Source organism: Panthera uncia (assembly GCF_023721935.1).
Source record: "Panthera uncia isolate 11264 chromosome E2 unlocalized genomic scaffold, Puncia_PCG_1.0 HiC_scaffold_20, whole genome shotgun sequence".
Classification (NCBI taxonomy): Eukaryota; Metazoa; Chordata; class Mammalia; order Carnivora; family Felidae; genus Panthera; species Panthera uncia.
The window spans coordinates 7,503,310-7,574,076 of record NW_026057589.1 but is presented as its reverse complement, the minus strand read 5'-3'; the positions used below and the strand labels follow the sequence as shown (position 1 = coordinate 7,574,076).

Here is a 70,767-nt window from a genome sequence, read left to right as displayed (position 1 = left end):
ACTCTCCACCTGCAATAAGGCACCCTAAAGATGGGCAGGTAGGGCCTCAGCCATAGTCCCATCAGTGCTAAGGAAACCCTGAAATAACCCTGGGCTATATGACCCCAGAAGACATTAAAGAACCCCTGCAAGCTGATGGCTTGGAGCCTGGAGCCTGTTTCCGATTCTGTGTCTCCCTCTCTCTCTGCCCCTCCCCTGTTCATGCTCTGTTTCTCTCTGTCCCAAAAATAAATAAAAAACGTTGAAAAAAAAAAAAAAAAAAAAGAACCCCTGCAAGGCAGTGGCCAGGTCACTGTGTGTGTATGTGTGCCTGTGCACGCATGCACATGCCTGCATGCACAATTCTCCCTCACCAGCCGATCACGGGCGGCATTCAGCCCCTCCAAGGCCTGAGCCACAATGCTCTCTGCCAAGGTCCCCGTGACTGACAACCGCATATCCCTGAGAGCAAGAGAGAGCAAAGATTAGTGTGCTATCTATGCCCAGTCCTGTCTAGTCCAGTTTAGCCCAGTCCCATCCAGCTTACCGGAGCCTAGTGAAGGCATCTTGCAGCAGGTGCTCTGGGAGCAGTTCTGGGAGGCCCCTTGAGCCCACCAGAACCCCCTCTAGCTGCTCCCTCCACCTGGGTCCCTGTAGCATCTGTGGGCAGAGGCTCCTTGTTGTGTCCAATGTAGCCTGAGTGAAATCCTGGGTAAAGATCAGAACATGGAGGGTGTGGCCTGAAGCTCCAACCCTCACAGAACAGTGATTCAAGGAATATCACAGTCAAACCTATGGGATAGGGGTCAAGCCTATTATGGAGGTGGAGATGGGGTTGGGGCTAGGATACCATCTTACTTGAATATCTTTACGGCAGACCTCGCCCACCTGTCCCAGGAGGCCCTCTAGCTTTTGCCGCAGCTGCCACTGATGACTTGGGGAGCTTCCAGCCTCATACAGAATTGGGAGAATCTGGAGGCCAAGGAGGAGAAGGAGTTGCAAGTTGACACCTGATTAAGTGGGGGAGGGTCTTTTTGCAGTGGTGGGGAGGGGAGTACTCACACTGAGAGAGAAGTTGGCATTTTGGATGGCATCCTCAGCCTGGTGCACAGCAGCTTCACCCTGGGGTCCAGCCCCACAGCCCAGTAGCTCTACATGCTCCTGCACTGACTGACACAGTTCGTTCACTTCCTGGGGGGGATGCATCAAGAATCAGTCCGATCTTAGTCCCCTCCCAGCCCCCCAGACTCTGCCTCCTTCCCAGTGTCTCCAACAGGGTGGTAAGGTCCTGAAGCCAATCCCATCAGGCCAGTCACTTAGGAAACCTATCTGTTCAAGGAGGGCAAGCAGTGTCTCCTTTGGTTCATTTGAGAGACTTTATATATACTCCCTAATTGTCCTGAATAGGAAAAAAAGGAGCTGTTAGTCATGTCTGTATTTTAGAAGCTTGATCTGCTTATCATCCACATAGAAGACAGACTTAGTGGTGGGCAGAAATGGGAGTGAGGTGGGGTGCCTGTGTGGCTCAGTCGGTTAAGCAGCCAACTCTTGATTTTGGTTCAGGTCATGATCTCATGGTTCGTGGGATCACAACCCTAGTCAGGCTCTGCACCGTCAGATTCTTTCTCTTGGGATTCTTTCTCTCTCTCTCTCTCTCTCTGCACCTCCCCTGTTCTCTCTCTCAAAAATAAACATTAAAAAAAAAGAAATGGTTGTGAGGAGCCATAGATGAAAGACCAGGCGGAGCAAGAGATAGTTAGGGTGGGGGTAAGGATCAGTGTGTGTGAGAGTTAGCAGAGGGAGGACTAAGGAGGTCTGTGGGGGCTCTAATGTGGCCTGGAGAGACCTGGTCCAAACCTCTGTCCACAACACTTGGTGAGTGTGGGCACCATTGAGATTGGGTTCCAGGATAGAGAGAAGAGTTTGCAAGGTGATGAGATCACTTGAAAATCTGTAGAATGTGAAGCCCCTGAAGGATGTCTGGGTTGAGATGCCTGAGCTCTAAAGCCTGGGATTTGAGAACAGATGGGTGGAGGGATCTCACAAAGGTAAGGTAGCAGAGGGAGATGAAACCAGAAAAAGTGTCGCTGAGTTTGGCCCCAGCAGAGGTGGGTGGAGAGGGCAGAAGAGCCCTGTGAGCAGGAAGTCCATACATGAGGCTATAATCACCTGGGGTGGGGGGTAGGGGGCCGGTAGGATTAAGGGAGGATTTCAAAATAGCTCCCATCTTGAACAGGAGACCCTATTTAAATGCTTTTAAAAGGCATCCAGGGGTGTTATTTGGGGGAGCTACCAAGAAGAGGGACTTGTCTGGGACAGCATAATTCAGGCACCCTAGCCCCAAGAAAGTCAGACCCTCAAACTCAGAGGATCTCGAGGGCCAAAGCTCATCCCATCCCCTACCTCCTGTGCCTACTCAAGGTTATGGGAGGGGACACTAACCTGCTCTGAAGGGTCGGAGACCAGACCCGGTGGCTGCGGACAGCAAGTGCGGTCAGAAGAGGCATGGTCCGCACGGTTATTCCTCAAAAGACAGGCTTGGATCTGGGGACAAGGGATATTGAGAAGTGGTAGGAAGCGGGGCTACCAAGCAGAGCAGGGCAAGGGAGGAGAGGGACCCACACCTGATGCACTGCACGTGTGGTCATTTCCGGGCGGCTGCGATGTGCCTGGGCCACGTCGTTCAGTGGCAGAGGCATGGCCTTTAGGCTGCGGTTCTGCTCCAGGGCCTGCGCTACGTCCAGCAGGCCCAGAGCAGACGTGTGGTTCCGGTCCCAGACGACAGACCTGGGCCAGGCCGGGCTTCAGTCAAGGGCGGAGCTCCACAAGCTCCACCCAACCCGCTGGCCTCGTCCATTCGCCTCGCACACAGGCTGCAGCATTTGTTCCTCCACATTCAGCCCCGCCCCTTAGCCCAGTAAGCCCCCCCCCCACCCTCCCCGCACCACGCACTCCTCCCCCCTCCGACCCCGCCCACCGGAGCCTAGTGTTGACCCGAAGTGCCTTGGCCAGCATCTTGGCGCCGGTATCCCCCATGGCGTTGCCGCTGATATCCAGCGCCGTCAGGTTAGGATTCGTGCCCAGGGCCCGGAGCAGGACGCTGGAGGCCAGCTTCAGCCGCGACTCAGCCACCGACAGAGACTGTAGGGGCTGCAGTTAGGAAAAGCGGTCAGCAAGGAGGGCAAGTTACAGAGTCTGAGGGAGCAGGAGTCACAGGGGTCCATTGCCTGAGGATCCCACATTGTCCCAAGAACTCACACAGTCATCATCCTGCATGAGCTGGACAATCCGGTGCAGGACGTCGTCCAGGGTCTCCCTGTGGGGCAGGGGCCGCGGTTTGGAAGGACCTGGGTGGGGTGGTGGGGTGCTGTCTGGGAGGCCCGGGAGTGGGATGGGGACTCACTTGCACCGGACGTTGAAGTTCCTTCCAAGTGCCACATGTCGCAGGGACCGACTCCTCCCGATGGCCAGCACCAGAGTCACCATGTCTGAGCCGAAGCCTAGGGGTGGCTCGGATCACGCATACGGCGAGGCTGGGGATGAGGTGGGAACTGGTTGGGCAGTGGGAGGGTGGGTTTCCGGGCAGCCTCACCATTATCCGCCAGATCCAGGGAGCTCACTGCGCCGGCGTCGCACACTAAGTCCTGTATCACCTGAGCGCCCGCTGAACGCAGCTGAAGGTGGAAGGTGAAACAAGCTCAGACCGACAGGCCACAGGTGCAGAGGCTCAGGCGCCCAATGGCCGGCGCTCACCGCCTCGCGGCCCCACTCCGCGTGCGCCCACTGCCTGATCACGTCTCGGGCCGGGCGCTCACCTCACAAGCGCTGAGGTCCAGGTGCAGGTCGCCCGTGTGCGTGTTTAGCGCAAGGCCTTCCAAAAGGGCCCTGGGAGAGGATGTCACAGGGGGTGGCGGGAGCTGGGAAAGGGGGGCCCCAGGGCGCGAACGAATAGCAAGAAGGAAGGGGCAGGATACCGGAAGGTCGAGGGGGCGATAGGAGCGGGGTGAAGCTCTGGGGCCCCGGCCTGGGTGGTGGCCGCACACGCCGGGGCGTAACCGTAGGCAGCGACACTGACCTGAGCGCGTCGGGCGGCAGCTTACAGCCCGCCAGGCCCAGGTGCCGAAGCGTCTCCGCACGGCTGAGGAAGAGTTGGAGCGCGTCGGGCGCAGCCCGGGACTTCCTGGGGTGGGCGAGCGGGAGGAGTGGGCTTCCGGGCGCAAGGAGGCGGCTCCCCGCCGTCTCCCCCTACCCCGCCCGGACCCGCCCCCCTTACGTGCGGGAGAAGACGTTCCTCGAGGCGTCCAGGTGGCTGAGGCTAGTGCAGCAGCCGCCGGCCAGCGCTGCGAAGAGCTGCGGGAAGAGTGTGTAGGCTACACCGGCGATAGATTGAGCCCCCCTCCTCCCCACCACGGGTCTACCCTCAGGTCTCGGGCCCGGCCACCGGCCCTACCGATCATCCCCCCACTGACCACCCTCTCACAGTGTCCAGGGCGGTGTCGGTGCCCGCGAGATTCAGGAACATCAGAACATTAGGACGGCTCAGGAAACTATAGAGGCCCTGGTGGGAGGATGGGCGTGGGAGGGAGGGAGTCAGGGATCACCTCACCAAGAGCTTCCTGACATCCCACTGTCTGCAGCGCCCCCAATCATTGGCCCTAAAGACAGCCACTCACCCCACTGTCCTCCGAGGACCCCAGCGCCCCAGGGTTCCCGGAAAGATCCAAGTGGGTCAGGGCAGAGTCAAAGGCCACATTGGAAGCCAGTGCCCGGCCCAGAGACCTCATTCCTGTGGTGGAGAGAGTGGCTCAGCAATCAGGCGGATTCACCTCCTCTCCCCGCTCTGACCACCCCACCTACCTCGAGCTGTCAACCCTGTCTGCGCTAGGCTGAGTTTCCTCAGGGCTCCAGGACGATACTCTAGGTGTCTGCTGAGAGCAGCCATGCCTGGGGAATGGGGGCAGCTGTGTGGCTCTCACCTCCTCTAGCACCAGCCTCCTGGGGGTCCCTAGGTTCATCCGTACCTCGATCATCCAGCAGGTTCCCCGCCAGGCTAAGCTCCCGGAGGGCAGAGCTCGAGTGCCCTGCCAGTGCCTGGGCCAGTCGCCGGACAAAGTCTCTGGGGACGAGACCCCAGGTGTGAGACTCTGACCCTGGATTCCCATCTCCTCCCCAGGCCACTAGCCTCCCAAGCCCAAACCCAAGCCCCCAGACTCCTGTCTCCAAGCCCTACCCTTTCCCCCTTACCCCCTCAGGCCACAGTTCTCTAGCACTAGCTCCTCCAGGTGGGACGATTGACTCATCATGTGCAGAATCTGTTCCGAGACCTCAAGGCTCTGAGAACCAGAGTGGAGGCTCAATGAGCTGCACCCTGGCCACCACACCCTTGGCTCCTCCCTGCCCCTACACTCTCACCAGCTTCATGTCCACACAGGAGAGGCACTGGAACCACAGGTTGTAGGACAGGGCAGCCACACTCAACGCCAGGTCGCTGGGTGAGAGAAGGGGAAGGGGCAGGGCTCAGGGTCCTCCTAGGCCCACCACCCCCCTCCATGGAGAGGCTGAGGCCCAGGAATGTGGGTCATGGGATCTCCTTCCCTTCCCAGTCCTGGAAGGCCACACACCGACTGCCCAGATGGCTGAAGTCGCCTAGGCTGAAGTGGCGGCAGCCCTGACGATGATAGATGGTGTCCACATCCTGGATGGGAAGAAGGTGTCTCCAACTGGCTTTGGGCCATAAAGGGTAGAGGGGACCCAATGAATGTGGGGGGTCAGATGTCTCCAGAGCTCCACAAGGAGGGCCCTACTCTCACCCACTGAATCTCCTCTCGGAAAGGGAAGCCATTGTAGTCACACAGAGCCTCATACGTCTCCAAGAAGCCACCTGGGGGAGGTGCCAGGGGTGTAATGGATGAGGAAGAAGAGAGAGACAAAAGGTCAGAGATGGAGGAAGATCAGACTCGAGTTGGGTGGTGGCTGTGCCTCGAGTGACTGTTCAGTTTGGGGGACGCCCAATCCAGGGGTCTGGGACTGCAGGATGGGGGGAGGCTGAAAGTTCTGTGTGCCCTTTTCTTGGTCCTTACCACAGGGGCTGCTGGGCAAGGTGTCTTCGGAGGGGCTGCTTCTCTCTAGCCGAGCCAGCATGGAGGAGGATGTGGGCTTCCGGAATAGCTTCCTGGGGAGGGGGATAAGGGAAAAGGGGGCAGGGGACTTGTAGCCCCTAGGATGGGAGGCAACCCACTTGCGTCATTCAGAGCACCCCCTGCTGCCCTCCTTTCCTGCTGGTCCCTTGTAGTTGTCTGGCCTCACCCAAGGTTCGAGCGAGGGAAGACCTTCTTGATGGCTGCAGCAATGTGCTGGGCCAGCTGTTCCAGGGCAGCTACACCAGCAAACTCCAGGACCAGCTCAGGCAGAGACTCTAGCTCAAAAGTGACCTGGGGAGGGAGGGCTGCTGGGTTGGGCTCCATGTGTGGGGGCAGGTGGAAAAGGAGGCAAAGACCAGGCTGCAGGCTGTGGTGGGGTACCAGGTGTCTCACCTGAGGGGGTGTCTCCTGCAGTGCCATGGCCTGGACCTCCAGGTAGCTGAATGTGCAGTCCACCTATGGAGTGCCTGAATCAGCTGGAACCAAGGCCTTAGCCCTGCCCTTCTGGGACCCCAGTCCTCCGTGCAGTCCAGAGTTCAGAGCCAGCCCTGCTTGCTGTGGGGAGCCCAGTGCTATTGGCAGGGCAGAGCCCACAGAGCACAGACAACTCAGCGGAGGCAGCCCTCATCAAAAAAGCTGCTGGAGGGCAAGGGGTGAGGGGTGGTGGTTAGCCCCTGGCACTCACCCTCAGGGGAAGGCAGGTGTGGAGCAGGTAGGCTCTCCATCGTAGCAGTGCCTGGGGGAAGAGAGTGTCTCACCCCCTGGGCAGGACAAGGACTCTATTTTCCTGGGCCCCAGTGGCCCTCCCGAGCTCTGCCCCCTGCCATACCAAGACATGACCTCGCTCAGCACCCTCCCGTTCTGGTAGCCAGGTTTTCAGCAGCAGCTCAGCCTCCTTGGGCCACAGGAATCTGGTGATCTCGCCTGTGGAATGGCAGCCTGCTGGGTGACTTTGGTCCTCCTGGGAAGGTCAACTCAGGCCCATGGTCTGCACCAGGCTTCTGGCCTGGGCTCATCTATGGGCCAGTAAGGAAGGAGTGGAGTGGATGTGGGGGCACCAAACACTTCCGAGAAGCAGAGAGAACTGTTTGCAGGTGCTCCGGGACGCTGGATGGGCTTCTGGCTTTGGAGCCAAGTACGCGGGAAGGGCCAGCGCTTACCTCGCAGCTCACAGGATATGCCGTCGGGGGTCTGGGCCATGGGGCCGGGCCGGGCCGCCGGATGGCCCAACGAGCTCCGACAAGAAACAGTAGCGGGCGGGCGCACACACAGGAAGCCTGGGGGCCCTGGCCCGCACTGTAGCCACCTGCTCCTCCTGCAGCGGAAGGTACGCGCTGCTTCCTGCCAGGCCGCCCCCAGCCCGGCTCCTCCCCGCCCCGGCCTCCGCGGGACAGGAGATGTAGGAGGGGGGCAGAGTCCCAGCTGTCCGCCCGCCCAGTCGCGCCGGAGCTACTCTGGCAAGACAGACACAGGGTAGGAGTGGTGTGGCCGGGAGGGTCGTGCGTGTGGCGCGCGCCTCTTGCCATTCCTAGCCCCCTACTTCCACCCCGCACCGCAGTGCCTGTCTCGAGCACCAGGGGGCGCTGCCCGCTCGGGGATCCCTGCGGCCCACCCGCGTTGGTCCCCTCCAAAACCTAGCTGGGGAGGTGGACAAGGGGCGGGCCGGGAGGAGTGCCTTTTCAGCAAGGAGCAACGAATCTCTCCCAGTAGCTCTCCCAACACCCGGGTCCTAGCCTGAAGGGCCTAATCTGTTGCTCCTAACCTGGAGTATGTGACCCCGTGGGATAGCCACCAACTTTTTTTTTTTTTTTTTTTCTTTAGCAATCTGCATGGGGGGGATAGAACTCACAACCCCGAGATCAAGGGTCACCTGCTTTACCAACTGAGCCAGCCAGGTGCCCCCGAGATCCACTAACTTTTGAAAGGCCGAAAAAATGCCAGATGGGCTCAGATACCCTTTTCTAGAGCACAGAGTCCCCAGCTTTCACCAGATTTGGGCTGAAAGGTGGGGAGTACCTTCATGGGGCAGTCTTGGGCCAAGGCCTGAACCCCAAGTGTTTCAGGCAGGGGTGAGCGAAGGCTAGGTACATGGGAGTCCTCTCCTGTGTCTGTGTCTTCTCCCTCCTGCGCGCCCTTACCTCTGCTAGAGTTTAGGGAGGGGGGAACCACTGAAGGAAAGAAAAGTTAGTGTCTCCAGGGCTGGGAGGGGTCAGTAGGTCATGCGGTGAGGTCCTGCTAACCAGAGCATGCTGCCAGATAAAAGACCAGGGACCTAGATTCTGGAGGGTTCACAGGAAAAGAATTACTGTTTTTTTCTTCCATTACAATCCAATTAAACTCCACTTATTAGGAACAGCCCTCTGCCCTGCCCACAGCTCAGCCAGGCAGAGGTGAAAGAAATAATCTTGAAAGTAGATGAGGGATGCTGAGCAGGGTGCCTTGGTCTCATTCCCATTTAGCTATCCCTCCCCACTTCAGGGCTTGGAGATAAGTGGAAACATCCTCCAGTCACCTGATCATCCCGCCACCCCACCCCCACCTCCACCCCCTCACCTAACAAAATCTCATCTCTACCAAAGATTGACACAAAGTGGCAGTAGAAACTGAACAGTAGCAGCTTGGGCAAAGCCTACCCTCAAGCAAAAGGCCAATGGTGTGAAAGCACAGGGCTGACTAGGGTTGATGGGAGGATACAGCGGGAGAAGTTGCTGAGAGTTTCTGCAAACAGAGGCAAGAGATAGTCCTACTCTGCCGTCTCCCAGTTTGAAAGAAGAGTTTGGTTTAAGATCTAGGATTCCTTCTAAGACCACATAGAACCCACAAGTTGCTTTTAGGGGGAGAACTCAGTAGGTCTCTTGCACTTGAAGCGTGACCAAGTGGTACAAGAATGCTGCTTCTAAAGGCCGACTGCCTGAATTTAAGTCCTGACTCCCAACTCTTTCCAGCTGTTCCACACTAAGTTACTTAACCTTTTCGGACTTCCTTTCCTGTTTCATAAGCTGGAGCTATTAACTTGCCTCAAAGTGTTGCTATAAGGATTAAATGCTTTTTAAGTGCTCACAACAGTGCCTGGCACTCAGTGAATACTCACATCTGCCAAGTCTGCCATGGCAACCCCAGGACTCCGTAATAGAAAACCCACCTCAGTGGGACTTCTCTGTTTAGAATGGACTAGGATAAGAAAAAAGAAGAGGGAATGTCTGCCAAAAGGGACTCTCGAGGCCAGCAACACATTGGTGGCATCTACCCCTGTCTGATGAGTGCTGTTGGGGTGGGTACAGGCTGCTGAAACCAGAATCAGCATGGAGATCAGGGCGGCAGTGACAAAACTACCACACTGCTATCAGAAACCAAGTGAACACATGGGACTCAGCTTCTAACATGTTGAGTGACTGAGAAGGGGACAGGCCCTTCAGCTTGTCTGTGTTCTAGATGGTGTGACACTCCGTGGGCGCTCAGGAAATGCTGAAGCTCACAAGGAAGCATAAGCCCCGCCTGCTCCAGCAGCACAGGATGAGGCCAGGCCAGGCTGCACCTCCCAGGTTTGCCACAAGTCTCCCTTCAGATGGTTTTAAAAGACTAGATCCTGGGGCGCCTGTGTGGTTCAGCGGGTTGAGCTTCCAACTTCGGCTCAGGTGATGATCTCGTGGTTTCATGAGTTTGAGCCCCACATTGGGCTCACTGCTCTCAGCCTGTCAGCGCAGAGCCCGCTTCAGAGTCTCTGTTCCCCTCATTCTGCTCCTCCCTTGTTTGCACTCTCCCAAAAACAAATGGTTAAAAAAACAAAAAAACCAGCTAGGTCCTGACCAAAGGCAAGAGGACTCAGGTGCTTGCTGGGCACCTTGCTGGGCAGCAGGGGAGGGTGGTACCAACCCAGGTGTGGAAAGAGAATATTTTACTCCAGTACTTGCTATTGGCTTAATAGTGGGGAACAGCAGACAGGTCAGAGAACTTCCGCATCAAAAGTTCTCTGGTGAGGACTAACCATGAGAATTGGCTTCTGTACTTTGTTTATATATAAATATAATAAAAATATATTTAATTTTTTTTAAATTTATTTTTGACAGACAAGTATGTGAGCATGAGCTGGGGAGGGGCAGAGAGGGAGACACAGAATCCGAAGCAGGTTCCAGATTCCAAGCTGTCAGCACAGAGCCTGACGTGGGGCTCGAACTCATGAACTATGAGATCGTGACCTGGGCCAAAGTTGGACGCTTAACGACTGAGCCACCCAGGCGCCCCTATATTTATTTTTAAATGTTTATTTTTGAGAGAGAGCAAGCAGGGCAGGGCAGAGAGGGAGACAGAGAATCTGAAGCAGAGGCTCTGATGTCAGCTCAGAGCCTGACGAGGGGCTCAAAACTCATAAACTGTGAGGTCACGACCGGAGCCAAAGTTGGAAGTTTAACCAACTGAGCCACCCAGGTGTCCCGATTTATATTTTAAGTATAAGGCTGTATGTATATAATGGACTCACACAGGATACATCATGGGCTATGCAATGAGGAATCACTTTTCAGCGTCTCTTCCATCAGAATGTGACTTTTCTTGCCCCCTCCCCATCCCAAACATACTTTACACTTTCAATTTGAATGTACACAATGAGAAAAAGCTATGCTGAAAATACAGATAAAGGCCTCACTGTTCTGCAGAGATTTTGTCATAAACACCAAGAAAGTTTACAAAACTCTATGGCCACTGGAACAATTCTGGAAGGGGGTACTCTGGCCCCCACGAGGGTTGGCCCATGCATGACAGAGACTCAATATTCTGACAACTTTCGACCCAAGGAACTGACTGAAAGTCTCAGAGTTTGAGGCCTCAGCTACCTGTTTTCCTGGGAGACGGGTCTATGTAGACAGTATGAGCAGCCAAAGGCCACACACATCTCAACTTTTGTTACTTCTCACTGAAAACCGCTAATTTGGGATTCTGGTTTAAAAGCCCTATAATTAGTGGCTGAAGATTTTACCTAAAATGGGTTTGCCAAAGCTATCTGCCCAGAAACGGCCAGCAGCATCAAGATGTTTCACTAATGCATCAACTTCCTATTCCAACTCCCTTTCCACCCTGTCTCCTGCAGTGCTTAACAAGCTACGCCATCTGAGTCTCTCTTCCTGCAGCCTGGTGACTAGACTACATGTGTCTCCCCCTCCCAAATTAGCCTCTCTAGAGCAAACTGGGTCCAGCTTCTGTTGTCCTGCACTTGGGCTCAAGTGAGCCCAGCCCTCAGTGAGCGGAGATCCAGAGTGCAGAACTTCCCATGAGCCCCTTCTCTAACATCTGTGGTTACCCCTGCCGTAGGAACCCACTCCTAAGGTGGACCATGGGGGCTGATAGCAGTCCATCCACACCTCGCTACTCACACACACCTTTGGGGAGTTAAAACCTGTGACAGGATGCACTCGATCCAACCATTTACCAAGATCATCTCCTAAGTGCTAGGGAGGAAGTGGCCATCCTGTGGTACAGGACTTGCCTCTGAAAGGTGACCAGGCCTGCACTGCCTGAGGCCAGGAGTGTGGGCCCTGTGGGGCCCCCATCAGGCAGAGATCACACACGACGGAGTATCTGGAGCACTTGTTAATCCGTTATGATTTATTAGCTGTACAGCAGTAGGTCCTCCTCCCCAGCTTTCAACCCCATTACATATTTTATTACAGGTCTCATGTTGGTGTCCTAAAATAATGAAAAATATCACACAGTACAGCTAAGTACAAAATGCATCAACCTAGAGTTTGATAGCTAACTGATGGCTCTTTTAAAAGCAATACACAGAAGAAAAGTGTTTGAAATCAGCAAGACTGAGGCTCTCTAAAAAACACATTTTAAACATGTGACAGTTCATGTGCAAGAATCACTTTTTAGTTGGTTTTGTTTCACATTATTATTACCTTTTTTTTTTTTTTTTTTTTTTTTTTTTTGCAGATCCAAAGTTTAAATTACTGACCTAGTGAAATTTTCTGGCCCAGCTTTTAAGGGCTGCTGTGACCCACTCATAATCATCCTTCTGCTTGAACAGAGGAGTTATAAAACACAAAATTCAGCTACGAACAGAGCAAAGAAAATGTGGATGGGAAATCATAACTGAAAGTTAATTGTACAAGGTTCAAATGCTGGCTCCATGGGCTGGAAATCCGATCTTCCACGTGGGTGTCCATCACTAGCGGCAGTAGTCTGGGTGCCGTTCTGCTACATGATTGTGATCCAATTCCTCGTCAACATTTACACACTACAGAGTCTGTGGTGACTTAATTTGCAAGTAATTAAAATGCTGGGTTTTCTTACACTGCACTTCTTTTCAACCTCTTAATTAATGGAAAAGATTAAAATGTAAAAAAAGTTATTTACAAGCTTGACCATACCAGAAACTCTGCCAAGAAAGAGGCAAAGCCTTCAGGACAGAAACCGATCGCAGCATGCCGTACTACTGGTGTGCAGCTGGCTCCGAGCAAAGGGAGTCAGGGAGAAGCAGAAGCAAAAACCAGTTTAAAAGTGTAAGTCCTTCCCAAGTCTGCATTTACAATTAAAAACTCTCCTGGGAAGAAGACCTAGAACTCTGGGAAACCTGGTGGCCATTCTGGAGTGGTTTACCATAGCCAAGAGAGAGGGTTCAATGTCTCTGTTTCCGTCTAAGAAAACCAGTCAGGCATCAACACTGTCCTCAGCACTTCACAGTAAACCCTCAGGGACTCAGAACATTCCATGATTTGCTAACATCAAACAGCAAGTTCTAGTTAAATCACATTTTTCTAACATCATCCTTGAAGTTTTAGTTCTCAGTATGTTTGGTAAAATGGTGTAAAATGATGCTTTTCCCAAAGCCAAAAGAAGAAAGAGGGAGAAAAATTAAGATGCAGGCCGTTTAAACACAGCCCAGAGCAGTCCTGGCGATGAGCAACGCCCTGCCATCACCGGTCCATCATGCTGAGGATCATCTCAGGCGTGAGGTCTCCGTTGGGGGCGTCTGTGGCGGCTGGCTGGGCCTCCTCCTCCTCCCCTTCCACGGGCTCGGCGTCTGGCTCTTTTTTTACTTCAACTATAATGTTCTCAATTGCACCTGTATTCTGGTCTTCCACCTGGATGATGGCTGTTGCTGGCAAGAAAGAGCATGAACAAAACAAATGCTCCATTAAAGCCCCTGAGGATTGCAAGGGTCCTTTCAGACTTGACACTAAATGGATGTCAGCAATGTAGGAAAGCCTCAGTAAGAACACAGAGAAAGCCAATTAAAAAAAAAAAGGCTCAATGACCTAAAATGTGGCCATTCAAAAATCCCCAATACTCTAGAAACCATCAGTGAACAAAAGGCAGACATTCATCTTTATATGCCTCCCAAATTACATATTATAAGCCTTAGTTTTCCTTTATATCATAAAGTTGAGCTTTACACCAATGCAAGATAGACAAAAGATGCAGACAGCACATGACGAAGAATACCTCACACTGTGTGTGATGCAGGACTGTGTTAGAGGCGACCCGCCTCTAGCGAGAACATGCCATTCCTGATTCTGAAGGTCTCCCACACCCAGGGCCCTCCACCAGTTTTTTCACTCAAGTATGTGTAGGCAAAGCGGTTCCCAGGACCTATAGTTAACCAACCTCACACTCTCCTGTGACAGACATCTATACATGGGGTTCAGGAAGTACGTTAAAAAAAAAAACAGATTAAATCTTGCATTTGTTAAGGAAAAAAACCCCACCAGCTTTCAGGTATCCAGGCAATGAGTATAATAGAGACCTGAGTCCCCCAGAGCCTGCTGTCACGGGGGCAGTGTCCAATACAGGACTGCTGCCCACTGCCACTTGTGATGTGGGGTACAGGCTAAATACCTCCTCTGTGTCCTCTCTTAAATCAGAAGGCGAGCACTTGAATCCAAAGGCCTGGAATTCTTAGGAGGAACAATCTCAGCACAGAAATTGCTTTATCCCTACATCCTTTAAAATTTAGCTCTTTTATATTCATTGCCACACCAATTTTGCCAGCTGACTCTAACTGTGATGGTCTTGTAACCCCTACCACATTAGCAGTACCTATCTTGTACAGCACGAGTACCCTTCTACTCTGGACTTCTCACTGAAGCAGAAGAGGCCTCTAGCATCTTCCTCAGGTGTTACCCAGTAAAAACTAAACAACTGCTTCCTGAGAGTTTGTTCAGGGTGTGACCTTAACTTATTCTCATGGCTTAGTTCCTATCTTTCCCCAAAACAAGGACCCATCTGGCTCCTCCACATGCTGGGAGAGGATGCCAGCCTACTGAACTGAGACAAGTAACTTACGCTGGGTCTGTTTGGGCTGGTTGGTTCTGCCAGGGGGGCGTCCTCTCCGCTTCTTGGCAGGTGGTGGGGCTGGGGTCACAGGCTGAGGCTCTGGCTCGGGTTCAATTTCCACAGCAGGCTCCTCCTCATCCTCATTGTCATCCAGATCTGGCTCAGCATTTTCTTCTCACGAAATCAGGAATAACAGGTGGTGGGGCAAGAAGAAGTATGGTGGAAGAAAAATATGACACACACATATCACATATTCTGTTATGTCTAGTTACGTATTTATTTTAATAGAAATCCATTTAAAAATGCTTTTGCTAGGATTTTTGCTATCAACACTGACAGAGTAAACTGGTATTGTGGTCCAATTAATAAGCAAATCAGCTTGAAGACTACTATTCATACTTTATATGGACTGGATATTACTTTTTTCTTTTAGCTGTAGACATCAGAATATTGAGTTTCAAATTCTTAACAGGCAACTCCATCATATGCTAGATAGACAAAAAAAAAAGTGTTTAAGCTGAAAACATACGTTCCCTCTATTATATGAGGACAAAGCAGGACACTTAGCCTGAGACAGACCCTTGAAGATGTGCTCCTGCTTATCTCTGAGAGGAAGGTGTGTGTGTGTGTCAGAGAGCAAGACATAACTTCCTATTGCACTGTGACGTCCTATTATTAGGATAAGCAGCGAAGAGTTCTTTTAGGACTATTATTGATGTGTTTTTTTTTTAAAGCCAAGTTTTTGGACTTAATTCCCAGCTATGTCAGATTCAGTGGGTCATTCTTAACTCTCTAATTTTCTCTCTGATTCCATGATCACATAAAAGGAGACAGGACTATTATAGAAAGAATACTGACAAGGAGCCTGATGATATGGCTTTGAATCCCACATATCTTACTAGGTGTATGTAAGGTGTCCCTTACTAGGGACAATTACCACAGTGAATCCCAGTTTCCTTGTATGATTTCTACACTTACTGGTGATTTGAGGATCAAAAGGACTGAACTAACAACACATGTAACCATGCTCTATAACTTCTACTCTCTAGCACAGACATAGCTCTTATTTACACCACAGATCACAGTTTTTAAATTCTCCATTATTCCATTCAGGCTTCATTACTTCATTTAATAAGAGGTGTTACCCTCATTTTATAGAAAAAGTGAGAAGCCAAGTGATTTGTAAGGCACGGCTGAACTGCAGCAGGCAGAATTCACCTCTGGCCTCTGTCTGGGGCTGTCCTGCTGCCCCTCCCCACTCACCACAGCACACAAAGCGCCTTCCCTGCCTTCCTCTCAGAAGCACAGGTTATACAATCTTCCCCTGGGTCCAGACATTTAAATTTAGAAATCAAAGACTAAATGCTTTATCTTCAGGACAAAATGCCTTATTTGTCAAATCCTAAGTGAAAATGTGGGGAATACATTGGTATGTGGCAGTGTGTCAAGAACAAGATGCTTCCCTGTTGAACTTATTCAAGCCCCCTATTGCCTAAGTTGGCATAATGCCTAGAAAACCAAACAAATTCACTCAGAATTGGGGGAGAAAGCCACACAAAGAAGGTTAATAGGGTCAAAGGCTTATTGGCTTGGAGAGATTTTGGCAAAAAGCCTTGAAAATAGCAGTAGACTCTGCTGGTTAATCTCTGCAGGCAGAACTTCTGGGAGAGAACAAATATGACTGTGGCCTTGGTCAGCAAAGGGATGGAAGGCCCTGACTTTCTGGGGGGGCGGGATACAAAGACACTGGGTACAAGGCCCAGACCCAAACTGTGCTCTACAAGCCAGCAGTGCAGAAGCCAAAGGAGGAATGGCAGAAATCTACTGGGAACCATCAGTAAAATCTTTAGCTGAAAGATGCTCTGGTGAAACATAATTAGGGAGTGAGGATGATGGTGCACATCACCAAGAAGACTAAGGGCCAACGTCTGTGGCAGAAGGAGGCTCTGCAACTAGAAGCACTTACAGACATCCTTGAGCTCAAGGTTACCCATGGATCTCTGGTGGCATTTGGAGCCTGTGACTTCCCCTGGCTTCTCCCAACAGTCCATTCATTCATTTCTTAGCCAAACAAAGGGGTCCCACAAAGATTCTCAGTAAAGAGTGGTGTGAGGTTTTTGTTTTTTCATGTTTATTTATTTGTAATTTTTTTTAATGTTTATTTTATTTTTGAGAGAGAGAGAGACTGTGGGGGAAGAGGGGAGGGGCAGAGAGAGAGAGAGGGAGACAGAATCTGAAGCAGGTTCCAGGCTCAGAGCTGTCAACACAGAGCCCGATGTGGGGCTGGAACTCGGGAACGGTGAGATTGTGACCTAAGCCGAAATCCGATGCCTAACCAACTGAGCCATCCAGGCGCCCCGATGTTTATTTATTTATTTTAGAGAGAGAGAGAGTGTGTGAGCAGAGGAGGGGAAGTGAGAGAGGGAGAGAGAGAATCCCCACACTGTCAGCGTAGAGCCCGATGCGGAGCTCAAACTCACAAACTGTTATAGCATGACCTGAGCCGAAATCAAGAGTTGGACACTCAACTGACTGAGCCACCCAGGTGCCCCAAGGGTGGTATGCTTTTTTTTTTTTTTAATTTTTTTTTTTAAGTTTATTTATTTTTGAGACAGAGAGAGACAGAGCATGAACGGGGGAGGGTCAGAGAGAGAGAGACACACAGAATTGGAAGCAGGCTCCAGGCTCTGAGCCATCAGCCCAGAGCCCGACGCGGGGCTCGAACTCACGGAGCGCGAGATGGTGACCTGAGCTGAAGTCGGACGCTTAACCGCCTGAGCCACCCAGGCGCCCTGAGGGTGGTATGCTTTTATAAAGATTAAAGCAAACCGACATTTTAAAGGAGGCATGTTTACTTAAAACCCAGTGATGAAGATAATGCTTAAAATAGATTTCTAGAAAAGACAGCAAAAAATAAATTACTCTTATGCTTACTGGATGAATAATCTCTCAGAAAAGTTCTAAATAGAAAAGTAAAGGCTTTATTAAAATATACAAAATACACAAAAACTAAAAAGGACCTTGTTACAGCTCTAAATATAAAAAATCAGTACTTTCATAAGTTTTAGATAAAATCAATAAAGTCACTGAAGTTCTCAAACATGTTCAACCTTCAAAAATTTCAATCCCTCCCCATTACTACTGAAGCTTCTCCCCCCCAAGTTTGTTTATTTTGAGAGCGCACGCATGCGCGTGCACACTGAGTGGGGAAGGGGCAGAGAGAGAATCCCAAGCAAGCAGGCTCTGCACTGTCGGTGTGGAGCCTGATGTGGGGTTTAAACCCACAAACTGTGAGATCACAACCTGAGCCAAAACCAAAAGTCAGATGATTAACTGAGCCACCCAGCTGCCCCCGCTCCCCATTACTTCTAACAAGCATGCAAAAGACAAAATGAAGAGCCTTAGAAACACATTAAGGCGCCATCTATAATCTTTCCAGTCCGATGGTGCTTCTGGGGTAGTGTATTCCCCAAAACAAAACCCATTTACATACATCTTTTACCATAAAAAACTTAAATCTTTAGTCACAAATGTGCTTTCTCAACTACTTGGCCAGTAGTCCAAGTATCCACATTGAAAAAGCCTACCACCATGAAAAAGTGTGTACAATCAAATGTGACTCCTATGTTACCGACACTCTTGTTCTCCCTCCCTCTTCATGACTCTAGCACCTCAAAACCATACCAGAGCACCTGGATTTCATGACTAGAAAGGCAAAAACACCCCAGAAAGCATCAACGGTAGGAAAATAGGCAAAGTGTTACATTTTAAAATTCAGAGATTAAGGTAGGAAGAGAAAGGCTGACCTTCATGGATCTGATCAACACATCTCAAGGCTAGGCTGACACAGGCAGTCAAACCAGAAGTTGGTCAAGATGCTTAAGCAACCTTCTTCACGTCCATTAGATTCATTGCTCAAATCTAGACCAGCTTCCTAAATGTAAAAGTTATGAACATAGAAAAGAAACTCTGCTGGCCTTAGAATATTACTAATCTGAGTAAACTGAGTCAAGATATTAATTTTGCTTTGGCTTTAACTGAACATGTAACATATAAGACATTATCAAGCAGTGGAATACCAGGAGAAAAAAAAATGGCCCCAGAAACATACTAACTGCTGCTGTAAAAATATACACATTAGGGCGGCGCCTAGGTGGCTCAGTTGGTTAAGCGTCCGCTCTCGGTTTCAACTCAGGTCATGATCTCAAGTTTCATGGGATCAAGCCCCGCATCAGGCTCTGCGCTGACAGTGTGGAGTCTGTTTGGGATTTTCTCTCTCCTCTCTCTGCCCCTCCCCAGCTCTCTTTCCCTCAAAAACAAACAAACAAAAAAAACCCCCAAAAAACAAAAACAAACAAAACAAAAAAAACCCCCACAAAAAACCATACACACATTAGGAAGACTAGAGGTTACAGAAAGTAAGAGTGATTGGCCTATCTCTATATCCCAGCACATCCTACATAAATGTACTGGCAGCTGGGCACCAAAATCTCTATGTGTAACTAAATCAAGAAACAAGGTACTCACCACTGTCAGAGGAGTCTTCTTTTTTAGAACGCATCTTTCTTTTTCTTCCACGTTTACTCTTCTTTGTTTCCCCTCCATTTTCCCCTTCTACGCCATCTGGACCAGCACAATTATCAGCATGTCTTGCCATGGTATTCTAACAAAAGAAATAAAACCTTCATTCATATTACTAAAAAAGTTGATATCAGAATTAGATGTTCTCTTATTTTAGCTTAATAAATAAAAATTTGGGGTAACCATATTAAGTCCAAATGTTCTAGTATGTGTTACTAAGCACATTCTAAACATATTCTCCTCATTCAGGGGAAATGGCCTCCCTCTGGAGGGGGGAGAGAGAGGGGGGAAAGGAAGGGAGCGAGAGGGAGACAAAGAAAAGTCCGTCAGAAGAGGAGGCTGCATCCTCTGAACAGGGGCTCAGCAGCCTGCAGACAAGAGGAACAAGGGAGATCAGACCAGCTCCCTGTCCTGTACAGAATGGCTCTAAGGGAAGATCCAGGACAGATCTATTCACAGATACTGAGTTCCCCTTCAGCAGAAGGGTTCACACATGCACAGAGAACCTGGAGGTGGGGATGAGTGGCCCTTTCCAAATGATAAGGCATCTCTGTGCTTATAACCTCAGTGGAAAATCAAGAACATGGTATTAAGAACCACAACAAGGGAAATAAAGTTCTGACTCTTACCCGGCGTGTAAATGTTTTCCCACACTTAGAACAGACAAAGGCTGCAGGGACAAAGTTGGGGTCATGATAACGTTTGAAGTGCATGTCAAGGAGCTGCTTCTGGCGGAAGGTCTTGTCGCAGTGGCTGCAGGCATAAGGCTTCTCCCCGGTGTGGGTGCGCTTGTGCATGATCATGTGCCTCTCCTGAAAGAAGGTGGGGGGGGGGGGGGGGGGGGGAGGCCTCAGAGCCTGTCACAGGGCTGCTATACTAGCCACAACCTACATGCATGTGGTTGACAGGCCTTTCTCTCTGAAGGATCTAGGCTCAAAACTACCTGTCCAGAGGATAAAGTTGTCTTTACTGGGGTATAAAACTGCTTCCATCAATTCTAGTATAGATATGCTCCCCACTCCTGGGCTGCTTGTCTTGATCTCCCCCAACCAATAGGCCCCAGGAACAGATTCTTCTCTTTTCTCAAGTCCTGGACTTAATTCCCTCAGTTCTGAGAAAGCAGCCAGTATTTGGCCTGAGGGGGAGGTAAGCTATGACAGAATAAAACATCAGCTGGGGACTGAGATGATAAAATTGATGAGTGAAACCTTTGGTGACATTCCTCATACATCAGTCTGAAAATATCATCCTTAAAAACAGCCATCATACAAGGAATATAAAAACCCTCGGATAAAACCTGACACTGACAGGGAATCAACTGCTTTCTAACTATGAAAGTCTCTACCTGTCTGCAAGCGTAATCACACTGATCACACTTAAAGCGCTTCTCGTTCTTGTGTGACTTCTGATGCTGTATGAGGGCATAGCGCTCATGAAACACAGCATCGCAGTATCGACATTTCTTGCCTTGCTCAATATAGGAATGCTGCTTTCGCAAGTGGACACCTGAAAACAAAACACAAAGCCCAGTCTAACTTGTGAAACCACAAACAACATTTTTTCTCCTTCTTAAAATAATTACTCTGGCTGCTGTACTGAAAATGAATTAAAAGGAGGAGAGAGACAGGTGAGAGAAGATGGTGGCCTGGAAGGAGCAGGGAGAACTGATGAGAGACTCAGGAAGTGAAATCAACAGGATTTAGTGACCAAATACAGAGCAAGGAAGAAGGTAGGTGTCAGAGACGATCTCCAGGTTCCTGGATTCGAAAATCAAGTAGGTGGTATAACCATTTGCTGAGACAAGGAACAGTGGAAAAGGGCTGAAGCCCTTTGTTTGTTTTGGGGAAAGGGGGTTGAGGGGACTTTCAGACCTTCAGTTCTAGATATGTCAAATTTGAGATGCCAATGATATCCAAGTAGGGATAGGTATGGCAAGGGCTAGATAAGCCTAGCTCAAAGGAAAGATTCAGAGTATGAACTGGAGTTGTTAGGATTTGAGTTACACCATGGGAGCTGATGAAATCACTAAGGCAAAAAGAATGAAAAAGAAGAGTTAGGGTCTTGCTTTAAGAAATCTATTAGGTAAAAAAAAAAAAAAAAAATCAAATAGGTAAGGGGTGCCTGGGTGGCTCAGTTGGTTGAGCATCTGACTTTGGCTCAGGTCATAATCTCATGGTTTGTGGGTTCAAGCCCCACGTTGGGCTCTCTGCTGTCAGCACAGAGCCTCGTTTGGATCTTCTGTCTCCCTCTCTCTCCCTCTCCTCTGCTGGTTCTCTCTCTCAAAATAAATAAATAAACTTAAAAAAAAATCTAACAGGTAATGCTAGTGGGAGGAAAAGAGGTTAAAACAACGGAAGGCTGAGAAGGAACAGAGAAGACAGATAACAAGCTATAGTGCCACGGAAGCCAAGGAAGAAAGTGTTTTAAGGAGGATGGCACAATCCACTATGAAGAACACTCTTAAGAGATCAAGAGACATGGGAAGTAGAATGCTCCCTGCATTCAGCAATGCGGTGTTCTTACTGATCTTAGGAAGAGTCACTTTACACAATAGGGTATAAGTCATATGGGACGGAAATTAGGAGCTGAGGAAGGGAATACTGTGAGGGACAGAATTCTTTATGAGGGCTGGCAGAGAAAGAGACAAGAGTCAAACCTAAACACCCAAATAACATAAAAAAATAAAATAAATGAACCAAAGATGACTCCTAGAGATCTACTGTACAGCGTAATTCCCATAGTTAAATTTTTTTAAAGACTGTATTTTTAAGTAATCTCTATACCTAACGTGGGGCTCGAACTTAACAACCCTGAGATCAAGTTGCATACTCTACTGACTGAGCCAGCCAGGTGCCCTGAATTCCCACCATGTAATACTGTTATTACATATTAAACATTTTCTAAGAAGGAAAAAAAATTTTCTAAGAAGGTAGGTCTTATTTAAGTGTTCTTATCACAAAAACTAAATTAAAAAAAGGAAGTTTCTGTGTACAAAAATTTCCAAATTTTGTTTAAAATTTTTTTTTAAATGTTTATTTTTGAGACAGAGAGAGCGTGAGTGGGGGAGGGTCAGAGAGAGAGGGAAACACAGAATCTGAAACAGGCTCCAGGCTGTGAGCTGTCAGCACAGAGCCTGATGTGGGGCTTGAACCCACAAACCAGTGAGATCATGACCTGAGCCAAAGTCGATCACTTAACCGACTGAGCGACCCAGTCACCCCCAAATTATGCTTTTTTTAAATTATTTTTTTAATGTTTATTTATTTCTGAGACAGAGAGAGACAGAGCATGAGTGGGGGAGGGGCAGAGAGAGAGGGAGACACAGAATCAGAAGCAGGCTCCAGGCTCTGAGCTATCAGCACAGAGCCCGACTCGGGGCTCGAACTCACAAACTGTGAGATCATGACCTGAGCCGAAGTCGGTCGCTCAACCAACTGAACCACCCAGGTGCCCCACCCCCAAATTATGTTCTAACAGGAAAAACTAGAGACTATAAAAAAAAAGTCAAACCTAGAGGAGGAAAACCTGTTCTTTTCCTTTTTCAATGTTTATTTATTTATTTTGAGTGAGAGAGGATGTGAGCAGGGGAGGGGGCAAAGGAGAGAGGGAGAGAGAATCCCAAGCGGGCTTCAAAACGTGGGGCTCAATCCCATGACCACTGAGATCATGACTTGAGCCAAAATCAAGAGTCAGTAACTTAAACCAACTGAACCACCCAGGCACCCTAAGACTTTTTCTTTTCTTTTAATCTTCAAAAAAAAGTTCTTTTAATTTACTTATTTTGAGAGAGGGAGAGAGCGAGAATCCCAAGCAGGCTCCAGTCAGTGCAGAGCCCAACACAGGGCTTGAACTCATAAACCGTGAGATCATGACCTGAGTCGAAACCAAGAGTTGGATACCCAACCGAATGAGCCACCCAGGCGCCCCCAATACTTTTTCTTTTTTTTTTTTTTTTTTAAGACAGGAGAAATGTAAGCGTGTTTAGAGTTGAGGGGAAAGACAGGAAAGAAAGTGTGAAGATGAGGGTAAGGAGGTGGTACAGGATGGTATAAAAGCTGCAAAGAAGACAAGACAGTAGGATCAAGACTAAGGCAAAAGGACAGGCCACCAACAGGAGGAGTGATGCCAACTCTCTTGCAGCAAATGAGAAATGAGAAGATGAATGCACACTGGCTTACAGATTTGATAACAGGAATTTGGGAGTTTCGATCCTTACTTTTTCAGGGCTTGAACCCATGAACTGTGAGATCCTGACCTGAGCCAAAATCAAGAGTCGGATGCTTAACCGACTGAGCCACCTAGGTGCCCTACAAAGTGATAAATTTTAATTATGGCATATTAGTGTGAAATCAGGCCTGCTTTGAAGAGGGAACACAAACTTCTTTGGGACTGGTTTTGGGAAATAACTATTATTTGACAGCTCCTAGGCAATTATGTAGGGCCTAAGGGGTATCATGCAAGTATAAAACATCCAACATATTTATTTATATCATAAAAGTGAGTAATTTTAAAAAATTGAATAATCCAGGGGGTGCCTGGGTAGCTCAGTCAGTGGAATGTCTGACTTCGGCTCAGATCATGATCTCACAGTTCCTGGGTTTGAGCCCCGCGTCGGGCTCTGTGCTGACAGCTCAGAGCCTGAAGCCTACTTCAGATTCTGTGTCTCCCTCTCTCTCCGCCCCTCCCCAACTCATGCTGTCTCTCTCAAAAATAAACATTAAAATGTTTTTTGAATAATCCAGACAGTGGCCTAGTAGCTCACACACATTGCCATGAGATATTATTAATTTAGATTTTGGTTTCTGTACCATAAGAATAGAAAAACTCACTCATTTATCAGAGGACAGTGCCTCTTACATCTTTCCAACAAAGTCCTCTTAACAGCAGAGTAGGACGAACACATGACACATGGGTCTTATGTGGAGCCCAAAGTCCTCTGCTTCAAACTTGTGGTTTCATCTTAAAAATGAATGTTAGATGTTAAAAAAATTAAAAATCTTACAACTTGAAAAAATGTGCGCTAGTCTGCATTTTGTTCAATATGGTCATGTTAATACAAAAATGATTTAAGACACCAGCTAAATTATAGAACTTTACATAAAATCTTTGAGTAAAACCAATGTTGCAGAAAGATAGGGCATGTTTATGCTATGGCTCAGTATGCTCCTGATATGACCCAAGTACTTCTATGTTCCTCAGTGGAACTAGAGGCTCTTAAGAGCACTCAAGACCAGCTTGCCATTATAAGCTGTGTTGTGTAGCAGCTCTGCTCAAGATACCTGTTGGAGCATCAAGTTTATCACCTATAATACTAAAATACATATGCCTTGGTAACTTCATATGGTTGTTGTGAAGATCAAATGAGTTAAAAAGTAAAACAAAGCTGGGGCACCTGGGTGGCTCAGTCAGTTAAGCGTCCGACTTCGGCTCAGGTCGTGATCTCACAGTTCCTGGGTTAGAGCCCTGTGTTAGGCTCTATGCTAACAGTTGAGAGCCTGGAGCCTGCCTTGGATTCTGTGTCTCCCTCTGTCTCTGCCCCTCCCCCACTCACACTTGGTCTCTCTCTCTCTCAAAAAGAAAAGTTAAAGTAAAAGATATTTTGTAAAGTATAGCATTTTACCTAAATATAAAAACATTTAGAAGAATAATATTCAAGGAGCAATACATCTACCATCAGTGCAGAGCTCGATGCGGGGCTCGAACTCCCAAACCATGAGATCACAACCTGAGCCGAAGTCAGATGCTTAACTAACTGAGCCACGCAGGAGCCCCAGCAATGGCTTTTATTAAGTGGCAGGCCATTCATATACACAAAGCTTATATGAATCAGAAAAGGAAGTTATTTATGATCTTCATATTTTCGCACATCCTCAGAAACATTTTTCATTTACTTACCCAAATCACTTTTTCGGGCTATGACAGTGTCACAGTGGGGACAGTGAAATTTGGCCACATTTTCTGTGTGCTTCTGTAAAATGTGCATCTTCATGGTACCACTTTGGGTAAACCGAGCATGACAAATATAACATTCATAAGGTTTTTCCCCTTAAAAGGAAATAGAGAATGAACAAATTAGACAAAATGAATATTACCATTTAATTGGAGGGTAATTCAGGAGGCAGTAAAGCTAAGCTACAGAGAATCTCTGGGTACTACCCAGAGGGCTCAGGCCCACTGCATGGCTTGCGCCTGTCTTGAGAGATGGAAAAGTCCTAAACTGCTGCCGCCACCCCTGCTCTGCCAGCTCTACCAGAGTCATTCACATGAGAAAGAGAGCAGTTCCTATGACAAGGCTTGCCTTTGGGGGGCAGGAGATGGATGACAGGAGGACCTACAAGTTCTTTTCTTTTTCTTTTCTTTCTAAATTATCTCTACACCCAATGTGGGGGTCGAACTCACAACCCCCGAGATCAAGAATCATGTGCTCTATCACCTGAGCCAGCCAGGCGCCCCTACAAGATTTTCTTTTTTAGAAAAAGATAGTACGGGGAAAACTGAATGAGCTAATTAGGGATTCGACCCAGACGACTTCTAATAGTGAAACTTTCCATTCTCCAATGTATATTCAGAGCAATGAATTCAGAAGATATTCCAGAAAAGCATCTGTTAATTCCATTACTTTCATGCTAGCTTCCATTCAGGTAAAGAATAGGGGCGTGAGGTGGTTCACAGGGTCCCATGGAATCCACTGAAAAGCAGCTCATCAACACAACAAGGGAAGATGTCCTACCTGAATGCGTTCTCATGTGCCTCTTCAGCTTGTATGTGTCCCTGCTGGCATAACTGCACAAGCTGCACTGGAATGGACGCTCTCCAGTATGAGAGCGAATGTGACGTTTTAATTTGCTGACCTGAAACACGAGAGCAATCAAACTTCTTACTTCTGTTAACATTGATTGTAATGTGAGTGCTGTGGGTTAGGCACAAAAGCTTAGCTTTTGGGCACTGAAGTTCACAATACAGAAAAAGCCTAAAATATAATATTTCTTCCTCATTACTTGTAACCTTTGTCTCTCAAATCCGTATCATAGTCCAAAGGAAAAGGGTAAACAAATGGATGGGGCACAGATGAGTCAAGATTGGTTATTATGTAACTATTTAAGCTGGGGGATAGATTCATGGGGGGTGTATTATCCTATTTTATCTATTTCTATATATGTTTCCACTTTTGAAATTTTCCTTAATAGTTTAAATAATCTATGCTTATTTACAGATAATTTCCTCACAGATACAGAGGTATCAGATTTTTTTTTGTTCAGTTTACCCCTAAATGATTTTACTATTAGAATGTAAACCTGTTTCCTACTATCGATCATATAAAGTTACTGACTTCTGTGTATTTGTCTTATATCTGGCCATCCAAATGGACTCTGTTTTAAGTTTTCAGCTAATACTCTTGGATGTTCTATGTAAGCAAATATGTCTGCCACAAATACCATTTTTTGTTTTTCCATTTATAATTCATTTCTTATTTAGCTAGGATTTCCAATACAATTTTGATACAGTAACGGTAAGAAGAGATGTCTTGTTCCAAATTTTAATGGGAATACTCCCAATATTTCAGAGTTAACTAGGATGGATTGACTATAGGTTTCTGGTATACACTCCTTATAGTAAAGCCATTTTCTTCTACTCTTAACTTGCTAGGACTTTAAATGGTAATAAATAATGAATTTTAGTTTTTCAGTCATCTATAGAAATGATCATATGGTTTTCTTTAACCTCTCAATATAGCACAAACCAGTAATTTCTTCATGTTCAACTACCCTGGCATTTTAGATATAGTCTATCTCATAATCACTTATTTTTATAATATATTACTAAATTTGGTTAATAATTTTACTTAGTAATTTAATTTTTCTGTGAGAAAAAGATACCCTTTTGTTTTTGGTAGCATTCTTACTCAGTTTTGGTAACAGTATAACCTCAAATAGTAAAGGAGATAAAATTTTCTATTTTTAAATACTCTAGGTGCAGTTATTTATTTCTTTAATGTTTGGTAGAACGTATCTGTAATAACATGTGGAACTAATGCTTTTTTTTTAAAATGGGTAAATCTTTCACACTCATGACAGTTTTTTTTTGTTTTTGGTGCCGGGGAAAGGGAGTGGGAGTGTTAATAATCTGGTAAGATTTTCTATCTCATCTTAAGTCAGTTTGGTTAGTTTTTATCCTTATACTAGAATCATGGTCTTAAGATAGGAACCAACAAGGAGCTGAACACTTACTTCTACACTGGCGTAATCGCACATGGAACACTTAAATGGCTTCTCATGGGTGTGTTTATAACGACGATGCCGCACCAATTCTCCACTAGTCACAAAGGCCATGTCACAGTCTGGGCACTTGTGAGGACGAGTACCTAGGGAAAGTAAGTTATAAAAGGAAGACAAGATCAAGGGCACAATTAATGACAGTTCAACATGTGACACAAAACTGCATGATGTTGAACTCTGGTCATCTCAACAATCTTGTACCAGCCTGAGAGTAGCTCCAAAAGCTATGGGAGGGCTTGGTCGACTTTCTAACAGTAACCCCAGAATACTGGAAACATGTGCCAAACATTTAGTTTCTCTTAATTACCCATGTGAGTGATGCTTTTGAATACAAAATCTTTTTTATCCCTAGTTTATAAATTCGGATCACTATGGATCAAAAGTTAATAAAAACACAAGTCTGCTTCAACTCTTGGTTAAAAAAAAAAAAATAGAGAACATCTTTTAAACTTCAATGTTGTGGGGAGCCAGGGTAGCTCGGTCAGTTGAGTGTCTGACTTTGGCTCAGGTCATGATCTCACGGTTAGTGAGTTTGAGCCCCGCGTCATGCTCTGTGCTGACAGCTTGGATTCTATGTCTCCATATCTCTCTGTCCCTCCCCCTCTTGTGCTCGGTCTCTCAAAAATAAACATTAGAAAATTAAATAAATAAACTTCAATGTTCTGTCAAGTACAGGCCACAGAATTAATAGTTACTTGACCCAAGATTCCTTTGCATATCAAATCTTACTATATTGTGACTATACACAGGGCCAAAGGGCTGTCCATATTGATACTTTTTTCTTAAAAAACAAAAAAACCTCACATATGTAATAGCTTGTTTTCTATATAAATTTGTTTTGATAAATCTAGAAATTTATCAAAGGCTTTAAAAAGTAGTACTGCCTTTTATGTGATTTAAATAGATCATTTATTTTTTAGTAGGCTCTATGCCCAACATGGGGCTTGAACTCACAACCCAAGACCAAGAGTCATATGCTCTACTGACTGAGCCAGCCTGACACCCCTGAACAGATCACTTTCCAACATCCAATGTCTAATACTATGTGATCTGAATGTCAATTCGTAGAATATTTAAACATTTTTACAAACTAATACATTTTTTTCTTTTTTCCTTTTACTGAAGGAAACTTACATTTCTTAATTTTTTAATGTTTATTTATTTTTGAGAGAGAGAGAGAGAGAGAGAGAGAAGGCATGTGTGCACATGAGCCGGGGGGGTGGGGTGGGGGTGGGGGAAGAATCCCAAGCAGGCTCCATGCTGTCAGCACAGAGCCTGACGTGGGACTTGACCTCATGAACTGTGAGATCATGATCTGAGCTGAAATCAAGTTAGATGCTTAACTGACTGAGCCACCGAGGTGACCCTTACTTTTTTTTTTTTTTAAGGAAGACTCTTACTGTTTTTAATATGTTCCCACATAGTAGACCCATAACATAACTGATTGATTACTTTAATGGATCTTTTCTAGTCCCTTTATATTCTAAATATAGCATTGGAAATATGCCCAGGTAATAATGACAATAAAGAGATAAGCTGACAGCAGAAAACAGTGCTGTTTTCATAAACCACTACTCAAAAACTGGGAACCATTTGTAATTATGCACTGCAGGTAAGGGGTGACAACAAGGTAACCCCAAACACCAAAACCAAAGGAAGACTTCCCCTGAGAGTGGTATTAAGAAGAATTACAATGCAAAGAATAGGACTACCCACCTGCAGAAATGATTCTGAGATTGAGAGAACCCACAAGAGGAAGTGTGATTAAAGTATGACAGTAATGAAAAATTCCAAGAAATTCCAATGAATGTTCACATGTTCATTTTGCTTCTTTAGTACCACTAAGGATGTAGGAGTGAAGGATAGAGTTCTCTCTATGAAAAATATAGTCTGGCAGCACAGATAGGTAAGTAGAACAACAATTAATGAGAGGAGGAAAGCAGGATCCATTTCTCTTAGGACAAAGTGAATTGAAAACCAAGAATTTCTAATGTTTACCTAGTACTATCTAGGGGACAGAAAGAGGCCTGCTACTGGTAGACACAGCATGGCAATTAGGGAAGAAGAGACACTGCTGTGCAACAGAGATTTTCATTGAGTTGCACCACCTGGCTGCTTATGTCCCTATGCTCAGGGCCCATGCTCACCAAGTCACCTGTCAGTTGCTACATCATCTCAATATAGGTAAGAGTGTCCCCTAGAAAGCAATACAACTGCATCCAGAAAATGAAAAGGTGTATTCCTCACTGTAAACTGATTTTCTGGTATGCATCTGACCGCTGAGGGTTTGATTAGTATGAATTAGTGCTGCCAAATTAGCTCTGAGCACCAGACATACCACACTCTTATTTTCAAAGCTGAGGACTAGACCATGACACACACAGTCTACATCAAGCATTCCCATTTTAGGAGGTCCTATTATGGGGCCATATATTTTTATCCAGTCATATGCACTTTCGTAGTGTTTTCAAACTACTAAATACATCATATCATCAAGTGTCTGAGTAGAAAGCAGGGACAATGAAAAGTGACCAGGTCATATTAGCAAAACATATACTAATGCACAGCATACTGCTTACAGGGCAAACTCAACTTGATCATGCTCAACAAACAACCAGTACATCAATCAAAAACAAGAGCCATATTAGGTGGAGAATCTGGAGAGGAAATCTACTCTGCATGAAGAACCATGTGAGAGAAGTTTCTATTAGCACTTGCAGCCAAATGCCAAAACGGAAAGAGCAAAAAGCCCAGAAAAGACCCTAAAGAGAGCTCCAGCACACTGTCCCTCCAACTTTAATGATGCCTGGAACCTAACCATAGCCAACACAAAGCTAATACTAGAATATTAAAGTATATATGGAGCACAAATGAAGAAATGTTTGGATTGCTAGAATAATGCCTTTAACTTTCCATTCTGCAATTCTGAATTACTTACCTTTGTTGAGGCGAAACAACCAGAAACCATGGTTTTTACCAAGGTAGGATTTTGTTGCTATTTCTAATGTTTGTCCTTACAGTGCCTGGCAATTGTTGCCTGGGAATTTTCAGGGTCATTCTTTGTCACTGATGTTAAAACCTTAGCAATGCAATGGTGAGGTTCTTCAGGAAATACTACAGATTAACTATCATAGATCAGCTTTTCTGGATCACTATCCTTATATAATTTGGATTATTTTCCACTAAATTTTCTTTACATTTGCCTATAAATTCATCTGCTTATAATAAATCAGGATTACAAAACAGCATAAGAAATGGGGCGCATGCGTGGCTCAGTCGGTTGAGTGTCCAACTTCGGCTCAGGTCATGATCTCATGGCTCATGAGTTCAAGCCCTGCGTCGGGCTCTCCGCTGACAGCTCAGAGCCTAGAGCCTGCTTTGGATTCTGTGTCTCCCTCCCTCTCTGCTCCTCTCCCACTCACGTTCTCTCTCAAAAATAAACATTTAAAACAAACAAACCAGCATAAGAAAGAACAAAAGTTGTTCTTCTTTAACTTCCCACTGGAACCAGTTTTGAGGATACTTAAAACCCAAGTTTTAAACTTTGCTATGCTGCAGCCCCCAACATTCATATCCAGCACCTGTGTGTGTGTTAAGGTGATTCCTCAGGAGGGTGACTGTTCTGAATGCCCTGCCACAGAGATGGCACTTGTGTGGTCTCTCATCAGTGTGACTTTTCATGTGACGATCCAAATTTGAACGCCGCGGACATGTGTAACTGCAAAGCTCACACTGGAATGTCTTCTTTACACCTATATGCAAAATAAAACACTTACTTGTTCCAGGGTTTCAAAGTGTTAAGTTTAACCCTAATGTTAAATTTCTACAAATAAATTTCATTAGCTTTTTTAAACTAAATCCAATTTAAGTCATATTAAATCAGAATTATTTCATGCCACTAATAGATTTACTTCTTTGTCTTCTTCAGGACTTAAAAAGTACTCAATTTGGAAAAACCTCTTTTAGACTGGTTAAAAGGATTGGTACCCACCTCATGATCTTTAAAAAAAAAAAAAAAAAAAAAAAAATCCATTTACTTTAAAATAATTTGCGTACACCGTGTTATATATGCTTTATCCCAAAATGACTTTATGAGAGTTTAATGGATAAACTAATTTTACCTTTCTTTTTAATTTTTGTTGGTTTTGGAGGCTTCATGTTACCAACCACTTTCTCTGCATTAACCTCTGATAGCAGACCCTCCTGCTGCTCTTCCTCAAAATCGTAGACAGACACATCCACATCTTTGCCCTCCTCTGTGTAACGCAGTTTGCTCTTTTTGGTTTTCTTTGTTTTTTTGGCTGGCGGCTGATAATCTGGGTCTTTTTGCCAACTAGGATCTTCTTGAGGTGGAAGTTCCCCTTGCTCTAGCGTCTCCACCTCTCCATTGGCCCCTACTTTCACCACTTGAAACCCTTCAGGCAAAGGTAAGGTGTGACATATCATGGGTTCGCTTTCTGCAAGACCCTCTTTAGACACTTCATTCTCATAAGCCCCCTGAAGTTCTTCTACTGAAGTGGTAGCAACAGGTACAGTCACAGGAACAGGTACTTGGACAAGCTGAAGCTCTCCTATGTTTATGGGCTGTTCCTCCATATTTACAACCTGTAAGGTTATGATCTGGGTATCGTCCACAGCAGCCTCTGCTTCTGGAGCGACTGTACCCTCCATTACTTCAGTCTTCATCTGAAGAAGGGTAGGATCCAGCTGTTCCATCATTACCATCTGCACACTGTTATTGACATCCTGGACCACCTCACCCCCATCAGTCTGGTTCTGGGGTAGGTGGCAAGTATCTTCTTCCTGGCCACCTTCCCGGCGTCGCTGGTAAGTCTTTCTTTCCTTTCCTTTAATGAAAGTTTCAGACTCTTCCACAATGGCTTCAACCGCCTCACCTTCCATTTCCCCTTCCTTTAGTAAGGGAGAACACAGGTTGTTATTTATTTATTTCACAGATTGTCATTTAAAGTAAAATTTGTCCAAATGAAAATAAATACATTTTAAAACAAAATGACCCTTGGCAAGTGAATTAGGAAATCAACAGTTGTTAATATGACAAAAAGACAAAACAGATATTATGAGCCTCCTGATGGAAGAACAACCTATATATGAAGCAATCTTGTTAATAAACAAAACAAAAAATCCAAAACTAATCAAGCCTCTAGATCCAACCACCAATTAACAGGAAATTGGTGACAGAGTATGTTAAATTACACTACAGGGATGACTCAGTGAAATCCAGACTGAAGGAAACTGCAGGATTAACCACCCAGTTTCTTCTGCAAATAAATCACCAACACAAAAAATGGGAAGGATAGAGGAAGAATCTACACCTCAGTGGTTCTGGACCTAGGGTGACTTTGCCCTCAGGGGACATCTGGCAAGGCCTGGTGACATTTCTGGTTGTCACTACTGGGTGGGTATGCTACTAGCATCTAGGGGTAGAGGCCAGAGGTGCTACTAAATCTTCTGTTATGCACAGGTTCAGTCCCTACAATGAAGAATTATTGGTTCACAAATGTCAATAGTGCTGAGGTTGAGAAACCCTGATAGACGTAAGAGATTTAAGAAAACATAGCAATCCAAAAACAAACAAACAAAAAGAAAAAGCAAAAACAAAAACAAAACAAAAATCCAACAGTCAATCACAACATATGGATCTTCTCTGGATCCTGATTCCAACCAACAAATGATTTAAAAAAATATGACATGAGACAATTAGATTTAACTCTGGGTATTTTTTTTTCCAACTCTGGGTATTTGGTGATACTAAAGAATTATTAACAAATCTAGTTTACATCTTATACATTTCCTGTATCTATTAATAAAAACACTGGCAGAGGGCCTTGCTATTTTTAGCTAAATTCTACCTTAGAAAATATTCCACGTCATAGTGTTTTCTCACTGTTTTTTTGGAGCCAGAATCAGACCTTGGATCCACACTCCTATGGTCCTGACTGTCCACACAACACTACCTCCTGTGTCATACCATCAACTTGACATTCATTGTACCTCTCTCCTCTGTAAGACCACAAATTCCTTGAGGACAGGGACCATGTATAACAAGTAGTTTTTACTCTTTAGCACTATGCCTAGGTTGGTAAGTACTCAACTGTTAACTGAACATTTAAAAATGACAAAAAAAAAAAAAAAAAAAAAAAAAAAAAGGTGGGGGTAGCCTGGGTGGCTCAGTCGGGGTAAGCGTCCGACTTCAGCTCAGGTCATGATCTTATGGTCCCTGAGTTCAAGCCCCATGTTGGGCTCTGTGCTGGCAGCTCAGAGCCTGGAGCCTGTTTCGGATTCTGTGTCTCCCTCTCTCTCTGCCCCTTCCCTGCTCATGCTCTGTCTCTCAAAAAATGAATAAACGTTAAAAAAAAATTTTTTTAATGGAAAAAAAAAAATCAGCTAATTCATAGTTTCCGGCTCTTAAGTCTTGTGAATACTCAAAGTACCCAGATACCTAAGAGTAAAATGGGTCTGAACAATCATCCAATTCATAACAATAATCCAACTTAACAAAACCCACATATATAAGCTTAATTCAAAATTAAAGTGTTTTGTATTCTTGCCCTAGTCTCACAAAAAGCTTTTGCTACTTCTATTACAGACACATTTTTCCAATTCTCTGTCTGGGTACCTTAACACTGTACCCATGCTGGCAGTCAGGACCACCTGTAAGGCAATACAAACACTACAGGAGAATGGGTAAGGCTTGGTCCTGCATTCAAAGAGTTACTACCTATTTTTATTTATTTTTTAAAGTTTACTTATTTAAGTAATGTCTACAACCCAATGTGGGGCTCGAATTCACAAATGTGGAGATTAATAGTCACATATCTTTCCACCTGAGCCAGCCATGCCAGGCACCTCTTCAGGTTCTCCTGGACTCCACACAATCAGAATTTGCAACTTAATAGATCTCCAAGTGGTTTCATATACTAAAGTTTGAGAAGCATTTATTTATACCATCGTTATTCACAGATATTTTAAGAGAGAATTTTCAGGTCAATAATGTCCCCAAATTAGTACCCCAACAAGGATGGGATAATTCTAAATGCTGGCATTAGGGAACAGAGAAAAGGCCCATCTACCTTGGCACCATTCTTGGGAAAAATACCAAAGTACAAAGAACAAAAAATTCATAAGCCATAAATGCTAATGCTGACCCTGTCAGAGGCTCATCACACAACCCCAGGCTATTTAGATATCTTTAATGGTAAAACTAGTGGAAGGAAAACATTTAATGTCTAAGTTCTGTTGGGTTGTAAAGCACACAACAATCTGAAGGACACAGAAAAATCCATCCCCTCTCTGCCTTGAATTTGAGAACTTTTATTTTTAAAAAAATTTTTTTTTCAACGTTTTTTATTTATTTTTGGGACAGAGAGAGACAGAGCATGAACGGGGGAGGGGCAGAGAGAGAGGGAGACACAGAATCGGAAACAGGCTCCAGGCTCCGAGCCATCAGCCCAGAGCCTGACGTGGGGCTCGAACTCACGGACCGCGAGATCGTGACCTGGCTGAAGTCGGACGCTTAACCGACTGCGCCACCCAGGCGCCCCAAGAGAACTTTTAAATACAAATAACTTGTAAAAAACTTGCTTGTAAATAACTAAGTCTAACCTAAAAGAAATCACTGGAATTATAAACCAAGTAGAAGAAGTGGTAGAAAGGAGTACAAATTGAAACCAATTGTGTTGCCAGGGAGCTGAGCTGACAAGAGTATTCTCTCACTGTGAAAAAAACACATGGCATAAGGTTCCTGAACATGGGCCTCTACTCAGGGTACTAAAGCAGCAGCTTGTTTTTACAGAGAAAAATCAGGCACAAAGTAGCAAGGTATTAGCCTCTCCCAAATACTGCTTAGAAAACTCAATGCATCCCCTCAAGCACTTTACCTAATATTCTCCATGAGAAGGGAGTCTCTCCTTTGAATCAATAACTAACCTAATAGGCTGTACCAGGTCTCTCTTCCCACTCCGTAAGGACTGTGCTCTGCTAGCTGTTGTCACCCTTTGGCAGTTCTGATCCATTTCTTCTCTTCCTCCAGGGACTTGGCTCTGCTTCTACTCAGTTTCTCTTAGCCACACAACACACAGAGAACAAACTTACACTTACCCAACTCCCCAATTTTCTGCCTCTTTGCTTGAGTCAGCCATGCTTTCTAGGTTTTATCAAACCTTTCTGAGGACACCACCACTAGAAAGGGGTTTACATTTATTTCCAGAACACATTTTAAAAAATTTTTTTTTTAACTTTTTTTTTTAATTTATTTTTGAGACAGAGAGAGACAGAGCATGAACAGGGGAGGGGCAGAGAGAGAGGGAGACACAGAATTGGAAACAGGCTCCAGCCTCTGAGCTGTCAGCACAGAGCCCGACGCGGGGCTCGAACTCACAGACCGTGAGATCATGACCTGAGCCGAAGTCGGACACTTAACCGACCGAGCCACCCAGGCGCCCCCAGAACACATTTTTTAAAGATTATCAAAGTATAGTAGCTTATTTAGAGAAATCTGAAAAAGGAAGCACATGAAGATTTTTTTAAAGTTATTGATAGGATGCCTGGCTGGTTCAGTTGGTGGAGCGTGTGACTCTTGATCTTGGGGTTATGGGTTCAAGCCCCATGTTGGGTACAGAGATCACTTAAAAAACAGAATCTTTAGGGGCATTTGAGTAGCTCAGTCAGTTGAGCATCCAACTTGATTTTGGCTCAGGTCATGATCCCAGGGTCACGGGAATGAGCCCCGTGTCAGGCTCCGCACAGAGTGTGAAAACCTGCTTAAGATTCTCTCTCTTTCCCTTTGCCCCTCTCCCCAACTCATGCTCGCTCTCTAAAAAAAAGTTAAATAAATACAAGATAAAAAAATAAAATAAAATCTTAAAAACAGTTACTCACAATTCCTTTACCTAATCACCTACCATTTTGGTATGGTTTTTTTTCAGTGTTTTTCCCCTTATGGATATTTATACATAGATGACATTGTATTATACATATAGTGTGCACACATTTTTATACGGCTTTGCTCTATCTTCAGAACCTTTCCTTACTGAAAAGGACTCCACTTCCTCTTTAGCTTTCTATAATCCCCTTTGCTTGGTCCACAAGCACCAGAGCAACCAACCCAAAGACCTTCCCCTTACCTTCAATCTCAGTTTCTCTGGCATCTGACGGTATGAAACTTGTATTCCTCCTTCATTAACCTCTTTTCTCCCTTGGTTCTGTCTTTCCTAGGTCTCTCTCTTCCTTTGTCTCTGAGAGCTACTCCACCTACCTTCTGAGCATATCAAGGCTCTGTTCTTTTCTCTGTAGCCACTCTATTCGCCAGCCTTTTTTTACTTCAGCTGTCTCCACAGAGGTCTTTCAAACCCACATCTGCAATTCTCTAATTTTTTCACTGCCTACGAGAGCTCTCGCCCAGTGATGCTTGGCTATCACCTTCAATTCGATGGCACTTGAGAAGGAATAAGGAAACCTGTACTCCAGTCCCTAATGCATCACTAACCAAACGAGGAGCTTACAAAGTGGGTTAGTCTTCTGAAGAACTTGTCTTCTGAATTTACAAAGTGGGTTAGTCTTCTGAAGACATTTTGTATTCTCTGTCATCTTCATGACAAAGTAAAGCTTAGGGACATTTATTTTATTTTAACCAATAACTTTTGGTATATATATTTACTTAATTTTTAAAGTAAACTCTACTCCCAACGTGGGGCTTGAACTCATGACCTTGAGATCAAAAGTTGTATGCTCTACTGACTGAGCCAGCCAGGCACCCCAGGAACATTTCTTAAACATCATTCGACCAACTTCTGGGTAGAGGGTGGGGCAAGAGGAGGTTCCCTCAGACTGTGGCAGGATGATTCTGGCACCTGTGAGTGTTGGGGTTGGCAGAGAGGAAAACTGGCATCTGAGCACGTCCCTGCTCTTGACGACTGGGTGAGTGGGAGGATGTGGAAGCCTAGCCTCTAACAGAGGCCCCTGAGGTCTGGCCATACTCCTAACTAACCACCAGCCTGGCCTGCATCCTTGGGAGCCTACTGGATCAGCCCTCGCCCTCTTGCCTCAGTGTCTTTTCTACCAGCTCTATGTTGCTCAAATCTTTCCCATCTTAAAACTTCCTTTAACCCACTTGACAATTTAGCACCTGCCATTTCTGTATTCCTTCCATGGTCAACCCCACACTGTCTCCACTCTTTTCTCTTCCATGCCTTGGTTCACCAGTTTGTTCCTCAATTCTCTACTGAACTGCTCTAAGCCTAGCAATGGCCCTTAATTGGCAAATCCAAAGGAGACTTTTCTGTCCTTATCTGACTTGACCCCTCAGTGGAATTCAGCATTCTATTCTAGGCTTTATCCCAGATTTATGCCAGACCATCAGAAAAAAAGCTTGGTATATTTGGGTCACATGGTCTTATCCCTACAGAACTGCTTTCACCAAGTTTTGTTTTGGCATTATGCCCTTGGCTTATACTAAAGGATACGTGGCAGAAATTTTCAATTACACACTTGGAAAGGTCTTCTTCAATTAAGGATTTTTTTCCTTTCATTGTTGAGACCTATGTTACAGGATCATGAGTTACCATTTTTTTTAGTTGGGCCACACCTTGTTCAATTTTTTTCCTCTCAAGCTATATAATAACTTCCTATTCTAAGTTGTATTTTCTAGGGCTTTTACTTTGTATCATTTATCATTTATATTTTCTGTACACTTCGTCAAATTGTAGAATAAGATGGGCTTTAAACCAGGGGCACATGGGTGGCTCAGGTGGTTAAGCATCTGACTCGATTTCAGCTCAGGTCATAATCTCTCGGTTCCTGAGTTTGAGCCCTATGTCAGACTCTGCACTGATAGCATGGAGCCTTCTTGAGATTCTCTCTCTCCCTCTGTCTGCCCCCCCCATCCCCGCTCATGCATGCTCTCTCTCAAAAATAAATAAACTTAAAACTTACAACTGTATATATGTAGATGTGTGTGTGTGTGTATACATATGTAATAGAAAACACAAAAATATAGAAATATAAGGAGTCTTACCATTCTTAAAATATATCAAAATAGAAATAACTTCAACTAAACACGTGCAAACCTATTTGAAGATTATAAAAATCTTCCAAGAGGCAAAACAAACAAACAAAACCAAAAACCAAAACAAAACAAAAAAACCCCAAACAAAAAAACCTCGATTCTAAGAAGCATAAAAGACCTCACTGAACAGACACTACTGTCTGTATCCATGATCAGAAAAGCCAAACATCATAAAGCTGTTAATTCTTTCTACTTTATATAAAGTCATTTTCAAAGTGTCTGAAAAATAAACAATGATAGCAATAAAATTTCCAAAAAAATGAAGGCAACCTTCTATTTCCAAATATTGACATATTATAAAGTCACAATAATTAATATAATGTATACTATCACTATCACAACCAATTTAAACAGAAGAGAGGATTGGGGCACCTAGGTGGCTCAGTCGGTTAAGTGTCCAACTTCAGCTCAGGTAATGATCTCATGGCTTGCAAGTTCAAGCCCCGCATTGGGCTCTGTGCTGACAGCTCAGGGCCTGGAGCCTGCTTCAGATTTTTTGTCTCCTTCACTCTCTGCCCCACCCGTGCTCAAGCTCTCTCTCTCAAAAATAAATAAATATTAAAAAAAAATTTAAACAGAAGAGAGAATCCAGAAACAAACCCTAGAATATAAAAAGTTGTCATTTTAAAAATTAGTGGGGAGAAGAGGATTACTTCATAAAAGGTACCAAAAAGCTATTAAACTATTTGGAAAATATTGAGCTATATGTTTTTTTAATTTTTAAAAAATGTTTGAGAGAGCATGTGCGCGTGTGCGCACAGGGGAGGGGCAGAAAGAAGAGGGAAACACAAAATCCCAAGCAGGCTCCAGGCTCTGAGCTGTCAGCACAGAGCCCCATGCAGGGCTCGAACTCATGAACTGTGAGAGCATGACCTGACAGCCAAAGTCAGATGCTTAACTGACTGAGCACCCAAAGTCCCCTTGAGTTATATTTTTAATCCATCTGGAATATGATGTCATTATAAGAGTTAAGGAGATATTAACTGCCCCCCCCCCACACTTAAAAGCCCTCACCCTGAAAAAAGATATAAGGTGAATAGCCTTCTGACCCATGAGGAAGGCTTTGTGCTTAGACACAGAAATAATAGGAGACACCAGAGTAAGATTACTGAAATTTTAACAACCTTAAAGTAAAAAATTTCTTATGACAAAACACTGAACAAAATTAAAAAGAAAACAGTCAACAAGAAAATTGTTTGCAGCAAATGTGACAAAGGACTAACATCCTTATCGTATGATTGTAAAATGTGTAAGAAAAAGATGAACACCAAAAGAAAAAAGCTGGGCAAAGGACACAAATACATGACTCAAAGAAATACAAATGGCAGATGAAAAAAAAAAGAAACCAAACTTCAACACTAAAACAAAAAAGGAAATTTAAAATAATGTGACAGCATGCTACCTCTATTAAACTGCTACAGCTGTTTTAAAGCAAGGTGCTTTGAAATTAGCAAGGTAACTGGTGATATGAATCAAGAATTTTTAAAATATTCAAATTGTGGGGGTGCCTGGGTGGCTCAGATGGTTTAGGCATCTGACTCTTGATTTCAGCTCAGGTCATGATCTCAAGGTCCTGAGATCGAGCCCCATGTTGCACTAGGCATGGAGCCTGCTTAAGGTTCTTTCTCTCTCTCCCTCCCCACTGGCATGTGCGCACGCTCTGTCTCAAAAAAGTAACTACACTTCATTTTATACCCAAATAATCAGAGATGAACATCAAGATTTCAAGGATATTATTAATCGAAGTGAATAGTTTTAAACAACTCTAATACATCTGGAGGTGAGTAATTAAAACTTGGTAAATGATATATCCACCAAGTGGAATACTATACAGACATTAAAAATCATGTTTCAATATAACACTTAACATGAGGGAAATGCTCATTCCATATTTAAAAAGGACACGGATGGGGTGGGGGGAGGGAGTGTCAGAAGAAGCAGAATAGAATAATTATTAAGAGCTCAGGTCCTTCAGCCAGAAAACTTCATTCCAATTCTGGTTCTTTTACTTAACTAGCAGTTGATATGGAGTGAGAGATACTACCCTTCTGTGCCTTGGTTTCCTTTTGTACAAAAAGGGACAATAATAGCCCTATGAAGGGTCATCCACTTCATAGGCTGTCATAAAGATGAAACAGAACAATGTACACACACAGCCTAGGTCCTGTGCTCCTCTGTATCCTCCACCCCAGAGGGTAATGAATACATGTTAGCTGAACAAATACATAACCTCCCAGTTTCCTAGAATACTAATCACAGACCTTACATAAATGTTCCCCACTAAAATGTCTGATAAACTACTGAATTTCTGTAGAATGAAGGTAGTAACCAATGGACAAAACCTGGAGACTGACCAACTCTAGGAAACAAACAGAAAAAGAGCCAAAAAGGAACACAACAAGCCTCCCAGGCTGGTGTCCCTCATTAGGTGTGTCCAGCATATTCCTGCCCAATGAAATCTTCCTTTCTGAAATTTGGTGCAAAAACTCACTGTGGTTGAGGTTTACTGCATCAACTCCAAACTCTTCCCCCCATTTATTTATTTGAGAGAGAGAGAGAGGGAGAGGGAGAGGGAGAGGGAGAGGGAGAGGGAGAGGGAGAGGGAGAGGGAGAGGGAGAGAGAGAGAGAGATAGCACATGAGTGGGGGAGGGGCAGAGAGCAAGGCAGACACAGAATCTGAAGCAGACTCCAGGCTCTGAGCTGTCCGCACAAAGCCTGAAGCGGGGCTTGAACCCACCAACTGTGGGATCATGACCTAAGCCAAAATCGGATGCTTAACCAACTGAGCCACCCAGGTGCCCTTCTCCCTGCTTTTTAAAAGCAATCTCTGTGCCCAACGTGGAGCTCGAACTCACGACCCTGACATCAAGAGGTGCATGCTCTACTGACTGAGCCAACCAGGTTGCCCTCAATTCCAAACCTTTTAGCTTGGCTCCCAGAAGTTTGTTCCCGTCCTTTCCACCCACTCAACCTCACCTCCTGGGCATCTTCTAAATAACTGCTTACTGTCTTGTACCCTCCAAGCTCAAGTGATCCCCTAAATCACATCTTCTCAAGTGCAAACTGACTTCATGTTTGTTTGGTTTTTACTGTAGTATACTTTTCTATGTCTATGTCTTTACCTCAAATAGACTATTAGCTTGTTGAGGGGAGGAACTATGCCTTTTACTTCTGTATCCTCTACAGCAATAAATACAAAACAGTGTTAGGTAAACAACAGACACTCAATGTCAATGTTACTGTCACATGAAACATATAAATGGTTCCTGCACGCAAGAGCAGGAAAGGGATACGGAAAAACAAAATATCATATGCTAAGTGGAAGCTTAATTATGTGAATTTATTTCCTTTATTTTTTAAACTTTATTTATTTTGAGAGAGAGAGGGAGGGAGGAGGGAAGGGGTGGGGGGGGAGAGGGAGAAAGAGAGAGGAAGAGAAGAGAGAGAGAGAGAGAGAGAGAGAGAGAGAGAGAGAATATCCCAAGATCCCAAGCAGGCTCTGTGCTGTAAGCACAGAATCCAACACAGGGTTCAAACCCATGAACTGAGATCATGACCTGAGCTGAAACCAAGAGTCAGACGCTTAACCACCTAGATGCTCCATGAATTTGTTTCCTTTATTGCTATGTTTGCGTCAATAAAAAGTCCTAATGACACAATTATAGGTTAGAGTAAAACAATCCTGCCACATAAAAATAAAGGCTAGGGGCACCTGGCCGGCTCAGTCAGCAGAGCATGAGTCGTGAACTCAAGCCCTATGCTGGGCACAGAGCTTTGATAGATAGACAGATAAAAACGCACTCATATCATACACTGTATGTACTCAATAAATACGTTCTATGTGAAAAAAATTTTTTTAAAAAGGCTAACTGTGACTGCGCTAATTTTGAGGACAGTAAAATTTAGTAACTTATCACCTGGATTACATGGCTGTACAGTCAGTGTGTCAGGTACTTCCCAAAGGAAATCAACCAAAATAACCTTCCACACTCACCAATGCAAAGTTCAGTCCTTTGGAGAGTTCAGTTATTATAAAACATACACACAAGGGGTGCCTGGGTGGCTCAGTTGGTTAAGCATCTGGCTTCGGCTCAGGTCATGATGTCACGGTTTATGGGTTCAAGCCCTCCATCAGGCTCTGTGCTGACAGCTCAGAGCCTGGCGCCTGCTTCGGATTCTGTGTCTCCCCTACTCTCTGCCCCTCCCTCACTGACACTCTGGTCTCTCTCTCTCTCAAAACTAAATAAAAAACATTAAAAAAAATACACTAAGAGTACATGCACACTAAGAATAAGACAGTGGAGAAGAATGATTTCTAGTAGTCTATTTTCTTTTTTCTTTAAATGTTTATTTATTTTTGAAAGAGAAAGACCAAGTGGGGAAAGGGTAGAGACAGAGAGGGCCAGAGAATCTGAAGTGAGCTCCATACTAACAGCAGAGAGCCTGACGCAAAGTTCAAAATCAGGAACCGTGAGATCATGACCCGAGCCAAAGTCAGAAGTTTGACTGAACCACCCAGGCACCCCTATTTATTTTTTAAAGATTATTTGTTTGGAGACAGTGGGGAGGGGCAGAGAGAGAGGGAGAGACAGAATCTCAAGTAGGCTCCATACTGTCAGCACAGAGCCCAACATGGGGCTCGAACCCAAGAACCATGAGATTATGACCTGAGCCGAAATCAACAGACACTTAACCGATTGAGCCACCCAGGTGCCCCTAGTAGTCTATTTCATAAACAAAGCTACCACATCTTTTTATTTTTTTTTTTTAACGCTTATTCATTTTTTTGGAGAGACAGAGTGGGGGAGGGGCAGTAAGAGAAAGACAGACACACACACACAGACACACACAGACAGACACACACACACACACACACACACACACACACACACACAGAATCGGAAGCAGAAGCAGGCTCTAGGCTCTGAGCTGTCAGCACAAAGCCTGACGTGGGGCTCGAACTCATGAACCATGAGATCATAACCTGAGCCGAAGTCAGACACTTAACCAACTGAGCCACCCAGATGCCCCAAAGCTACCACAACTTTTTAATATATACCGTCCTTTACAAGGGAAAACTGCTAAAAACTCCTTATTTCCTGGAGCACATTTGAAGACTATCTATACACTCTTTGCAAGAAATAATAATCCCAAGTTCCCATGATTATAAGAATACAGTAAATAATATATGCAACATACAAAACACGTGTGTAATCAACTAGGTTATCAGTGAGGCTTCTGTTCAACAGTAGGCTGTTGGTAGTTAAGTTCTTTGGAAGTTAAAAGTTATACTCGGATATTCAAGTTGGAGGTTGGGGGCTTGGGGGGCGCTGAAGTCCCTAACTCCATGTTGTTCAAGGGTCCACTGTAACGTGATGGGTGCTATAACAGGGGTTAACATGCTTCCTACCAGCCTGGCACAAAGGATGGTTTAAGTGGGTAAGAGATGGGTCCAAGAAGAGCAACTGCTAAAGCTGGACCCTAAAGGATGAGATGAAACTTGACAGGCAAACTACAGTAGAGAGGAACTCTAAAAGAGGAAATTGTATGTGGGAAGAAACTTATGTATGGAATTAGACAAATTTTCTGCAAAAAATTCAACATAACTGAGTGGAACAATACTAAATAATCTCAAATTTATTATTGTGACCTGGTTTCAGAGGCCATGTTCTAGTTCCTCAGTAAGGGTAGCCTGTTTATTTCACTTACTGAATATTTACCCAACAAAACAGAAGACAAAGTTTATCTGGGAGTCAACATTCTAATGCCATTGTACTGATTGAAGGTTGCCTCCCAAGCACACGCTGTCCCTCTCTGCTTTCTATAGCCTGAAAGAGACTTTTGCTAGCATACAACAACTTAATGCTTCACTTCTCCTCATGCTCCCAAGGGTGACTATGTCAGGAACCACCAGATCTCTCTTTGTTCTGCTCCAGGCCCAAATACTTGAAAGCAGCTCAGAGTTACACTCTCTTTGGAGCAGTCCTACAGTCTTTCATTGCTGGGAATATGAGAAAGGTAGGATCTATGGCAAGTCTATTACTGTGAATAAATAAGTATGTTATAAAAAGAAATAAGTTATACACACACAGTATAGAATTTATACAACATCTAACAGGCACATCTATGGATTTTGGTGCACATTCTACCTGAGCAGTAATTCCCAAACGTGGATGGTATCAGGATCACCTAATAAACTTTTAAATACATAGATCCCGGAGATTCTGATTCAGTAGGCCTAGGGTGGAAGAGACCTTATTCCAAAAGGTCCCCAGGTGATTCTGATATAAAATCTCTGTTGACCTTGGTTTGGAAGTGACTGACCTAGAATACAATACTTATCTACCCTAAATACAGGTCTACATAAATCCAAGCTACTCAAATACCCACTGTTTCCTACTATGAGAATTTTTGGTTCATTCTTTAGAACAAAGAATTATTTTGTTTATTTATTTAAATAAAGTGTATAAAGCCTACCTCAAAACTAGTATGATGTCCATATAAACAATAATGGAAATGTATCACCCAAGATGGAAATTCTAACGTTTTACCTCTACCATGGGTACCATCAATACCAAAATATCTCTCTAGATGGTATGGACAAGCTCAACACATGACAGAAGGAAAAAAGTAAAAAGAGAAGTGGAAAAACATGGTAAGACTGAACTCATGGTTTTGCAGTGTGTTTCAGTGACCATGTGGGCCAACGTTTGAGTGTTTCTGTAACCCAGTACTCACTCATGAAGGCTACTTAATACCAAGATAATTTTTATTTGATAAACAGGGTCTTACATAGGGTCAATATTAAATCAGAAGCCAACAGCTTAAATTCAACAATGCATACCTATACCAAAGGCATAATAATGATAATAAATGGCAATAGGAGATCTCTGAACAAAGATCAAGTAATACTTATATTAAAAAAAAAAAAAGACAGGGGTGTCTCGGTGGCTCAGTCAGTTAAGTGTCTAACTTTGGCTCAGGTCATGATCTCATGGTTTGTGAGTTTGAGCCCTACACTGCGCTCTCTGCTGTCAATGCAGAGCCCGCTTTGGATCCTCTGTCCCTCCCTCTCTCTCCCCCCTCCAGCTTGTTCTCTTTCTCAGAATAAATAAAAATAAACTTAAAAAAAAAAAAAAAGAGTAAGATATCCTTAGTGAGTAAATAGTATAATAGCATGAAATATGGAAAATAGTTAAAGTGCTATTCAATAGATAGAACAAAAGAAATCTGAAAAACCACAAAGGATACATATGTATAGGAATACAGACATACAGAAGTTTAAACAAAAACAAAATGTTACTCTAAACTAATATTAATCATGAAAACAAATAATTTGTCAACTTGATTGCTCCTTAAAAATACGGAAACAAATACAGGAAAGAAGGAAATCTAGGCAATAGGTTAACCAAGAAATGGGGGAGGGGGATTACACATTTATGAATACCCAAAAGACATGACAAGGAGAGAAGGAGCAAAAGACCTTGTCTAACAAGTGGTCAGAAAAAAAAATTATAAATAAAATTTACTACAAAGAGGTAACCGAGTCACTATATTTTAGTCTCAATATACATTCACAACAAAAAATTTTGTTGTGTGTGAGAGAGAGAGAGAGAGAGAGAGAGAGAGACAGACACCAACTGAGCGCACGTGCATGTGTGTCCAGGGGAGAGGGGCAAAGAGAGACAGAGAATCCCAAGCTAGATCCATGCTCAGTGTGAGCCCAACATGAAGCTCAATCCCACGACCCTGGGATCATCACCTGAGCCGAAATCAAATATTCTAAATAGGAGTGGAAAGATAAAGATACAAATAAAACAGGGAGGCCTGGATGGCTCAGTCAGTTAAGCGACCATACTCTTGATCTCAGCTCAGATCAAGCCCCAAGGTGGGCTGTGCACTGGCAGCAAGGAGCCTGCTTGGGAATCTCCCTCTTCGCTCCTCTCCTGCACACACTGTCTCTCAAAATAAATAAACACTAAAAAAAAAAAAAAAAAAAAAAAAAGGGAAGACACATGGAGCACCTAGGTGGCTCAGTTGGTTAAGTGACTGACTCTTGGTTTCAGCTCAGGTCATGATCTTGCAGTTCTTGGGCTTGAGCCCCACACTGAAAACAATTAGGGTACCCTCTATTATTATACAATAGTTATATATCATACCTCTGGGAATGTAAACTATCTTGTATCTGCTTTATGATATATGATAATGACCATGTTATGTCAGAGTTTTGTTATACCAGAATTTATAAAGAAATAAAAAGTAGTGGGCTGAAACAATTTAGAACTTTCGGTGGTCCAACTAGACAATACTAAAACTACGTACTAACCAACCCTGGCCTCAAACCATGGTCTGTTTTTACCACAGGGAAACTACTGAAGGACTCTGAAAAGGTTCTGAGTTAGAAGAGGTAAATAAGCTCAAAATCTGAACAGTGGTGGTACTAGACCTTTAACTTTAGCGACAGCCAGAGCCTAATAACGCACTGTTTACATGGACAACCTTTAAAGTTGGTGACCAAAAAAAATAAATAAATAAAATCTGACAAATACATACTGAAAACCTAATGTGTGCCAGTGCACAGGTATACTATACTCAAGTGCAGTAATGATGTAAAGTTTTCATGCTGTTTTTCTATAGATATACACTGATACATATTTCTGTCAAAAGAGATCTAAATTAATGAATACATATAGGGGAGTCTGGGTGGCTCAGTCGGTTAGGCGTCCAACTTCAGCTTGGGTCATGATCTCACAGTTTTTGAGTTAGAGACCCACATCGGGTTCTGTGCGGACAGCTCAGAGCCTGGAGCCTGCTTTGGATTCTGTGTCTCCGTCTCTCTCTGCCCCTCCCCTGCTTGTGCTCTGTCTCTCTCTCAAAAAGAAATAAACAAAAAAAATTTTAATGAATATATATCAAATAATTAGCTACAGAACCAAATGCAGCAGGATATTCTGTGAAACGCATAGACTATTCAGAGCCAGTATGGGGAAGAATAAAAAAGGCAGATGTACTTGTCCTACATCTATGACCTCAGGTATATCACTTTGCTTCTTAGGTTTCTTACCTGTAAAATGAGGGGATTGCCAGATGACTTAAAATTTCCTCTGGCTTTAACATTCTACACTTGTTTTTAGGTTATTACATTCATCCCTGTAGGTAAGAAGGGAACAAGTATCCCCACTTCCCAGCTATAGAAATCAGATGGACATTTTAACTGCATCCATCAAAGCTGTACAAAAGGATGGAGCAAAAGGTAACTTCCTAGCTTTGCAGTCCACTTGTCTGTAACCAAGAATTAGGCAGAAGTCTCTAAAATCTATTTAGATTAAGATGGCTAAGGCACACCACTCTACTGAGTGGCATTTATATCTGAAGTTGATGAAATTTGATGAGGTATCTCTGTGTCAGGCGAAAACACCACAAACATTAGACACAAACCTACCAGACTGGTTCTTTCCTCCCTCCATTAGGATATGTTTTTTATACTAGACAGTCTGCTCAAAGTGAAGGTACAATCACTATTTGTGTAACTCCCCACACACTCCTTGCACACAGAGTATCAAGACATCTGCTTTTCAAAAGCCGTAACAATCTAGGACATTTTAGGATTCGGTTGCCACCTTTCTTGTTGGGGAAACTACTGTATCATCTACCCTCCTACAAAATAAGACACTCTATTTCTTTAATTTTAGTGTGAAAAATGCTTAGAGCCATAGTTATATACTTGATAGGATACTATTTAGCCATTAGCTAAGATGAACACTTACCTAGAAGTCATTAAATTGGCAAATATCTACTACTGAGAACAGTTCAGAATGAAAACAGGACTCTGAATAGTTATTACAGACATCTCAAAATCTATGTACAATTTGGCTCTTACTCAAAGTCCACTTACTCTTATATTAAAAATAATTCAAACAATGGGGATGAGGAGGGATAAAGTATTAGAAACAAAAAGCTCGGGTTAAAAAGACACTGGTCTCCAAAGGAACAGGTTAAAAAACATCCAGCAGTAAGAAAGTACATTCCTGTTCAAGTAACATAGGGTATCTAACGGGAAAATGTGCATAACAGACAACATGAAGGAAGATTACAAAAGAGGATACAGAACAGGATTCCAACTTTTCCAACTTAGTTTTTTATTTTCTTTTAAGTTTATTTATTTTAAGAGAGAGAGAAAGAGAATTCGGGGGAGGGGCAGAGACAGAATCCCCAGCAGGCTCCGCACTGTCAGCACAGAGCCTGATGCAGGGCTCAAACTCATGAACCGTGAGATCATGACCCGAGATGAAGTCAGACACTTAACCGACTGAACCAACCAGGTGCCCCCCAACTTAGTTTAATAAAATGAAACAAAACTATACAAATAGCATTCCTGGTGAGATCTCCCTACCTTAAGTCAGGTGGGTACTGTATCTCGCCTGGACTGATGCAATGGCCTCTGAACTAGTTTCCCTGTTTCCCTTCTTTCTTGCTCCCTTACCACCCATTTTTCACACATTGGCCAGATTTCTAAAATGGACATTCATGGGGTGCCTGGGTGGCTCAGTTGGTTAAGCATCTGACTTCAGCTCAGGTCATGATCTCGCAGTCCGTGAGTTTGAGCCCCATGTCCGGCTCTGTGCTGACAGCTCAGAGCCTGCAGCCTGTTTCAGATTCTGTGTCTCCCTCTCTCTCTGCCCCTCCCCCATTCACATTCTGTCTGTCTCTCAAACATGAATAAACGTTAAAAAATTTTTTTTAAATAAAATGGAAATTCATGATCAGCAAGGAGACTTCCCTTCTGAAACCTCCCATGGGAAAACTTGTAAGCTCAAATCTAAACTCTTTCACCTGGCCTACAGGGTCCTTTAGGGCCCTATCAGCAGATCTGCATCTAGCCTCATACACTCTGCTTTAATCATATTAAACTGCTTTTAGTAGCCAGAACATTTTAGGCTTCTCTCCTCCTGCCTCTGGACCTTTGTACATGCCATTCCCTCTTCTAGGAATATATAAACAACTAAACTCCTACAAAGTCATTGTATAAATACACTAGTACAAGTGCCCAAAGAGGTGTAGGCAAGAAAAATATTGTAACATCTTTATCTAACATCAAGATTAAAAAAAAAAACTCAAATATCCACACTATGTGTATAGTGTGCTGTCCTCTGTTTTTTAGGAAGGATACACAAACACATATGTTAATACATGAATAGAATTTTCTCTGGAAGGATGTATGAAAAACTGGTAATATTTATTACCTGTGGAGAAGAAAACTGAGGGATCAGAAGTGGAAAGAAATTATTTTTCATTATTACCAGTTTGTATTGTTTGATATATCTCTCCCCACATGTTTGTATTTAATGTGGTAGTTACAAAATACTTGTATAGCACTGTTACATTTTGTCTTTAAAACTGTATTATTACCTGTACATGTCCATTTACAAAAGTGCAGGGAAAAAACCCAAAAGGAATACACCAAACTGTTAATAGTGTTTATCTCTGTGGAAAAAAAATAAAAGGGCTACTTCTTTAGGGTTTAGTATAGTTCTACAATTATTAGACTCTTCCAAAGAATGAAACTAAATGCTACTCGGATGATACAAAAACAGATTAAGGCCAAATGTGAGGAAAGTTCTAAGAATTGCCTCTGTAATGTCAATTCCTTCTACACTTGGGCAGATACACGGCTGCCAGTACCCTCCCCCTCCTGCCTTCTTTCCTTCATGCCTGCACTTCTCCCACAGTGTCCTAGCAAGGCTTTGAATCCACCCAAGAAGTCTAAAGTTTTGAGAGAGAGCGGGCGAGCATGTGCACATGGGAGGACAGAGTGGGAAAGAGGATCCCAAGCAAGCCCTGCACCACTGGCGCAGAGCACGACGTGGGGCTCAAATCCATGAACCATGAGATCATGACCTGAGCCGAAATCAAGAGTTGGACACTTAAGTGAGTGGTTACCCAAGACACCCCAAAACCACCCAAGAAGTCTAGACTTTACTGCCAGAGTAAACTAGACAAAAACTACTTTTATTATCTCATTATATTTATCAGAAAGCTTCAGTCCTATTTCCTACTATATTGGATTCCTTTCAAAATTATACAATACAGGGCACCTGAGTGGCTCAGTTGGTTGAGAGTCCGACTTCGGTTCAGGTCATGATCTCACAGTTTGTGAGTTTGAGCCCTGTGTCAGGCTCTGTGCTGACAACTTGGAGCCTGGAGCCTGCTTCAGACTCTGGGTCTCATTCTCTCTCTGCCCCTCCCCCATTTGTGCTTGGTCTTTCTCTGCCTCTCAAAAATAAATACATTAAAAAAACTTTTTTAATTATACAATACAAACAGAAGAAAACTCAGATCATCTAGAATATAAATCTATAGGGTTGTTTTTTTTTTTTGAGAGAGAGAAAGAAACAGAGTGGGGAAGAAGGACAAAGGGGGGATGGGGGAGAGGGGAGAGAGAGTGAGAATCTTAAGCTGAGAATCCATGCTGATCCCACAATCCTGGGCTCATCACCTGTGCCAAAATCAAGAGCCGGACGGACACTCAACTGACTGAGCCACCGAGGTGCCCCTCTATTGGTTTTATATAAACATTCTGGTTTATATCTATAGTCTCCTCCCTATATATACACACATACCTTTGTGCATACATTTGATAATTTGCTTTATGTAAAAGGTCTCAAATCTCTCCATTTCAATGTATTACTATACATAATATAATGGTTTCATGACATTCTATTATATAGACATTCACAACTTAATCAGTCCTCTATTGTTGAATATGGTTAGTCCCAAATTTTGGTAATTCTACTTTATTAAAAAAAAAAAAAAAAAAAAAAAAAAAAAGGAAAAATTTATTTGCGTTACAAAATCTTATACAAACTAGAAAAGCTAGAAAAAGTTACTCCAAACTTAACCACCCTTGCACTACTAGTTCTTTATTTTATTTTGACCAGTGTTTTCATGTCTGTTTTGTCTTTTTCCTGGGGTATTCATTCAATTACACACTAAGTTCTTGCTATGTGCCATGTTTTTGGTTTTCTTTACTTTTATTCCATAACAATTTCTTTTTTTGGAACTATATTAAAAAAAAAATCATAGACATTTTGCTGGCTAAGAGTCTTCCCAATTAGTTTCTTTTTGTGGTTGTCAAACTTCACTCCCACATGGGGTATGGCCCTGTTTACTCATCCATTTCTCTGCTGCTCAAGAGATTTTGATTAATGTCATTTTCTCATCCACAAAGTCCCAATTTACTTGATTCACTTAACTTCTGTACAGTCTGGTGGTCATCGCTGTAGCTTAATGCAAAATATATACATTGACCCACTATTCTAATGTCTACAGATTATCACTTTACTTCTATATAGCACATTACCGTTACAAATACATGGATTTCCCCCTAACAATACTTCATCTAACTGCCACAGCCTATAACAAGGTAGATACATCATTTTACCAATGAGGAAAGGAAGGCACAAGGAAGTCACCCTTGATGGACTTGCCCAAGGATACATAGCTATTAAGCTGCAGTGACTAAACCTTGGTGCCCTAATGGGATTAAAATCGAATTTATACTGCTTCTGAATTTCTTGATATACCTAGATCAAGGTCTCTCCTCCAGAAAGCCTTTCTCAAAATCTTTCACCAACTCCTGTAACAGACTACCCTCTCTGCATCCTGAACACACTTTTATCAGAGCACAAACAACACTTAATCTCTTCCCTATACTCAAGACTCTCAGAAAAACAATCTTTTTCTTATTTAAGAAATCCCTGGGGATTCAAATCCCCACTATGTAACACACTGCCTGGCACAAAGCAGAAAGGCAAGTGTTCAAAGAATGGAATGAATACAAGTATTCAACAAATACTACAAATATTTAGAGTACATCCAAATATTCAGGTTGATCCAATTCAAATCATTTCAGAGAAATTCACACTCCATGATATCTAGAACAAATTAGGTTCAAATATAAAACTTGTATTCAAACAGATATTGTCAGTATAGAAAATGTATTTCTTACGTGCCACTTATATTAAGAGCAATACACTAGTAACAATAGGTAATAATAAAAAAAATAGACACTTCTAAATAACTGTCTTAGGAATCACAAGGTCTACAAGCTTAAGATTTAGACATATTATTAAGACTCTCAATACTTAACTTGAATGGGGAGGTAACAAATTAGTATAAATTGTTAATTATGCTGGAGTTAATATGACATTTGCTTTCAAAATCTTGTTTTGTAGAATTTATTTTACAGTTAAAAAAATTTTTTTTTTGAGAGACAGCACACGTGTAAGCAGGGGAGAGGGGCAGAAGAGAGAGAGAGTCCCAAGCAAAATCCACACTCAGTGTGGAGCCTGACATGGGGCTTGATCCCATGACCCTGGGATCATGACCTGAACTGAAATCAAGAGTCAGAAACTCAACTGACTGAGCCACCCAGGCGCCCCAAATGATATGTGGCCTTTTACAAAGTAGGCTCCATGCCCAATGTGGGGCTTGAACTCATAAGAGTTCCTGCTGAGATCAAGAGTCTCATGTTCTATGGACTGAACCAATCGAACACCCCATTTTACAGTTTTAGACCTGAGTCTGTTCATTGTTTAAAAAAAATTTTTTTTCTTTTTAAATTATAATTAGGTCATTGGAATAGTCTTAATGACAGTATTTCTGTCTTGGTCCGCCATCTACAACTGTCTACCAATCGGTGCAGAGCTCTTGTGCATGTTGGGCACCTGTAGAAACATGCATGCAAGCAAACAAGCACCGATTTAATACAATTTAATGTCTATATTCCACAATAGGATGCTACAGGGAACAAAGTAAGGAGCTGGATGACAGAGCTGTTCCATAGCTCAGAACTATTGCTTCTCAAATGTTTCCACTGTAGTACCTAAACAAAGGGCGATTCTTATTCCCTAGGGACTCATGACCCACTTTGCTGAAAACCTGGGTTCTCTTCAACAGTCTATACAGAGTTCCCATTCTGATCCTAAAATATGTATTTGCTTTAATGTAAAAATTTAAAAATTACTTACCAGTCAAATTACTTAACTCACCGCCCCCTCAATGAGCACAATTGAAGCTCCAAGAAGATGGGTCATGCTTATCTTGTGGCTTCAAGTACCCCGGAATCATACCACTTTGTACCCTAAGGGTATTCATATCCCAGTTTGAGAAACAGGGATCTAAACAATTAAATTGCCATAATACTTAAAAGTGACCAACACGTTCCTACAACCCCATTCCCCAAACTCTTAAGGCTAGTTTTCTCAACAGCTTTTTAAATCAGTATTGTTTTTCTTTTCAGGAGCTCATTAATATGTACTCTGTGTCAACACTCCTTAAAAAAACCTGCAGGGCACAAATTATTTCTTGAGTGACAGAATCCTAGCACACAGACCTGGTTCTTGCCACCTATCAATGTACTAAGCTGCTCATGGAAAATAGATTTGAATAGTAGAGTTTTCACTCCTGTTCCCTTCCTCCTCTCTATTTGCTCCAACACAGCTTGTAAGAAAAATCTTAGTAGTCACTTAGTTGATTCATTCACATAAGCTTATCTAATGTCAGCATTTATAACTCCCAACCTTTCCCTTTTGCCGTTACACAAGTGCAATTAAATTATTTTCACATTTTCTAAGGGACAAGAAGGATGTGTACTCTAATAGCCTGAGAAGAGATAATTTTCCTCCCCAGAACCCTACTTTGTTGTTTATGAGATTCCAAAGCCTAGTAGATGTCAATATTTATGAGGCCTGTTTCAAGTTCCCTATAATGTCCATTATATTCTATAGCAGAAATTGTAGGCTACAGTAAATTGTAAGTGACCCCTTAAAATGTTTCAAAACGTTACTCATAATGAATATAATACTGATACAAAAATGGGTCATCAACTAGACTAATTAAAATTAATTAAGACAACTTTTATCTAGGATCCATTTCCAAAAAAATAGGATTCCATCTATTGCTCATCAAAATTTCAAATTGCCACAGGCCATGGACTCTTGACGTCTTTTGTTAATAATCAAAATATACGTTCCAAGGGTTTCTGCAGAAAAACAACTATTTCCTGGGGTCTATGTACATGCTCAGAATGGTACTTAATGCTTTATACACATTCTCACCAACCTAGAGCCTAGCCTCTGTAATTGGTGTTCTCTCACAAATGGGGACCATAGGAGTAGAGAAGTTAAGTAACGTGCTCAGTGTCACCCAGCTAGTATATGCCAGTGCAGAGTTTCAAACTGAGGACTCTGACTATAAAACTTGTATGCCCCCAATTATTCACTGTCCTGCATCTTCTATACCCAAGAACAACATAGCAAATCCTCCAACCCCAGAAAGGATTTATTACTCCCATTTTCAAGACCAAGAAATGGAAAGAGCATTTACCTCTCCGTGGCTGCAAAGTCAGTTTCAGGAGAGAACACAGAACCCAGCTCTCAAGCCCCTGGTCAGCAACCTGTCCACTAGTGCATCTTGGTCTTTGGCTCCAGATCTGTGACCATTCTAAAACAGAAACATAAATCATTTTATGAACACCAAATACACACAACTGCACATATAATATGGAAAGCAAATTGAGGGCAAGATAAAAGCTGACAAAATTGGTTAAAAAACAATATACTTGTTCTGATACATCACATTACTAAATGAGGCATTCCATAAATTCTACCAAACCAATAATAAAACACTTATTTCTTTATATATTTGCTAAATATATAAAGGACTAAAGATCTGTGGTTATCAAAATAGCACCATTGGGGTGCTTAGCTGGCTCAGTTGGTGGAGCATGAGACTTGATCTTGGGGTTGTGGGTTTGAGCCCCATGTTGAGTCTACACCCAACAGATTACTGAAAAAATAGTAACTTCATATTACTGAAAAAAATAATAAAATCTTAAAAAAAAAAAAAAAAAAAACCCATTATGACCTTGCAGGGAAATAATGGCATACGTATATATATTCGAGCTGACAAAAAAATTAATTCTTATAGATGTAGTAACTAATAGTCCTTTAACAGTATTATTTCCTTATCTTCAGGAAGGAAGGGCTTTCACTGTCTTGAAATTCCCAGAAGTACAGCAATGAAATACTTTTTTTGTTAGCTGATAATTTTATCCCCAAATTACAAATATATGAATCGTCAAGTTTTAAGCTTTAGGTAATAGTAGAGTGGAACTTACTTCCAAAAGAAAAAAAGAAAAGAAACTTCCAAGTGAAATGGAAGTGCTAAATTTGAATTAAGAGTTTCCAAAGAATTTGGCATATAAGGTACAACTACAAAGGAATCTATCTCGTAATTAACTAAAGCTCACAAAACTAAGCTAATATAATACTTTCTTAGAAGCTAAAGAAAAGTCTTCTCTGTTGAGAGGCAATTTACATCTTGAAAAGAGGATTAGCATATCTAGTCCAAGAAACACTTTTGTATTAGAGTCCATATAGTGTTACTAGCATGCCTCAAAGGGAGGAGATTTTATATACCTGAACATTCTAGAGATAACTAAAAATGAACACCAAGTATAGAAAAATCACTATTCTCAATGCATACATTAGCAGTCTATAAGCAATGTCCCATCTTTGCACTGAAATATTAATCACTAAGAAAATGCAGACCTGCCGGTGAAGATCTGAAGATGGTGACTAGAGAAAGTTTAATGTTTAGAAAAACAAACATGGTACGCCAAATCCACACATCCAACTGCAAACCAGGGTCTTCAAGGCTATGCATTATTTGCCATTGTTGTTCTTTCCAAACCTGTATGCTCTTTCTCAAAGTATTAAATTATGACAAATTTTAGTTGTTTGAAGAGGGACCTAATTTTTGGCCAAAGAGCCTGAAGTCATCCGGGACTGAGACAGGTCAGTAAGGTAAACAGATGATCAACTAAGTCTCTGGTTTAAAAAAATGAAATGGAAGCTATAGATGATGGGGAGTGAATTTGATGCCAGTAGCAAAAAAAGTTTCTAGAGGTGGACTTTTTACCAGCAGACACCACTGTGAAAGGCTCTGCCACAGGACTCTCCCTTGGGGCCCTAGTCAGCCGCAGGTGGCCTCTGCACTCCCAAAGAACTCCCTAAGCCACCCAAAGAAGTTCCTCATTTTTGTGTGTTCTTTAAAGCTATATCTTAAACCTCTTAGAATTGGAATAGTCTTAAGAATGACTTTTACAACTTCTAAATTTTCTTATGTTGGTTAAATAGACCCCTAAGGATGACTTTCACAATTCCTCTTAAATATTTTCTTATGTGGGCAAACATTCCTGTTGTAATCTTCATGTTATTGATTTAAGTTATAAGCTCCTTTCGGTAACCTTATATCCTCAATTCATTCTCTGTAGATTTCATTTTCCAATAAAAACAAAGTATGAATCTGGCATATAGGAAATCTCAAAGGACAGCAACTCTGTGGAGTCTACACCACTGAAAGAGCATAAATAACATGGAAGACTAAGAGGCTGATGACTGCATATGGCAGAACTAAACGAAGAAACAAAACATGGTTTGTGGAGCATAACACTAACCAGGGAAAACAAATTTTATTCCTGGCCCAATATAGATCTTCTGGATTTTAATTTTTAACCTGTGTAGAGATTATTTTTATAAGTAAAACAGACCACCTGCCATCCACAATGTGGAAAATCTCACAAACGCAAAAAAACTACAGACTAATTTATTAAACAATTAAGCATGGTTCTATTACCAAACCTGCACTTCATCAATACTACTGTATTTGTTAGTGCAATTTTACTTTTACTGTAGGAGGAGGAGAGAAGGGACATTTTGTAGAATTTGAAAAAGGATGTTGAAAGACTACTGTAGATGCAGATTGCTGCAAAATCCTACAGGTTGAGCAGACCCAACAACTTTGTTTAGTGCCAGCCTGTTTTAATTTCCTCATAAATTTAACAGTCTTAAAAAAAAAGTTAATCAAGATTTCCCTCTCTCCAAAGCAACCCGAGTTAATGTATCAACTGCTGCTGCACGATACTATATTAAAGTACTAGAATACTTGAGGAAAAGGGAAAAAGAAATAACTCTGACAATTCAGCAGGAAGCTTTTTAATGACTTAAGACAGCTGAGGACAGTAAACTTAATATACATGTCCTGTTTAACTTCTTTTGCCGCCTATAGGGAACTTAGATTTTTAACTTTCCTACTTGATTTAAACTCAAAGCTTGAAGACTACTTATGCGAATGTTTACTTAACGCTGAACTCTGAGCTACAGGAAGTCAGCTACTAAAGAGTAGTTACATTAGGCGTAGATATTTATAAACCAACTGCAGCTAGCGACCCAGGATTCAATTACAACATCAACCCTCATATTTCAGCGTATGGGCAAATTACCAGTGGAGTCAAGAATAAATTCATTCTGCCCTACTGGAGCTTTAGATCAGGTTGCACAATCCCGGGGCAGAAGTGCCTTCGCCTAGCCCTAAAGCATCAGGTACTAAATACTGTACTAACTCAGTGTCAGGACATTTTAAAGCGGGAGGGAAACGCAAGTGTCGCCTAAACCAATTCGACAAGCCCATAATCCCGAATTCAGGAATTTGTCACGTCACGAGATCAGAATGAAATTAAGTTTCGATCCCTTTGAGATCTCTTAGCGCACAAAGTCAGGCTATCATTACAAGAGGAGTCCGACCCTGGCTGTAGGAAAACGACTCGGTGCGGAACTCGAGTCTCTTCCGCCCACTGTGTGGGGCCGCACCAGTCAGGTCCAGCGAGGAGCTGGGGCGCGAGTTTGGGGGCGCAGCCGGGCCCGGCGGGGGCGGCGAGCGCGCGTCCCCCCGCCCGCTCAGGCAGCGTCGAGGCGCGAGCAGCTCAGCCAGCCTTGCAGAGGGAGCTCTCGGCAGCTCTGGGGTCTCTCTGCTCGCAGCCGCAGCAGCGCCGCCTGCGCCACTCGGCGGAGACGGAGACCAGAGGCGGCGGCGCGCGGACTGGGAGCGACCGCAGAGCAGCCGAGCGGCAGGGGTACGCTCGCAGAGCGGCCGGGGTAGGTTCCGGGGACCGGGCAGGCTGGAGGAGGGGCAGCCAGAGAGGCGTCGGCCAGGGCCCGACACTCATACTACCCGGACACCGGGCTGCGCGCGCGCGCGCGCGGCGACAGTGGTTCGGGACCCTCGAACAAGGCGGGCGCGGGAGCCGGGATGCGGAGATCGCCTCTCGGCTGAGGCCACCCGCCGCGGGAGGGGCGGAGGGCAGAGGGCGGGCCGCGGCCGGGCAACCAGTCGGGCCAAGAGCCGGCCTCGAGGGCAGAGACAAAGGAAGGAAAATGGAGTCGCCGGCGCGCGGGCCTCTGTTGCTGCCGCCGCCGCCAGAGGCCTAGCGCGCCGCCAGGAGGGAGGCCTAGCGGGCGGGTGTGGGGGGGGGGGGGGGGGGGGGCGGCCGGGCCGCGGCGGCGACGGGCAATGGCGGCGGCCGCGCCGCAGCAGGGACGGTAGAGGGAGACAAACACCCCCCGGCGGCGGCGCTGGCGCCGGGCTGCAGCCAGCGCCGACCGGAGCGGCCCCATCGTGACACCTAGAGGCGGCCCGCGAAACCTCCTCCACCCCGGGCCCCCTTACCTCCGCGCCACACCCCCTGCAGCGCCCGCTCCGCCGCCGCTCCACCGCTCCGGCCACCCGGCGTCCCCGGACAGCTCCGCGCACCCGCACCGGCTACCGCCGCCGCAGCTACCGCCAAAGAAGCAGCTCCGCGCACGGTTTAATCGCTCCACAGGCTCGGACACAAAATGGCGGCGGCGCGGTGCAGTGCGCCTGCGTCGGCGCTGCCGGGGCCGCGGGTGCTGATAAGGGAAGGGACGGGTGGGGGGGCCGGCCAGGCGACGAGTGGAGGGCGGGGGAGGAAAGGTGAGGGGAGGGGTTGGCGCAGGGCAGCATGGGAGGCGGCCCCGGGCGCCAACTTTCAAAAGCGGGCGCGATGGCGTCACGGGACGCGCCGCGAGTCGCGTCACGCCGCAGGCGCCCTCCCGCGCCCTCGCCCGGTCGCGCGTGGACTCTGCGGGCGCCGCTACGTCCGGGCTCCTGCTGGGTGGGGCTTCCTGGGCGGAGGCCGCCGCCGCCTCTGGGCGGTACAGGATCCCGGGGTCTCTTGACCTGGTTCCCCAGCCGCAGTCTCCCTTCCTGAATACGTAAAGAGGGTGGGGGCGGGTGGTGCGAGAGAGGGTGTTTGGAGGAAGCGCGCGCGGGGCTAGGCGGTGGGGTTGAGGCGGTTCTTGGGCCGGGCCCCGCCCCAATCTCCGCCCTAGCCGGGCCGGCCCCTCTCTCCCAGCGCCCCACCGCCGCCAGCTACCGAGTGAGGCCGGACTGGCCCCCATGCACTCCAAGCTCATCAGAACAGTACAGTGTCCACGAATGAGGGCGGGAAGGGGTATCCTTTCCCAGCGGCTTTTAAGGGATCTCTCCGCCCTTAGAAGAGGGCCTCCTAAAACCGGGTGCAAGAGGACAAGGGCTTCTTGGTGTCACCAGGCCCCTTAAGCCGGAAAGGCCAGCAGAAGACCAAATTTGATGCTTTTTACACGACCATAGCAGTCTTTGGCCAAAAGGGTTTTCTTACTCGGCGCTATATAATGCTGTATTTTTAAAACGTGCACTTGTTGCCTTTGCTTGAGAGTGAAATTCTGTGTGGGTGGCGCCCTTAAGCCCCTCACAGTGCAGTCGCCCCTCCCCCTCCCCAGGATGCACCTGCGGACTTTACCCAACTTGCAATGATGAAGTTCACCTACCACAGACTGGAGGATGTTCTGGTGGCTCAGGGAGGAGAGCCTTTGGTACTGATGGGAACTGACTCAGGACTGTATTCTGAACTCCCTTACTTTCGATATCACGGATAACAAGCAGACCCAGCATCAAGGAGACAGCTTCTGCGCTATTCAGCAGATTGTTTCATTATGAGGATGCCAGCCCAGTATTGACAGATTTTTCTGGGTGTTTCTGAAAAAGGAAATCAGACGGGCGCCTGGGTGGTACAGTCGAATAAGAGTCTGACTTTGGCTCAAGTCATGATCTTGGCGGTTCTTGGGTTTTAGCCTCGCATTGGGCTTTTGTGCTGACAGCTCCGAGCCTGGAGCTTGTTTTGGATTCTGTGTCTTCTGCTCTCTGCCCCTTACCTGCTCAAGCTCGGTCTCTCAAAAATAAACATTAAAAAAAAAGGGGGGGGGATCAGAAATCTAGATTTTTGTAATGTAAATCTTCAGATATTTAGATGTTAGCAACTAAATCAGATGTTTTTAAAATGCATAAGCTTGATTAAACCATTCGTGTGGGCTGTCAGTGTATGGCCTCTGACTTGGAGAGGAGAATGAAGAGAAATTCCAAGGCCAGATCCTAGACACTCCAGCATTTAGAAATAGGTAGGGTAATGAAGGAGACTGAGAGGGAGCAGCCAGGAAGGCAAGAAAGAAATCCACAAGATTGTTGAGTTTGGAACCCAAGGGCAGAGAAGGTTTAGGGTAGGGAGGAGTGGTTAACTGTGCCTAGTGCTGCTGAGAGGTCAGCTTGGGCCAGAGACATGGCTGTTGGACTGGTCACCTTGGAAGTCACTGGAGAATATCAGTGGTGACTGGCTTGATTCATGTTGGTAAATCAACAGATGCAGATCTCACTAGAATGAGTTTGAAGAGTGATTGGAAAAGTAAGGGACTAGAGATAGCACACATAAGCAAGATGAGAAGTTTTGTTGTGAAGGGAGCAAAGAAATTTAGGGATAAATGGAAGGCAATGGGTCAAGGGAGGAGATGTTTTAAAACATGAGAGTTCTTGATTGTGTTTATGTGCCATTGGGAGTGATACAGGAGAGAGAAGGCTTGCTTGACTTACATAGGAATGAAACCCATGAGAGGATATAAGGGCACGGAGAACTGACCTCAGGAACAGGATGCTTCTGCCGTGAAGTAATGAAGGTGAAGATGGATGCAAATGCTGGGGAGAGGAAAAGGAAGGACTGCCTTGTCAGCATTGGGTACCCATTTGAAGTTTGTGATCATGACTTTAAAGTTAAACCAGTTGGCCCAGTATGTGGTTTTTTCCCAGCAACATTCAGCTGCTTGGGTGCAGACATGCAGAAAAGGGATAATTTGGTTTCTCAACACCAGGTCCTAAGTTTTCTGGTTCCTAATCTCAGGTACTTGATTTATGTGACTAGCTAATATTCTAGAAATATGTGAATATTTGGAAAATTTACATGTGACCCATTTTTCTAGAAACCAAATGATCCCATTTGTCTTTTATGTACACCTGAGGACTCAAAAATAAAACCCTCAAACTTAGAGGAAAATTACCATATACCTCCAGAATATTTGTATCTTGCAGTTTCTTCAGCTCTCAACCCCAAATACCTCCTGGTATATCTAGGAACTATGTACCAGAAACAACAAGACTGACTTGCACTTAAGTTCTTAGCTTCTTTTTCTTTCTGGTACCTTTAATAATCTGATTAATAAACTTTCTGTACAACTTTACCTGAAACCATATGAGTAAGCTATGAGAATGTCTTCAAGGGACACCTGGGTGCCTCATTCAGTTGAGCGGCCCACTTTGGCTCAGGTCATGATCTCATGGTTTATGAGTTTGGGCCTGGCATTGGGCTATGTGCTGACAGCTCAGAGCCTAGAGCCTGCCTCTGATTCTGTGCCTCCCTCTCTCTCTGCCCCTCTCCTGCTCTGTCTCTCAAAATAAGGAAATATTTTTTAAAAAAAGAAAAAAAAGTCTTCTAAAGCTTTAATATGGGCAAATATAAGTCAATGTATTTAGATGGAAAAAAACCTCAACTATATTTACAATTATATTAACAGCTGCTATGGTCTGAATATTTGTGTCCCTCTCAAAATCCATATGTTGAAATCCTAATGCTGGAGTGCCCGAGTGGCTCTGTTGATTAAGCATCCGACTCTTGATTTCAGCTCAGGTCATGATCTCGCAGTTTGTGAGTTTGAGCCTGGATTTGGGCTCTATGCTGACAGTGTGGAGCCTGCTTGGGATCCTCTGTCTCCCTGCCTCTCTGCCCCTCCCCTGCTTGTGCTCGTTCTCTCTCAAAATAAATAAATAAACTTAAAAAAAAAATCCTAATACTTGATGGGATGGTATTAGTAGGTGGGGCCTTTAGGAGGTACTTAAGTCATGAGAGTAGAACCTTTATAAATAGGTTAAATGCCTTGTAAAAGAGCTTCACAGAGATCCCTAGTCCCTTCCACCATGTTAAGGACACAGCCAGAAAGCAATGGCTATGAGCTAAGAAGAGGGCCTTAATCAGAAAGCAACCATGTTGGTACCTTGATCTTGGACTACTGAGTCTCTAGAACTGTGAGCAATAAATTTCTGTTGTCTATAAGTCACCCACCCAGTCAATGGTATTTTGTTATAGCAGCCTGAACTGACCAAGACAACTATGTTTATACCAACTATATCAGGGGTGCCTGGCTGTCTCAGTTAGTGGAGACTTTTTGATCTTGGGGTTGTAAGTTCAAGTCCCACATTGGGTTTAGAGATTATTTAAGAATAAAATCTTAAAAAAAAAAACAAAACCCTCCATCTGGGGTGCCTGGATGGCTCAGTCAGTTAAGCATCCAACTCTTGGTTTCAGTTCACGTCATGATCTCATGGTTCATGAGTTCGAGCCCCTGTCAGGATCTGTGCTGGTAGCACGGAGCCTGTTTGGGATTCTCTGTCTCTCTCTGCCCGCTCCCCCCCGCCCCATCCCTCCTCCACTCATGCTGTCTCTGTCTCTCTCAAAATAAATACACGAACTTAAAAAAACACCTTGGGGCACCTGGGTGTCTCAGTGGGTTAACCGTCCGACTTTGGTTCAGGTCATGATCTCAGTTCATCAGTTCGAGCCCCACGTTGGGCTCTGTGCTGACAGCTCAAAGCAGGCTTCAGGCTCTGTGTCTCCTACTCTCTCTGCCCCTCCCCTGCTTGCATTCTGTCTCTTTCTCTCTCAAAAAATAATAAAAATATATAAATAACAAAATATTTATCAACTATATGACCTCTGAGGCATCAGAAGCCAAGAATGGGGTCCAAGTGGCCTTGGAGCATGCTTTCTGAAGACAAAGATCCTAGAGGCTATTCACTAGGAAGGAGCAAATAGAAATGTTTTCTTCTCTTTGTGGAAAACTGTGAGATGTCCTACTTTATGGAATTGACTCCAAAAACCAAGAAATGGAGAGCCAAACCAAAAGGATAGGATGTTTCAGGCTGGACAGAAATAAGCTGAGAGGGAAAAGCAATATGATGAGAGTACGAAACAGTTGGTATAATAAAAATAAGGACAGATTTGTTCCCTGCAGTACTACTCCAGACTACCTCACCAGTGAGAACTATGGTGGTTTAAAACCACTCAGTAATTTAAGGAAGAGTTCTTCCCATGAACTCTGTCTTAGGTTTGTAGTCCACAGGAGTTTAGGGCATTATCAGCTGAAGCTGTTGGCTTACCACATGGCATTAGTGAAGTCACCACATTCCAGGATCTGGTCCTCAGCCTCACAGGCAGGACCAGAAATATAGTCTGTATCCTGAGAGTGTATTCCTTCTTTAGGGACTTGTCTGGTTCACAGGAGCTTGATGGATAAGCAGAGTGCTGCTGTACTAACTGGCAAGTGGACCAATGCCCTTGTGTTGGCAAAAGGCACGTTCTTTCCTTGCAGGAGAGCCTCCTGAAAATCCATATTACTAGAAAGCTTGGTGTGCAGTTAATTAGATTAAGAGATGTAAATTATATAACTTAGACATTTAATACCACCCTTTCTGGATGCTAGAGTGAAATTGTCCAGCATTTGAGTCTTATCCTGTCTCTTTATTGGTTTTATGATCTTGGGTGAATTATAACAACTGTAGATTTCTTCGCTATAAGATAGGGTGGTAATTGTACTTCACACAGTGGTAAGGATTCAACAAGAAAATTCAAGTAAAGCTCTTGGATAATTCTAGACACCAGTAACCATACAAAAAATGTAAACTATTGTTACTATTTTATTTTTATGCTTCTTGTTACCTACCTTCACTCCCAAATCTACCTTCTGATGGACATGGTCTTTCTAGATTCATTAACAGAATCTATTACTGACTAGGCTTTCCATTCTTTCTGTGAAGGGCGTACTTTGCTCTATAATCCTTAGAGAACAATTCCATTTCCAAGATCTCCCTTGATTCCCACTGTTGCCCCATATAAAGTCTGCAATTACTACAAGATTTATGTGGTTTTTAGAAACTCTTTCAGCAAGAGAATTGCTGATAGAGGAGAAGTGTTGATTTTCTAAGTAATGATGGTAATGGTAATTCTAAGTAATGATTTCTTGCCTGCTTTAAGGGTAAGATCTAAAGTTACATCTGAATACTCCTGTCTGTATCTGTTATGTGACATATAATCCAGTTTAGCAAACATTTATTGAGTACTTGCTGTTCTATTCACTGGGGATATAAAAATGACCCAAGATGTGTTTCCTGTCCTTGAACTCAAAGTTTAACTGGTGAGACTAGTTAAAAAAACAGAACAAAACAAAATAAAACAAAAAAACAGGGGCGCCTGGGTGGCTCAGTCAGTTGGGCGTCTGACTTCGGCTCAGGTCATGATCTCACAGACCGTGAGTTCGAGCCCCACGTCGGGCTCTGTGCTGACAGCTCAGAGCCTGGAGCCTGTTTCAGATTCTGTGTCTCCCGCTCTCTCTGACCCTCCCCCGTTCATGCTCTGTCTCTCTGTCTCAAAAATAAATAAACATTAAAAAAAATTAAAAAACAAACAATTATTGCAATAATGGCTATAATGGGAAGAAATGGATAGATAAAGGGGTAAATCATTCTCTAGGAGTATCTCATTTCAGCTGGGTGTTAAAGGATCAGAAAGCATAAACAAGCAAGGCAAAGGCATGTAAGGTGAAAAGAGCCATAATCAAGAGCATAAAAAGGCACAAGAATGTTGGGGGACAGCAAGTCATTCCACGCCATTGGACTAGGGTGTAGAGTAGTGACACTAAACCTTGTAAGACATTTGGAAAGCTTCCAATGTCAACTGCCAAGGGCAACCACTTTCTTGTAACATATTAAAGACTTGCCCTTTCATATCTCCTACCCAGACCACAAATTTTTTTCTTTACTGATGTCTTTAGACCCCTGTAAAAAGCCACGTTTATTTTTTACCTCACAGCTCAAATTACTGCTTTCTAAACTCTAACAGACTTTACCTAGACCTACGTCCCACATTTGTTTTTTGTGCTCTTACTTGCATTTTTCAGGCATGCATTGATCACCCTTGTAACAATCTCATCTGTACATTTTTCATTTTGCAAAACTTTTTGATGTGTGTTCTTTGAATTGATGTTCACAGCTGTATTTGAAGAGCCAGACACAGGTTTGTCCTAAGCTCAAGACATAATGTGACTTGCTCAGAGTCATCCGGTAACTTGTTGGAAAAATCAGAATGAGTGCTCAGATCTTCCAGCCCCACCTCCTCTCTTCCAGTTCTTTCCCTGGCTGCTCAGAGGTCTTCACTGCCAGATAACATTTCCATTTTTTTATGTGTATTTATTTTTATTTTTTTAATGTTTATTTTTGGGAGAGAGACAGACAGACAGAGCATGAGTCGAGGAGCAGCAGAGAGAGAGGGAGACACAGAATCTGAAGCAGGCCCTGGGCTCTGAGCTGTCAGCACAGAGCCCAACACGGGGCTTGAACTCACAGACCACGAGATCATGACCTGAGCCAAATTCGGATGCTTAACCAACTGAGCCACCCAGGTGCCCCTGTTTATTTTTGAGAGAGACAAAGACAGAGCGTGAATGGGGGAGGGGCAGAGAGAGATGGAGACACAGAGAATCTGAAGCAGGCTGCAGGCTCTGAGCTGTCAACATAGAGCCCGCCATGGAACTCGAACCCACAGACTGTGAGATCGTGACCTGAACCGAAGTCGGACACTTAACTGAGCCACCTAGGCGCACCTGGAGTGATGAATTTTTAATCTAGAAGTATGTTCTGAGTAACTGCTTGAGATCCAGATCAATGCATCAATGCCCACACTGGGTAATACTGGACATAGATTATCTTCCTAGCTCTTAAGTGCCTTATATTTTTGTCTTATGTTAGTCTATAGAAGCTAGACTAAACTTCATGAGCATTAGTAGCTAAAAGTCAAGGATGAAGAGACAAGTATAAAGCATGGACTGCAGGTATGGGAGGAATAGATGGATCACTGGACATCACAGTAGTTCTATAAGACTTCATAGTAAAGTACGGATGACCCTTAAGCTGCCTCTGGTCCACACCCATCTCTCTTTGCCCTGGATCTACATTTCCAGATTTTTTCTGGATACTTCTTCCTGGAAAGCTCCCAGATCACCTTTCCAGCTTGTTTACTCTCCTCCCAACCTGTTAAAAGGGCTCTCCCTTTTCAGTGAAAGATACCACCCTCCATCCAGAAACTTGGGCTTCATCCTCTCACCTCCCACATCCTATCAGCACCAAACTTTGTTTTTCCCTTCTGTCTTTGGAACATCTCTTCAGTATCCTATCCATCCCACTGCCTCCATCCCAGCCCAGGCCATTATCGTTTCTCCTAACTACGGCTTCAGACTCCTCACTGTTTCCTGCCTCCTCTCTCCACACAACTGCTAGAGGACCTTTCCAAAGACCAGCTGTGATCACAAAATTCCCCTGCTTCGAGCCTACATGTGGCTCTTCGGTTACCTGGGAGTAAATTCCAAACTCCACAGCCATTCCACCAGGCCTTATGACCAAGCCCCTGCTTACCTCTTCAGCTTCGTTTTTTTTTTTTTTTTTCCCCTTCATTTTTTTATTTTTAAGGGGCTCCCAGGTAGCTCAGTCAGTTAGTTAAGCATCCCATTTCATCTCAGGGCATGATCTTGCAGTTCCTGAGTTCGAGTCCTGTATCGGGCTCTCTGCTGTCAGCACGGAGCCCACTTCAGATCCTCTGACTCATTCTCCTCTGTCCCTCCCCTGCTCACGTTTTCTCTCTCTCTCAAAAAATAAACATTTAAGATAAACAAATAAACATTTTTTAAAAAGATTTTATTTTTAAGTAATCTCTATACACAACATAGGGCTCAAACTCACAACCCTGAGATCAAGAGTTGCATGCTCCATCCACTGAGCCAGCCAGGCGCCCCTCTTCAGCCTCATTTCTAACGCCCCCCTCAGGCCCCTATGGATTTAGGTTGCTTGCCTCCTCTACCAGTCCAACCTCAGCTCTCCCTCCCTATATTGTTCCATGCTCTGGCTTCCATTTTATTCCTTAATTGGGATCCCAGTGTAAAAGTGCATTCTAAAACACTGTGTTCTGTAGGGCACATGAAGAGTGTTTTGAGTGTCTAAGCTTTTTCTGCGTTAAACATGGTACTTTCATACTTCAAATGTTTTGGATGGTGCCTATTACCTAGTAGAATAGTCAGCAAATACTTATGGTAACATGTATACATACTGGAGGATACAAAGTAAATGAGGATACAAAGTAAATAAGCAATTGCAATGGGATGTGATTACTACTGGACTAGGGTAAGTGCAGGTTCCTATGACAGGACCATAGTGGAGGAACCCACTTCTGAAGAAATCTGTGATGTCTAGGTTGAAGCCTATCAAATGAGCAAGCATTAGCAAGGCAAGATGAGGCCAGAAGAATGTACCACAAGGGGCAAGCAAGCTCTGTAAGTGCATCAGTGCAGAGCAAGAAGTTAGGTGGCAGACGGGGCACCTGGGTGGCTCAGTCAGTTAAGTGTCCGACTTCGGCTCAGGTCATGATCTCATGGTCCATGGGTTTGAGCCCCACGTCGGGTTCTGTGCTGACAGCTCAGAGCCTGGAGCCTGCTTCGGATTCTTTGTCTCCCTCTCTCTCTGACCCTCCCCCATTCATGCTCTGTCTCTCTCTGTCTCAAAAATAAATAAACATTTAAAAAAAAAAAGAAGAAGAAGAAGGAGTTAGGTGGCAGAAGTGAAGCTGGCTTTGTGCCCAGGTTGAGGGGGCTGGACTTTTCCCTAGGAGAAAGGAGAGCCTCTGTGGTGGGTTTGTTTTAGAAACCATTCTGAAAGGTGTACCTGGGTGGCTCAGTCAGTTAAGCGTCTGACTTCAGCTTGGGCTATGATCTTGCAATTTGTGAGTTCGAGCCCCACATCAGACTCTGCACTGACAGTGTGTCGTCTGCTTCAGATTTTCTCTCTCTCTCTCTCTCTGTCTCTGTCTCTGTCTCTCTCTCTCTGCCCTTCCACTTCTGTCTCTCAAAATAAATGAAATAAAACTTAAAAAAAAAGAAAGAAATCATTCTGACGAACCATGGAAAATGGATGGAAGAAGGGTAAGACCTGAGGCAGGAAGCCTGTGAGGGAGTTTCAGTGTCTTAGTGAGAGGTCAACATGTCTTGAATCTGAGTGGTGCCAATGGGGATAAACAGGAGTGGACAGAATTTAGAAATATTTAGGGCATTTAATTGAGAGGATTCTGGTGGCTGGGATGAGGGGACAAAGGAAAGAGTCAAGGTTGAGTTCATTGTGTGGCTTGCGTCCCTGGTAGTTTGGTAACCTCAAGAGACCCGGAGAAGAGGGGCACCTGGGTGGCTCAGTCGGTTGGGCGGCCGACTTCGGCTCAGGTCATGATCTCGCGGTCTGTGAGTTCGAGCCCCGCGTCGGGCTCTGTGCTGACAGCTCAGAGCCTGGAGCCTGTTTCAGATTCTGTGTCTCCCTCTCTCTGACCCTCCCCTGTTCATGCTCTGTTTCTCTCTGTCTCAAAAATAAATAAACGTTAAAAAAAAAATAAAAAATAAAAAAAATTAAAAAAAAAAGAGACCCGGAGAAGAAACAAGCTTTGAGATACTCAGTTTGATTTTGGGCATGCTGAGTTTGAAACACCTTGGCTATTCAAAAGGAGGTATCCAGCCAGCAGTTGGATATGGGGTGAGGAGACAGCCATGTGAATCATTGGATTCAGCCTCAGCATATAAATGGGAGTCAGAGGAATAGATGCGGTAGTTCAGGGAGTGTTTCAAGAGAGAACAGGAAAGAGCCTAGAATAGAATCTTAGGGAGTGATGTTTGTAAGAGGATGCTTGAGGAGGAGGTGGCAGAGAGGATTGTAAGGAGATTCAGAGGAAATAGCTAGAGATGTAGGTTTTAGCCGTGGCAATTCAATTACTTATTCAGTGGCTCTAAAGCAGCATTTATTGAGAGTCCATATGCCCTGGGTATGTTTAGAGACAAACGAGACTTGACCGTTGGCATCAAACTCAAACTCAAATGTGGTCACCACCATATTGTAACCTTTTGAAAAAAGAGGCTCCTCTCTTGCAGGCTATTGACGGTCTCATTTTCTAAATGATAGACTGCTTGTCCATAGCTGTTCATATAGGCCCTGGAGTCCTTACCAAGCTTACCCTTCCAATATTACCCAGGCACAGAAGATCTGGGTCCGACAGCCAAGCCATGGCAGGTAGTTGGCCTGAATAGGACACTCCAGGGCTGTCTGGTGGCTGGAAAGGAGGGCGAAGGAGCATGTCATATGCCTAGGGTTCAGCAAATTGTACCCACACATCGTGCATGGAAACACACAAAGAAGGCACCCCCACTTTGTGGGTGAGACAAAGAAGCAAGCAGTCCTCTTCCCACATGCCAACCCATCTGCTTCTTTGCCTTCACAAACATGCCTTTCTTTCTTCTTTTTTTGGTTCTCTACAGCTTTGAATACATGGAGAAGAAGAGTGGGAGACAGGAAAAAAGGTAAGATTAGAAGACGAAAGGGGGGAGAAAGGGGAAGCGCTGATGACCACCAACACAATAAACTATCCTGGACTACCTCAGTCTGGTCCCTCCTTTGTATCCTGCACTTATATTTTTGTCCTGGGAGAGCTCCAACTATGATGGCAAAGGCATAGCTGTGGCCTTGATGGACTTGATTGATGGGGCACTCCTCAGTATGTAACACTTCTGCTGTCCTCTCACAGAGGCTGGCACAGGCTCCACAGGACAGCTACGCATAGGCTTTCCCTGCCCTGGTGCCTTTGAATCCTGATGGTGTCATCAGGCCCCCTCCCCCCCATCACTTTGAGCAGCAGGAATGAGTGCCTCCCTGAACCTGTGTGACAGCAGGTAGGAGGTGGAGGGAGTGCCGGGTGGTGGGGGAGCACCTGTGAGGCTGTGTGTGTGTTGGGGGAGGGGAGGGTACGAGAGCCTCTCCCTGTCCTCAACTATATCACATACATGGGCCTGGGCCTAGGTGTAGGAGGCCATTCAGCCTGACGTCAGGGCGTTAATGGAGAGGGGTCGAGTGGCTGTTCTGGAATTGATCCACACTGCTCTAAGCTAGGTAGGCTTGATGGGACAAAGGCCTGAGACTTTTTTTTGCTTTGGTCTTGATAGTCCTTCACCTGTACCTGGCTGTGCTCACAGTGCCCTAATTCTGGCTCCTGCTCATCCTGACCCTCACACTCACCCTCAGCTAGAGCTG

At 44.3% G+C, this 70,767-nt stretch overlaps 2 protein-coding genes and 1 long non-coding RNA gene across 7 annotated transcripts in view; 1 reads left to right on the top strand and 2 right to left on the bottom strand.

Annotated features, from left to right (window-relative positions):
• Window positions 1–7,470, bottom strand: part of CARMIL2 (capping protein regulator and myosin 1 linker 2) — a 12,040-nt gene extending 4,570 nt beyond the window's left edge. The window contains exons 1-28 of one of the 3 annotated variants that reach the window (XM_049622734.1): window positions 7,280–7,470; window positions 6,949–7,043; window positions 6,805–6,855; window positions 6,513–6,575; window positions 6,286–6,410; window positions 6,060–6,151; window positions 5,790–5,860; window positions 5,601–5,674; window positions 5,392–5,467; window positions 5,224–5,312; window positions 5,001–5,095; window positions 4,837–4,923; window positions 4,653–4,765; window positions 4,460–4,537; window positions 4,253–4,329; window positions 4,055–4,159; window positions 3,795–3,864; window positions 3,572–3,653; window positions 3,383–3,479; window positions 3,238–3,295; window positions 2,957–3,129; window positions 2,604–2,766; window positions 2,422–2,523; window positions 1,042–1,170; window positions 838–951; window positions 527–687; window positions 354–441; window positions 1–9 (exon numbers count right to left, since the gene is read on the bottom strand). The exon at window positions 1–9 is cut by the window's left edge and continues 147 nt beyond it. In XM_049622734.1, coding sequence (XP_049478691.1) covers window positions 1–9; window positions 354–441; window positions 527–687; window positions 838–951; window positions 1,042–1,170; window positions 2,422–2,523; window positions 2,604–2,766; window positions 2,957–3,129; window positions 3,238–3,295; window positions 3,383–3,479; window positions 3,572–3,653; window positions 3,795–3,864; window positions 4,055–4,159; window positions 4,253–4,329; window positions 4,460–4,537; window positions 4,653–4,765; window positions 4,837–4,923; window positions 5,001–5,095; window positions 5,224–5,312; window positions 5,392–5,467; window positions 5,601–5,674; window positions 5,790–5,860; window positions 6,060–6,151; window positions 6,286–6,410; window positions 6,513–6,575; window positions 6,805–6,855; window positions 6,949–7,043; window positions 7,280–7,319 — 2,577 coding nt within the window. In that variant the 5' untranslated portion in view covers window positions 7,320–7,470. The other 2 variants (XM_049622733.1, XM_049622735.1) reach the window with 2 other exon arrangements.
• Window positions 7,471–11,696: 4,226 nt separating this feature from the next.
• Window positions 11,697–59,126, bottom strand: CTCF (CCCTC-binding factor). Of its 3 annotated transcripts, none has more exons than XM_049622945.1 (13): window positions 58,900–59,126; window positions 54,718–54,834; window positions 53,361–53,473; window positions 31,369–32,158; window positions 30,829–30,999; window positions 27,200–27,333; window positions 25,702–25,822; window positions 24,867–25,016; window positions 20,317–20,477; window positions 19,601–19,783; window positions 18,918–19,053; window positions 14,400–14,561; window positions 11,697–13,215 (listed from the first exon to the last, which is right to left on the bottom strand). In XM_049622945.1, the coding sequence occupies exons 4-13, from the start codon at window positions 32,147–32,149 to the stop codon at window positions 13,031–13,033; spliced, it is 2,184 nt and encodes a 727-aa protein (XP_049478902.1). In that variant the 5' UTR covers window positions 32,150–32,158; window positions 53,361–53,473; window positions 54,718–54,834; window positions 58,900–59,126; the 3' UTR covers window positions 11,697–13,030. The 3 variants fall into 3 exon arrangements, with proteins under 3 accessions (XP_049478902.1, XP_049478904.1, XP_049478903.1); XM_049622947.1 differs by having other exon boundaries at window positions 11,697–13,209; XM_049622946.1 differs by lacking the exon at window positions 53,361–53,473.
• Window positions 58,092–70,117, top strand: LOC125916626 (uncharacterized). The gene is made up of 2 exons (XR_007455989.1): window positions 58,092–58,328; window positions 69,999–70,117. It is a non-coding gene; the product is annotated as an uncharacterized LOC125916626 (long non-coding RNA).
• The last annotated feature ends 650 nt before the right edge of the window (window positions 70,118–70,767 follow it).

Bases quoted from the DNA above. Each gene is read 5' to 3' on its own strand.
- CTCF (XM_049622945.1), bottom strand. From the start codon at position 32,149: ATGGAAGGTGAGGCGGTTGAAGCCATTGTGGAAGAGTCTGAAACTTTC. The intron at 19,054-19,600 runs GTAAGAGTCAGA...TTCTTTTGTTAG, and splicing joins GGAAAACATTTACACGCCGG to AATACCATGGCAAGACATGC. The intron at 13,216-14,399 runs GTAAGTTACTTG...CTTTCTTGCCAG, and splicing joins CCAGCCCAAACAGACCCAGC to CAACAGCCATCATCCAGGTG.